Source organism: Manis javanica, chromosome 1, assembly GCF_040802235.1.
Source record: "Manis javanica isolate MJ-LG chromosome 1, MJ_LKY, whole genome shotgun sequence".
Classification (NCBI taxonomy): Eukaryota; Metazoa; Chordata; class Mammalia; order Pholidota; family Manidae; genus Manis; species Manis javanica.
The window spans coordinates 200,042,804-200,114,892 of NC_133156.1; the positions used below are offsets into that span (position 1 = coordinate 200,042,804).

Here is a 72,089-nt window from a genome sequence, read left to right on the forward strand (position 1 = left end):
GGTAGAAGACATATTTTATATTACACATCTAACTGAGGAAAAGTTCTGTGAAAATAAAGGTTTAAACAATTTTTCCTTCAGTTTTAGTAGTTTCATAAGCAATTCACATCCTCTACTAAAAGCTGTAACACATGTCTTAAGAAGTCTGCAATTAAGGCACTAGGATCTGAGGCAAAAAAATATTATGCCTTCTCCAACCATCCTAAGACATTGTTTCACTTGCTTCAAATAATTTTATGGGCCAAAAATAAACAATTAATTGTTTGTTTGGTCTTAAATTTCCAGTGTTCTACAGTTTAAGATAATCTATCATCCTGGCTCTCATGATGATATTCCTATATCACACACTGAGGATGTAGGTGTGAAAGAACACAGTTCCTACTTTATGTAAACATATTTTATCAAACTTATTTCTGCTGGGACTATTTTATGCTTCTGATTATTTAACATTTGTAAATCAATCCTTCCTTTTTCCTTTCTCTTTCTCTTTCAATTTGGTTGTTTGCTTGTTATATATATGAAATGAGTTACAAATCTCTAAAAATCCGGTATTTTGGTTAGGTCTTGTGGTTTTTATTAGAATTTCTGTGTAATTTATGAATTTATAAATTATTTTAATCTTGTAGAGAAAAGTGATATATATTTCTTCATTGTAAAATATATTTTTAACTTATTGTTATTTTAAAATGACATCTCATCTAAGAAAATATTTTTTTAAATGTTTTTGAGAGTACTTTTAAAAAAATCAACTTTATTTGATAATTTACATACAATAAAATGCAGCATTTTAAGTGTACATTGAATGAGTTTTGTCTAATGTATACAGGATGTAACTACCACCACAGTGCTTATAGGGGTCATTATAATTGTGCCCACAGAAGATCCCTCTGCGTCTCCTCTCGGTCACACTTGCACTTTCAGGTTCAGGTACTCACTGATCGCTCACTGTCACTAGAGACTAGGTTTGTCGGTACTTAGTTTTATATAAGTCAAATAATACATTTGGAAGAATGCTCTTTTCTAGTTGAGCTCATGAATTCTTTTTACTTCCATGAAATACCCCTTCATCACTGCTCATATTTCTACTCTTCAGTCTTCTATCCATGACATTAGTAGAATTGTTCCTGTGCTTTTATAATAGTTTTTCTCATGACATGTGTAATTCCATTATTTGATTTATACATACCTGTGCTTTCAGATTTAAAGTGTGTTTCTTATTGATACAATATAATTAAATGTTTTGTTTCCAATCTGGAAATATCTGTTCTGTGATTGGGCTTCAGACCTTTTACACTTAATGTAAAAAGTGAAACAATTGAGTTTTAATCTATCCTCTTGCTCTTTGTTTTCCATGTGTTCCATCTTCTCTTTATTTCCCATTCGATTTCCTATTTTTTAATATTAATTATTATTCAACTTATCTCAATTACCTAAAATAAAGCTTCATGTTTTCGGTCATATGTCTACAGCTTACATTGGATACTATTAATAAACAGTTTAACTTCAAAAAAATTACACTGAACCACATATAAAGTAAGAACTTTACAACAGTTTGTTTCTATTTCCCATATCATTTATTTTCTGTTTTGATAACATATATTATATTTCCATATATTTAATAAATCTCAGAATACTTGATTAATATTTTTTCTTTAAATAGTCAATTATTTTTTTAAAGAAAATTTAAATAGTGAGATAATATTTCAAAGTTACATATTTACCATTTCTGAAATTTTTGAAGCTCTTCATTCATTGCATTACAATTTTTCCATCAGGCATAATTTTCCTTCTATTTGAGAAGTCTCCAGCCATTCTTATCTTTTTTTTTCTATGTAATGTATCTTTTATCCTGAATGCTTTTGAAATTTTCTGTTTATCTATGATCTTTAAGAATTCTATTAGGATGTGCAACTGGTTCAATTTTTCTTTTATTTATCCTGATTGAAGTTCACTGAACTTCTTGAGCAGTAGGGTTATATTTTAATCAAATTTGAAAATTTTTCATTCATATATATCTTCACTTCCTTCCAAACCTATTTCTGGGATTTTCATTGGACATAAATTAGAGTGATTGGTATTTTCCAATAAGTCACTGAGCTGTTCTATTCATCCTTTTTTTTTCTTTTTGCACTTTACTTTGGAGAGTTTTATTGCATGTTTTACTTTTGGATATTGTATTTTTGGCACCACAAGCCCCATTTTGTTCTTTTATAAAACTTCAGCCTTCCCAGTCATTATTCTTTTCTATCCCTTTAAGTCCTTTTGCATATTTGCAGTACTGTTTTAAAGCCACTGTCTTATATTTCCATCTTCTCTATCATTTTTTAGTATTTCTCTATCATCTGATATTTTTTCTATTTACGATCACATTATCCTACCTCATATAACTGAATGCTGAAAGTCATAAATGTATTTTTGAGTACCTGGATTTTGTTATCTTCCTCTAAAGACTGTTCAGTTTTTCTGGTAAACTGTTAAGTTACATAAATCAGCTAAATTTGTCTTTAAGCTTTGTTTATCATGTAGACCTCTGGCTAATGTATGAAACTTCTGGAATATCTACCGAATGTCCTAAATGTCCAAAGAAGACTGTCTACTCTGGTAACTTGGAGACTGAATGTACATCTCCAACTTTTACTCTGATAATGATTAGTCTTTGAGTTTCCTATTATTTATTTATCTTTCTTGTGGAGTTTCAACATATGCATTCATAGCTCAGTATTCAACAAAATCTCAAGGAAATCCCATAACAAATATATGGAGTACTGTCCAAATTTTTTTTATTTTATAAAATATGCATATCAAAATTTACCATTGCCGCAACTTTTAAGAGAACAGGTTAGTGGCATTAATTATATTCACAGTGTTGTACAAACATCACAACTATCTATTTCCAAAATTTGGATGACCCTAAATAGAAACTCTGTAAACATTAAGCAATAACTCCTAATTTTCCCCTTCCTTTAGCCCCTGGTAACTTTTAATCTACATTTTGTCTCTATGAATTTGTCTATTTTGGATATTTCAAGTAAGTGGAATCATACAACATTTTCCTCTTTGTGTCTAACTCATTTCACTTAGTATGTTTTCAAGATTCATCCACATTGTTGTATTCATCAGAACTTCATTCTTTTCTATGGCTGAGTCATATTCCATTGTATATATATATACCACTTTTTTTTATCCATTCATTTGTTGATGAACACTTGGACACTTGTTTCCATTTTTTGGCTATTATAAATAATGCTGCAATGAACACTGGTATACAAGTATCTACTTTAGTCCCCATTTTAAGTTCTTTGGGTATATATACAGCAGTGGAATTGCTAGGCTACATGGTAATTCTACATTTAACTTTTTGAGAAAATCTCAAAGTATTGTCTACAGTAGCCATGCCGTTTTACATTCTCATTAGCAGTACACAAGGATTTCAATTACTCTACATCCTCACCAACATCTATCATTTTCTGTGTTTTTAATTATAACAGTCCTAATTAATAAGTGTGAAAATGTTCATTGGTGTCTTATATTAATTTTATTTTATTTTATTTTTTTGAGAGGGCATCTCTCATATTTATTGATCAAATGATTGTTAACAACAATAAAATTCTATATAGGGGACTCAATGCACAATCATTAATCAACCCCAAGCCTAATTCTCAACAGTCTCCAATCTTCTGAAGCGTAACAAACAAGTTCTTACATGGTGAACAAGTTCTTACATAGTGAATAAGTTCAAAAAACATAAAATAAAATAAGGGAGAAATGTGGGATTCACATACATATCAAGTATAAAAATCAAATAAATAGAAGGCAGAGCCAGGATGGTGGCCTGAGTAGAGCAGCGGAAATCTCCTCCCAAAACCATATATACCTATGAAAATATAACAAAGACAACTCTTCCTAAAATAGAGACCAGAGGACACAGGACAACATCCAGACCACAACCACACCTGTGAGAACCCAGCGCATTGCGAAGGTGGTAAGATAGAAGCCCCAGCCCAGTGGGACTCGAGCACCCCTCAACCCGGCCCCTGGTGGGTGGAGCGGAGTCAGCAGGGAGGGAGAGAGAGCCCAGGACTGCTGAACACCCAGCCCCAGGTTTCCGGATCAGAGCGCAGACACAGTGCATGCATGGGGTACTGGATACTAGGGAAACAAGGCGGCAGGACTGGTGAGTGGGTGCCTGAGGCTGATGCCAGAGAACAAAGAAACGGGAGCGGTTTTTTTTTGGCAAGTGCTTTTTGGAAGCCTTAAAGGAACAGGGACCCCAATACTAGGGAAACAGGGCAGCAAGACTGGTGAGCAGGTGCCTGAGACTGGTGCCTGAGGACAAAGAAAATTGCACATTTTTCCCTTTTTTTTTAAAATAAATTAATTACTTTATTTTTTTTCTCTTTCGTTGTTGCTGTTGTTGCTTTGGTTTGGAGAGTGCTTTTTGGAAGTCTTAAAGGGGCAGGACAGGACACTTAGACAAGAGCCAGGGAATCTGGGGATCTCTGGGCACTCTAACCCCCTGGGCAACAGGGAGCACAGAGGCCCCTTACGGAGATAAATAGCCTCCCGGCCGCTCCCCCTCCAATGGGGCTCCACCATTTTGGAGGAGCAGCCCCAGCCAGGCCACGCCCACAGCAATAGCGGAGATAAACTCCAAACCAACCGGGCAGGTAGCTGAAACCCTGTCTGCACACAGCTGCCAAGCATAAGCCACTGGAGGTCGCTAGTCTCCCAGGAGATGAAGGCCACAAACCAACAAGAAGGAAAGGTCTCCCAGCTGTCACTCGTACCAGCTCTGCAAACTATCTCTATCACCATGAAAAGGCAAAACTACAGGCAGACAAAGATCACAGAGACAACACCTGAGAAGGAGACAGACCTAAACAGTCTTCCTGAAAAAGAATTCAAAATAAAAATCATGAACATGCTGACAGAGATGCAGAGAAAAATGCAAGAGCAATGGGATGAGATGCAGAGAAAAATGCAAGAGCAGTGGGATGAAGTCCGGAGGGAGATCACAGATGTCAGGAAGGAGATCACAGAAGTGAAACAAACCCTGGAAGGATTTATAAGCAGAATGGATAATATGCAAGAGGCCATTGAAGGAACAGAAACCAGAGAACAAGAACGTATAGAAGCTGACATAGAGAGAGATAAAAGGATCTCCAGGAACAAAACAACACTAAGAGAGTTATGTGACCAATCCGAAAGGAATAATATTCATATTATAGGGGTACCAGAAGAAGAGGAAAGAGGAAAAGGGATAGAAAGTCTCTTTGAAGAAGTAATTGCTGAAAACTTCCCCAAACTGGGGGAGGAAATAATCGAACAGACCACGGAAATACACAGAATCCCCAACAGAAAGGATCCAAAGAGGACAACACCAAGACACATAATAATTAAAATGGCAAGGATCAAGGACAAGGAAAGAGTTTTAAAGGCAGCTTGAGAGAAAAAGGTCACCTATAAAGGAAAACCCATCAGGCTAACATCAGACTTCTCGACAGAAACTCTACAGGCCAGAAGAGAATGGCATGATATATTTAATGCAATGAAACAGAAGGGTCTTGAACCAAGGATACTGTATCCAGCATGACTATCATTTAAATAAGATGATGGGATTAAACAATTCCCAGACAAGCAAAAGTTGAGGGAATTTGCCTCCTACAAACCACCTCTACAGGGTATCTTAGAGGGACTGCTCTAGATGGGAGCACTCCTAAAAAGAGCACAGAACAAAACACACAACATATGAAGAATGGAGGAGCAGGAATAAGAAGGGAGAGAAGAAAAGAATATCCAGACAGTGTATATAACAGCTCAATAAGTGAGCTAAGTTAGGCAGTAAGATACTAAAGAGGCTAACCTTGAACCTTTGGTAACCATGAATCTAAAGTCTGCAATGGCAATAAGTACATATCTCTCAATAGTCACCTTAAATGTAAATGGACTTAATGCACCAAACAAAAGACACAGAGTAATAGAATGGATAAAAAAGCAAGACCCATCTATATGCTGCTTACAAGAAACTCACCTCAAGCCCAAAGACAGGCACAGACTAAAAGTCAAGGGATGGAAAGACATATTTCAAGCAAACAACAGTGAAAAGAAAGCAGGGGTTGCAGTACTAATATCAGACAAAATAACTTCAAAACAAAGAAAGTAACAAGAGATAAAGAAGGATACTACATAATGATAAAAGGCTAAGTCAAACAAGAGGATATAACCATTCTAAATATATATGCACCCAACACAGGAGCCCCAGCATTTGTGAAACAAATACTAACAGAACTAAAGAGGGAAATAGACTCCAATGCATTCATTTTTAGGAGACTTCAACACGCCACTCACCCCAAAGAATAGATCCACCGGGTAGAAAATAAGAAAGGACACACAGGCACTGAACAACACACTAGAACAGATGGACCTAATAGACATCTATAGAACTATACATCCAAAAGCAACAGGATATACATTCTTCTCAAGTGCACATGGAACATTCTCCAGAATAGACCACATACTAGCTCACAAAAAAAGCCTCAGTAAATTCCAAAATATTGAAATTCTACAACCAATTTTTCAGGCCACAAAGGTATAAAAGTAGAAATAAATTATACAAAGAAAACAAAAAGGCTCACAAACACATGGAGGCTTAACAACATGCTTCTAAATAATCAATGGATCACTGAACAAATCAAAATAGAGATCAAGGAATATATAGAAACAAATGACAACAACAACACAAAGCCCCACCTTCTGTGGGATGCAGCGAAAGCAGTCTTAAGAGGAGAGTATATAGCGATCCAGGCACACCTGAAGAAGGAAGAACAATCCCAATGAATAGTCTAACATCACAACTATCGAAACTGGAAAAAGAAGAACAAATGAGGCCTAAAGTCAGCAGAAGGAGGAACATAATAAAGATAAGAGAAGAAATAAACAAAATTGAGAAGAATAAAACAATAGCAAAAATCAACAAAACCAAGAGCTGATTCTCTGAGGAAATAAACAAAATAGATAAGCCTCTAGCCAAACTTACTAAGAGAAAAAGAGAATCAACACAAATCAACAGCATCAGAAATTAGAACGGAATAATCACGACAGACTCCACAGAAATACAAAGAATTATTAAAGACTACTATGAAAACCTATATGCCAACAAGCTGGAAAACCTAGAAGAAATGGACAACTTCCTAGAAAAATACAACCTCCCAAGACTGACCAAGGAAGAAACACAAATGTTAAACAAACCAATTACGGGCAAAGAAATTGAAACGGTAATAAAAAAACTACCCAAGAACAAAATCCTGGGGCCGGACGAATTTACCTCGGAATTTTATCAGACACACAGAGAAGACATAATACCCATTCTCCTTAAAGTTTTCCAAAAAAGAGAAGAGGATGGAATACTCCCAAACTCATTCTAATAAGCCAACATCACCCTAATACCAAAACCAGGCAAAGACCCCACCAAAAAAAGAAAATTACAGACCAATATCCCTGATGAATGTAGATGCAAAAGATACTCAATAAAATATTAGCAAACAGAATTCAACAGTATATCAAAAGGATCATACACCATGACCAAGTGGGATTCATCCCAGGGATGCAAGGATGGTACAACATTCGAAAATCTATCAACATCATCCACCACATCAACAAAAAGAAAGACAAAAACTACATGATCATCTCCATAGATGCTGAAAAATCATTTGACAAAATTCATGATAAAAACTCTCAGCAAAATGGGAATAGAGGGCAAGTACCTCAACATAATAAAGGTCATATATGATAAACCCACAGTCAACATGATACTGAACAGCAAGAAGCTGAAAGCTTTTCCTCTGAGATCAGGAACAAACAGGGATGCCCACTCTCCCCACTGTTATTTAACATAGTACTGGAGGTCCTAGCCACGGCAATCAGACAAAACAAAGAAATACAAGGAATCCAGATGGGTAAAGAAGAAGTTAAACTGTCACTATTTTCAGATGATATGATACTGTACATAAAAAACCCTAAAGACTCCACTCCAAACCTACTAGAACTGATATCGGAATACAGCAAAGTTGCAGGATACAAAATTAACACACAGAAATCTGTAGCTTTCCTATACACTAACAATGAACCAATAGAAAGAGAAATCAGGAAAACAATTCCATTCACAATTGCATCAAAAAGAATAAAATACCTAGGAATAAACATAACCAAAAAAGTGAAAACTACAAGTCACTCTTAAGAGAAATTAAAGGGGACACTAACAAATGGAAACTCATCCCATGCTCATGGCTAGGAAGAATTAATATCGTCAAAATGGCCATCCTGCCCAAAGCAATATACAGATTTGACGCAATCCCTATCAAATTACCAGCAACATTCTTCAATGAACTGGAACAAATAATTCAAAAATTCATATGGAAACACCAAAGATCCCGAATAGCCAAAGAATAAAGCAGGGGGGATCTCACTCCCCAACTTCAGGCTCTACTACAAAGCCATAGTAATCAAGACAATTTGGTACTGGCACAAGAACAGAGCCACAGACCAGTGGAACAGTTTAGAAACTCCAGAAATTAACCCAAACATATATGGTCAATTAATATTTGATAAAGGAGTCATGGACATACAATGGCAAAATGACAGTCTCTTCCACAGATGGTGCTGGCAAAACTGGAAAGCTACATGTAGGAGAATGAAACTGGACCATTGTCTAACCCCATATACAAAGGCAAACTCAAAATGGATCAAAGACCTGAATGTAAGTCATGAAACCATTAAACTCTTGGAAAAAACATAGGCAAAAACCTCTTAGACTTAAACATGAGTGACCTTTCTTGAACATATCTCCCCAGGCAAGGAAAACAACAGCAAAAATGAGCAAGTGGGACTACATTAAGCTGAAAAGCTTCTGTACAGGGAAAGACACCATCAACAGAACAAAAAGGAACCCTACAGTATGGGAGAATATATTTGAAAATGACAGATCCGATAAAGGCTTGACGTCCAGAATATATAAAGAGCTCACATGCCTCAACAAACAAAAAACAAATAACCCAATTAAAAAATGAGCAGAGGAACTGAACAGACAGTTCTCTATAAAAGAAATACAGATGGCCAACAGACACATGAAAAGATGCTCCACATCGCTAATTATCAGAGAAATGCAAATTAAAACTATAATGAGGTATCACCTCACAGCAGTAAGAATGGCTGCCACCCAAAAGACAAACAACAACAAATGTTGGTGAGGCTGTGGAGAAAGGGGAACCCTCCTACACTGCTGGTGGGAATGTAAATTAGTTCAACCATTGTGGAAAGCAATTTGGAGGTTCATCAAAATGCTCAAAACAGACTTACCATTTGACCCAGGAATTCCACTCTTAGGAATTTTCCCTAAGAATGCAGCAGTCAAGTTTGAGAAAGACAGATGCACCCCTATGTTTATCGCGGCACTATTTACAATAGCCAAAAATTGGAAGCAACCTAAATGTCCATCGGTAGATGAATGGATAAAGAAGATGTGGTACATATACACAATGGAATACTACTCAGCCATAAGGAGAGGGAAAATCCTACCATTTGCAGCAACATGGATGGAGCTGGAGAGTATTATGCTCAGTGAAATAAGCCAAGCGGAGAAAGAGAAATACCAAATGATTTCACTCATCTGAGGAGTATAAGAACAAAGTAAAAACTGAAGGAACAAAACAGCAGTGGAATTACAGAATCCAAAAGTGGACTAACAGGTACCAAAGGGAAATGAACTGGGGAGGATGGGTGGGCAGGGAGGGATATGGGGGGGAAGAAGAAAGGGGTATTAAGGTTAGCATGCATGGGGGGAGGGAGAAAGGGGAGGGCTGTACAACACAGAGAGGACAAGTAGTGATTCTACAACATTTTGCTATGCTGATGGACAGTGACTGTAATGTGATTTTTTGGAGGGACTTGGTATAGGGGAAAGTATAGTATACATAGTATTCTTCATGTAAGTGTAGATTAAAGATTTAAAAAAAAGGAAAGAAAAAGAAAGAAAGAAAGAAAGAAAGAAAGAAAGAAAGAAAGAAAGAAAGAAAGAAAGAAAGAAAGAAAGAAAGAAAGAAAGAAAGAAAGAAAGAAAGAAAAGGGGGTTTATTCCTTGATAGGATAAAACTATTAGTAAATCAAAGATTAACACATGCTTTAAATATCCTTAATTTTGATCACTTAGAGGGTGTCAGATGATTGGCTATGGAGGTACTCTTTTCTGATAATATTCCTTTCTCTTAATAAAAATAAAAAAAATAAAATAAAAAGCAGTTCTTGTGTGCTGACCTCCAATGAGTTCTACACAGTGGTATAGAGGGCATGTCAAAGTGTGGGCAAAGGGTCTGTTTGTTTTTATGCAGAAGATCAAGGCCTAGCTTGGATACCCAGAAAATGAACTAAGAAAGAATATGAGGAGGAGCTTCTGGCATCAGCACTCTCTGGAGGACTTGTGCCGGGGGATGATCATCAAAAAGCCTCCACAGGGATCCAGGCGATGCTGCGGTTGTGGCTATGTCCATCCCACCATTTCCTGGACTTGCCACTGGAATGAGGAGGGAGATGTCTAGGCTGGCATGTGCATACAGTGAGACAACGAATTTAAGTGGATCTGTACTGTTGGAACTCAACCTGGAGTTGGGAGGGGTGCAAGTTGTAGCGCTCCAAAATCTTATGACTATAGACTATCTACAGTTAAAAGAACATATGGGATGTGACCTGATACCAGAAATGGGTTGCTTTAATTTGTCTGATTTCTCTCAGGCTGTTCAAGTACAGTTGGACAATATCCATCATATCATAGACAAATTCTCACAAATGCCTAGAGTGCCTAACTGGTTTTCTTGGCTTCACTGTAGATGGCTGGTAATTATAGATTTGTTTAGTTTATGTCACCATATTCCTATTATGTTAATACGTGTGCACAAGTTAGTTAGTAGTTTAAAACATATACATGCTTAAGGTACTCTACAAGAAGATATGTCAAAGAAATAATCAATCCTCCCATGTTTCCTTCCATATGCTACCTCTGTAGCTTTTCTACTTCCTTCCTAATTACAACCCTTATATAGAATTTGTGCCTCATATCGAATTTACTGAGCATCATAATTCCTCCAGGTGGTAAAGATACCTCGAGACAAGTGCTGGGTATAGAAGCCACAGGGCATAAATCTGCAAAGAAGTAAAAAGCTAACCTTTTCAAACAATATGGCTTCTCTCTCACTTACCAATTTTACATTTCCCTGTATGGCCCCGGAAGATGACTGGTTAGCCAGAGACGGGTAAGATTCCTCAAGGGAGGAACAACCTAAGACAGGCACAGTTGCAGGGGGGCCATCAGGTGAGAAATTGGGGATCAACAGTGATGAGGCTTAGAACCTCACCCCCCCTGTTTTGAGAGAAATCTTCTGCATCTGTGGATGTTTTAATGCCCTTGTCTAGCTTGGATTAACACATAGTCTACAGGCACACACCTGATCATCTACAGGTGCTCTCTTACAACACTAAACTATGTTTTCTACCTTTATCTTGCATCTACCTACCACTTCAGCATTTTATTAAAAATAAAAATAATAATAATAATAAAGGGAGAAATGTGGGATCCACATATAAATCAAGTATAAAGATCAAACAAATATTCATATTTGACCTGATTGTTTATAATTCATAATGTGTGATCAAAACTGAAAGTTTCTGTGATGACTGCCCTTGTACTGTTCACCATGTAAGAACTTATTCACTATGTAAGAATTCGTTCACCATGTAAGAACTTGTTCATTATGCTTCAGAAGATTGGAGACTGATGAGAATTAGGCTTGAGATGGATTGATTGTGCATTGAGCATTGACCCCCCTATACAGAATTTTATTGTTGTTAACAACCATTTGTTCAATAAATATGAGAGATGCCCTCTCAAAAAAAAATCAAATGAATAATCATATCTGACTTGATTGTTTATAGTTCATGATGTGTGATCAAAACTGAAAGTTTCTGTGATATCTTATATTAATTTTAATTTGTATTTCCTTAATGGCCAATACTATTGAACATCCAAAGCATAAAAAAAACACTTTTATGTGCTTATTGGCAATTTGTATAGCTTCTTGGGTGCAATGTCTATTCACGTTTTTTGCCCACTTTAAATTGGTTTTAAGTTCTGGTTGGTGAGTTGTAGATGTTTGTATGTTTTGCATCTTAAATTCTTATCAGATATATGATTTGTAAATATTTTCTCCCATTCTGTAGGTTGTCTTATATGTGCTGATCTTGCATGCCCTATAAATGCTGAATTCATTTATTATCTCCAATAGTTTTCTTATGGATCCTTTGGGATTTTCTATATATTTAGGATTATGTCATCTATGAATATAGTTTTACTTCTTCCTTTGTAATTTCTAATTTATAATGTCTTTTATTTCTGTTTCTTGTGTAATTGTTCTGGCTAAAACTTGAAGTACAATAATGAATGGCAGTGACCAAATCAAACATCCTTATTTTGTTCCTGATATGAAAGAAACAATTTTCATTTTTGGCCATTGTTATGATATTTTCTCTGAGTTTTTCACAAATGCCTTTTATCATGTTGAGAAAGTCCCTCATTTTGTTTCTTATTTTCTGATGCTTTTATGATGACAGAGTGTTGGATTTTTGTCAAGCACCTTTTCTGGGTCTGATGAGGTAATCATGTGGTATTCTTTCCATGTTCTTTTAGTGTGGTGCAGTATTGTTGAAAATGGTATATTGAAAACTCCAACTATTACTGTAAATCTATTTCTCCCTATAATTCTGTCAGTTTTTTCCATTGTATATTTTGGCATTCTGTTTGGTGCACATGGCTTTCTGAACAGCTTGTATACACAGGTAATTTGGAATTTCCTAATTTCCCAAGGTATCTCCCTAAACTATTCTTCCTAGACCTTTTCTGGTCTATTGTATGTCTCGACTGTAACCTTTTGTCCCATACATCTATAGGTTGTTAGTCCACCTAGCAGCATTTTCTAGTCATGCTCACTGCTTTCTGGGCTGAACTCTGATTTAGGCATGTACTCATACTCATATATGAGTACTTGCACAGTCATTGAGGAACCCCAGGAAGTATAAAACAGACAAACTTAATGCTTTGTCAATAAGATCTGCTTTCCTCACTCTGGGACCTGGAACCAGAGTTCAACACTGGGTGCATGGATGCTCTGGTTCTGGATTGCTAGGCTCCACAGCAGAAGTGAAGCAGGTGAAACTGAAAGAAGAGAAAACTTGAGTAATGATTTCAACTTGCCCCATTTATGATTCAGTGTTCACTTGGTTTTATGTCTGTTTTCCAGAGTTCTGACAGAGTTGGATGTGGCATTTTCTGCTTTTACTCCCAGTGTTTCTTCTATAGGGGCACAAGGGCTTGGACCAACCCGCTCCACTACTTTGCTGATATCCTTGCTCTGAAACTGTGCTATAACTAGGTAGTTGTTACTGTTCTCTGTGAAAGTTTGGAATTTGAGAAATGCCAAATCCTTTCTAAGAACCTTAGCTTAAAAAGGACAAAAATCACATGTTTATCTCGAGATGCTGAAAAGGTATTTGACAAAATTCAATATACATTCATGATAAAAACTCTCAACAAAATGGGCATAGAGAGCAAGTACCTCAACATAACAAAGGCTGTAAATGATAAACCCACAGCCAGTATCATATTTAACAGTGAAAAGCAGAAAGCTTTTCTTCTAACATCAGGAATAAGACCAGGATGCCCACTCTCCCCACTTTTATTAAAAATAGTCCTGGAGGTCCTGGCCACAGCACTCAGAAAACACAAAGAAAAAAAGGTATCCAGATTGTTAATGAAGAAGTTAAACTGTCACTGTTTGCAGATGACATGATATTGTACATAAAAAACCCTAAAGAATCCACTCCGAAACTACTAGAAGTAATATCTGAATTCAGCAAAGCTGCAGGATATAAAATTAATACACAGAAATCTGTTGCATTCCTATATACTAATGATGAACTAGCAGAAAGAGAAATCAGAAAAACTCCATTCACAATTGCATCAAAAAAATTAAATACCTAGGAATAAACCTAATCAAGGAGGTGAAAGATCTATAACCTGAAAACTACAAGACACACATGAGAGAAATTAAAGAAGATACCAATAAATGGAAATACATTCCATTCTCATGGATAGGAAGAATTGATACTGTCAAAATGGGCATCCTGCCTAAAGCAATCTAAGGATTCAATACAATCCCTATCAAAATACCAAAAGAATTTTTCACTGAACTAGAGAAAATAGTTCTAAAATTCATATGGAACCACAAAAGACTCTGATTAGTCAAAGCAATCCTGAGAAGGAAGAATAAATCTGGGGTGATTATGTTCACCAACTTCAAGCTCTACTACAAAGCCACAGTAATCAACACAATTTGATATAGGCACAAGAACAGTCCCATAGATCAGTAGAACAGAATAGAGAGCCCAGATATAAACCCACACATATATGGCCAATTAATATACAATAAAGGAGCCATGGATATACAATGGGGCAAGGACAGCATCTTCAACAACTGGTGTTGACAAAACTGGACAGCTACATGTAAGAGAATGAAACTGGATTATTTAACTCCATACACAAAAATAAACTCAAAATGGATCAAAGACCTGAATGTAAGTCATGAAACCATAAAACTCTTAGAAGAAAAGATAAGCAAAAATCTCTTGAATATAAACATGAACAACTTTTTCCTGAACACATCTCCCTGGGCAATGGAACAAAAGCAAAAGTGAACAAATGGAACTACATCAAACTAAAAAGTTTCTGTACAGCAAAGGTCACCATTAGCAGAATGAAAAGGCATCCTACAATATGGGAGAATATATTCATAAATGACATATCCAATAAGGGGTTAACACAAAATATATAAAGAGCTCACATGTCTCAACACCCAAAAAGCAAATAACCCAATTAAAAAAATAGGTGGAGGATACAAACAGGCACTTCTCCAAAGAAGAAATTCAGATGGCCAACAGGCACATGAAAATATTTGCCATATCACTAATTATCAGTGAAATGCAAATTAAAACCACAATAAGATATCACCTCACACCAGTTAGGATGGCCAACATTGAAAAGACATGAAACAACAAATCCTGGTGAGGATGCAGACAAAGGGGAACACTCATGGAGAAAGGGGAACCCTCCTACACTGTTGGTGGGAATGTAAATTAGTTCAACCATTGTGGAAAGCAGTATGGAGGTTCCTCAAAAAACTAGAAATAGAAATACCATTTGACCCAGGAATTCCACTTCTAGGAATTTACCCAAAGAAAACAAGATCCCTGATTCAAAAAGACATATGCACCCCTATGTTTATAACAGCACTATTTATAATAGCCAAAATACAGAAGCAACCTAAGTGTCCATCAGTAGATGAATGGATAAAGAAGAGGTGGTACATATACACAATGGAATACTATTCAGCCATTAGAAGTGAACGAATCCTACCATTTGCAACAACATGGATGGAAGTAGAAGGTATGCTCAGTAAAATATGCCAGCAGAGAAAGACAAGTGCCAAATAATTTCACTCTTTTGTGGAGTATGACAACAAAGCAAAACTGAAAGAACAAAAGAGCAGCAGACTCACAGACTCCAAGAAGGCACTGGAGGTTACCAAAGGGGTTGGGAAAGCTGGGTGTGGAGGGAGGTAGACGGGAATTACAGAGCATTATGATTAGCACACATCATGTAGGTGGGTCATGGGGAAGGTAGTATAGCACAGAGAAGACAAGTAGTGACTCTATAGCATCTTACTACGCTAATGAATAGTGACTGTAGTGGGGTGTGGGGGGAAACTTGATAATATGGGTGAATGTTGTAACCACAATTCTGCTCATATGAAACCTTCATAAAATTGTATATCAATGTATCTTAGTAAAAAAAAAAACTTAGTTTAAACACAGAAAATATGGGTTCGTAGCTTTTTCATTCATAGATTGTGTGATCTTGGAAAGATTATTTAATCTCTCCAGCTTCATTGTTTAGTTTATGTAATGTACAGTGCTCTTAATATACTATATTTAGGAAAAAACAAATACAAAGTACCTGAAAATAAAAGCATTCAATAAATTTTATTTCCCTTTTCTACCTCTTCTCCATATTCTAAGACCATAGCATTAACTTCTAATGTTTCTCTGCCTTCACCTGGAGATGCCATAGAGAGATATGTAAGTTAATATTTGTTTAAGAAGCAGCTGGAAAGAATTGAAAGAGCTTTCATCTTAACTTTAGAAGATTAATTTCTCCATTTCTTCTTTCTAATTTACTGGATATAAGTCCTTAATTTTTCTGGTCTTCTTTCTCATCTGTAAAATAGAAGTTATTTTATCTATAGCACAAGTTTTGGAGACATTTTACACAGAGGTAAATTTGCTTATCAAGGTACACAGTACAGAACATACTCAGGATATTTTAAAAAGTAAATGAATGAACTAATACATGAATGATTCTGAAGCCTAAAATACATGGAAAGAAATCGTTTGTTAATATAATGCCCAGCTGTTGCCACTTATTATAAATACTCACACAAAGTAATAAAGAAATAAAGATGATGAATAATGAAGAACTGTTTTATAAATAATTCTAATAAACCATTCTATGAATCTGTGGAAGTGTAATTTTTAAGAAGGAGAGGAAGGAAAAGTCAAATAGATTTCAAAAAATAACTTCCAAAAAGTCAATCAATTCAATGCACATTTTTTGTGAAATGGAAATTAAGCCATTTCACCAAATGTACACAACATTTATCATGATATAAGCTACCCTCCACCTCTGTTAAATTCATTACAGCAAAGAAGGATATGAATTACACTGACAACACCTTTGATCTCAGTGTTAAGAAAAATTGGTAACAAATATATTATTCCTCTTTTTCAATAAGAATTAAGCACATTATGATTATGAATACAGTGGGATTATTTTGATGAAATGTTACAATGGTTAAATTTCCCATTTGGTCATAAATGACATATAAAAGCATAACCTCCATGAGTTTTCTCTTCTATATCAGCATCACACATTTCATAATTACTTAAACATACTATATAATGTACCATTTACAAACAAGTGGCTGATAGAAACAACTTCAGTATTCTGCGACCCAAGTCATTTAACTATCTGTACTATCTGTGGAGACAATCCCAGTATAAGGTGAACTAGAGTTGTTACCTTAGGTGAACTGGTTACATAGATCCTTACTCATTGCTAGTTTTCAGAGGAGAAAACTTCCACCCAAAAGGTAAAATTAGTAAATGTGTGTAAAGACATCCTAAGCTCAGTAAGTCTATCTATGTCTATACATACGGCCTTAAAAATAACATTACCATTAAGATACACTAAAAAGAGGAAAGTGACATAAAAAGATTTTATGTGCAGATGGTGCCTTGCTATTTATCAGTGAGCCACAACTGTCCTGGAAATATTGAGATTAATAGGCCCATTTAGTAAAATAGTTAATTGTGAGAGGCATTGGAATAAATCTGAGCTATTTTCCATATCAAAATTTTCTCTAGGGCAACTGTATTTTCTACAGAGTTATAACCTACCCACCAATGACAGAAAATTTTTTCTAACATTTTAGGATGCTTCATTTTATGGGAATGTGATTATTCTGGGATTGTGGGGTTATATGCATATAAACCTGGAAGGTAGCACTGCATAAGGGATGCCAACTACTCACAACATTTTCCTAAGTTCCATTTCCCTCATGCATCTCATGCACTGTCTACTCTTTATCCTCAGATTCTTATACAACCCAGCATATTTTGGTAGTGGTTTCCAATTAATGAGTATTCATGAACAGTGAACATTTGAAAGGGTTTAGATTTTTACCCTGTTGATCCACTAGGGGATTAAATACAGCTTCCTTAAGTTAACATGCAATAAACAAAGGCAAAAAAGTTTTAAGGCAAAGGCATAGGCTATGAGACAGCAGAGTAAAGTTGAATAATGGAGAAAATGAAGATTGATTTCAGAAAACACAGATTCAAGTCCCAGTCCATCACTAGTCTGAGATCTGCACAAGGCAATCATAGTCTCTGCCTCTTTTCTATGAAATGGGATATAAGGTCTTGTAATGAAATGGGGCTACATATGAAGCACTTAGTAAACAATAAAATATGGAAAAAATGATATAACTGTTAGGTTTGGTTGTCTCCTTCAAATTGAGCAATTATGCTAATCTCTCTCAGAAGCAAGTATTAAATATCTTTCTACAAAACACATTAGGCTGAGGTAAATTTCACTAGAAAGAGTTGCTATGCTAGAATCTAGAACATTGTTAGGATCTTGCTGAAAAGAAAGCATTTGGAAGTTGTATTTGCTGGACCAGTCTCTGTTATGACTACTATATTTGACTGTTAAAATATGAAAGCAGCAATAGATAAGGCATAAATAAATGGTCATGACTGTGTGTTGGAATAAAAGGTTGTATTCTTATTTAAAAACCCATAGATGATTAAAGAACAAACACTTCTTATTTTGAATGATAGACATTTGTTGCTCACATTAGGTACAATGTAGCAATATTATAGTTGAAATAATTTAGTAGAAGGAATGTTGGAAGAAATTGAAATTATTAAGCTAAGTGCTACCCTATGTAATTTAGGCTACCTATTTAAATGACAATCAGATTTAACTTTTTTGATTAGCTACAGCTAGACACAGAAGACTTTCACAAACTACCAAGAGCATACAAAAGCAGAATCATATTTATTTTTTAACTAGAGATGTTAATAATAAGCATATTTCCCCATCACTCTATATTAATCTGGCCAGCCAAATTGCTTTTGCTCTACTAGAGTTTGCTCTTGAAAAAAACTGAACTAAACTGGGGATAGATTAGATAAAAATCCTAAAAAAAAATTAAAATTTACTTCATTGGGAAGTCCAGATCCATAACAGGGAATGAATTGTAATCTAGTGGTTTTCCCACTGCATGATGAGCAATGAGTATTTTTTTTCTTTTCTCTTCAATGTGATACTTCTGTAAAGTGTAATAAATCTGTTATCAGTAAAATAAAATTTTTTAAAGAAATACATAAAAAGCCCTGCTATTTTTGATGTTATTATTAGATTCAAAGACAAGCTATTAATCTGTCAAAAACAAATTTCTAAAACGTTTACTCTCACTTTCTGTACCTATATCCTCAGTGATAGTAACAAACAGCTTGGAAACAGTTACCACACTGCAGACTAGACTTTGAGCAGCTAACTTTTCTTCTGTAAAGAGCCAGATCATAATATTTAAGGCTTTGTGCACCACATGGTCTCTGTTATGTGTACTATACTTGGCTGTTATAATATGAAAGCAGCAATAGATAAGGCATAAATAAATGGTCATGACTGTGTGTTGGAATAAAACTTTGTTCATGAAAAACAAGTAATGGTCTGGATTTCACCCATGTGCTTAAGTTTGTTGATATGTGCTCTAAGCCAGGACATTCCTGGTATCTGTCATCGTAATACATGAGAGAAAAACCTAAAACATTGACATAATAGATTATCAGGGAAAGTAGGATGGGTAGAGACTTCTATCAAGATTAATGTAATAGGGTGAGATACAAAAACAGAGATTACTGAAGGAACCACAAGGCCTGAGTTATGGTGAAGCAAATTGAGAACTGAAAGGAAAAAATGGGTTGTTACACACAGAGAAGAACAGTCTGGTCTGTGTATGCCATATGGTGGTGAAGAACTTAGGCTCTGAAGGCAGTCAGATCTGGGTGCCAATCCTCACTTCACTATTTATTAACCCATTAAAAATGAGGAGCAATATCTTGGGAGAGTTTCTTCTCTTCATTAAGCTTTTATTCTCATAGTAAGGTGGAAAAATATACACTACCTAAAGGGTAGTTGCGATAATCAAGTGAAATACATGCATTGCATTTAACACTGTCCCTGACAATACAGGCATTCAATAAATGTTGACCATTACTAGTTTTAGGATAAATTTTGCTTATGAGAGATTAGTTTTGGTATTTAAATTTTAAGAAATTTTGTTCAAAAGTAGCATCCTGCTGTTAATCATGAGTCGTTAATTATATTCTAAGGTAGTTGCCACTATCTCTCTTAAATTTGATTAATTTTCCTTCAGTCTCTTCACTTGTAATATAAAAACCAAATATTTCTTTCCTTTACAACACAGACTTCTTTTTTTTTCTTGTGATGGAAGGAGTACTGGGTTAAAATGTTTACTTTAGCTTCCAATACTTCCTTTGCCACTGACTAGCTTTGCAACCAAAGTTGAGTTGCTTAAATGTCCCAGGTACTATTTGCTAATCTATTAAAATGAAGCTTTGAACTAATGACCTATAAGGCCTCACAAAAAGAAGCTACCTTGTGTCAGATTTACCTTTGCTGGTAATTCTCTCTATGAATATAAATATATGTTTACCCTTTAAACTGTGGCATCCTCTCTGCTAAGTATCACCAGGATTTTTAATGTCCCATTTTGCTTCCAGAAGCAGAGAGTTAATGGCTAGTGAGAAGAAAGAATGCTCTTGAAGATCAGTGTGCAAGGCAATCTTCCACAGCAACAGGGCAGGGAGTGAAGTTTTCTGGTCAGAAGTTGTAAGATAAGTGACCTTAGAAGGGAAAACAGAAAAATTCTTGATCATCTTCTATCACTCTATTATCAAGGCAGATTTTATTTTAAACCTTTTAGCTCCATCAGTATAAACTAGATAGGTAGATAGCTAAAAAACCTTGTCATGGGGAGTTGGGGAATGAGTACGATTTATCCAACCTGGACCCTTAAGTTAGTTGAATTTTTTGAAGGTAGGCAAAATCTTGTTACTGCTTTCAAAAGGCAATAAACAATAAGGTATCTATTTGGTAAACCAACAAATACTTATTGCTGCAACCAAAAATCCATTCTGACTTCTACCACTTAGTTATACTCTTAAATTTATTGACTAAATCTATTACTGCTTGAAAAGTTACACAAAAATATAAATATAGCAATGATAACTATGATGGTAACTACAGAAGAATATAAAGCTATCATAAAAATATTTTGATTATATCACTGTTAGGTGCCCAGCCAGAACATGAGAGAAAATAAAAGAAATTCAGAACTGCTTTTAAAAAATATTGTCTTCATATAGGTTTCTAGTTTCTAATTATTTAAAATGGGAGGGTAAATCCAATTTTTGTTACTCCTTGTGGTCTGAAGTAGAAGTCTATATACACTTTCTTTTGTAATCTCATTGAGAGTTTATGCTACTAACCTTGTTTCCAAGTGATACGGTTGTGTTTTTGTGTTGTTTAGGTTTGGTCTCTCATTTTCTTAGTTTGATTCTTTGTGTTTTCCTACCTACATAATCCAAAAATAATAGATCAGTGCCATCAATATTTTCTGAATTGAGTAAGATTTATACTAATCTGTCTTTCTTCAGCTTTCTCTTTGTTCTTTAGCAGAAGTAAAGCTAAGAAATCACCACAGTCTGCCTAAATGACTATGTACTTGGTTGATACAACACTATTGAACCTGAAGCCTAGCCATGCCACTTACTAACTCTGGGATCTTAGGAAATCTGCATAACTTCTCTGAAACCAAGTTTCTTCAGCAATAAAATGGGGATGAAATACAAATATTTTTTTTGAAATATTCACTGTTTGAACAATGAATGAATTATACTAATATAGTGTCTGTCATACAGATTATACAAAATATGAGAGTGAAATCTATGTGTTATCGAAAAGAATAGGGGGAAAAAACCCTTATATAAGTAACAGTGTGAAATAGAGCAAACACAGAGTTTACATATAGGAGGACACTAATCATAAGCCCCTTCTTGGGAAATCAAGTTCACCTTTATAAACTCAATTTTGTCATTTTTATAATGAAATGGTTTAAATCAATAATTTAAGAATTTGCTTATAAAAGTCAAATTGTATAATCTAGGCCTGCTAAATACCACATCTTAATAAACTGAGCTAACCAGTCATATATAAAGTTCACTTTTTGGCTGTTCTTTTATTCTTTTCTTTTTTTCTTTTTTACATTAAATATCAGCCAGGAGTAGATTTTTTTGTGATTATTTGTTATCATAAAAGGAGGTTACTGTATTATCATTGTGCCTTTATTTTACAGCAAATAACTTTTCCTTTTGAGTTTTACCATGTAAAAGATTCTGTTAGTTACTTTATCTCATAAATCATGTGTGAGACATTTCTTTGTGCTTATCTCTATAACTTTCCATGAGTGAGATGTCCTTGATGGAACATTATTCAAAAAATTTCCCCAATATTTTGAGCATGGAAGTGAGGAGATCCTGGAGACTGGCTCTTCAGCAGTTTACAACAGAAGTTAGTGAGGTTGTGGAAAGTTATCTGAAGTTAAATTCTTATTTTTCATAGCACTTAACCAGAGGAAATTGTAAAGCCACATGGGAGGTAAGAAAAGGTATTAAAAATAGAGACCACGTACTATTTTGTTAATTCAAAAGTGGACACTACGTATGTAATGTGTATTGTTTTCTGATGTTATGTCTGTGTGCTCCTGAGAACATGAAAGCTGATAATGAAAATAACTACATGTAAAAGAAACCAAGATTAAAAACAAAACTAAACTTTGTATTTTAATACTATCCACCATTCTGCTATCAGATTACCACCCAGGAGACTGCTCTTTCTTTCCTTGAGGCTTCCATCTAACACATACTTGCTTTGTGTTCAATTTTCTCTCCACCAGCCTGGCCACACAGGAGGTCAGGATAGTAGTCTTAAGAACCTGAGCAAACTGAGTGAAGAGTGGGCCTAGTCTTGCCTGTAGAGGCTGGAGCATCTGAGAGTCAGTAACAAATGTGAAACTGAAACTACAGGCACTTGAGTCAATATATATCATTTCAAAAGTGCTTGACAGGCCTGGGTTCTAGGTCCAAAGTAACATGTTAAAAACTAGTAATAATAAGAGAGTTGGCATAAAGGTAAAGAAAAAAATCCCTAGTGACAGTACCACAGATACTCTTTACCAAGCATTTTTAATTGTTTTAAATAAAATTTTGAATTTTGAATTTTGAAAATAAAATATAATTCTTCCATTTCATCTAATGTAATTATCATATAAAAAAGAATTATGGAATGGAAATGCACCTTGGAGAATATAGTCAATGGTTCTGTAACATCTTTCTGTGTTGACAGATAGTAACTGTACTAGTTGGGGTAAGGATTTAATAATATTTGTAACTGTTGAACCACTTAAAAGCAATATAATATTGTGTATCAACTATACTTCAATTAAAAAATAGTTAAAATTTTTAAAATTTACAAAAGAATTATGCTTTCATGTAATCTGAGGTTGTAGTCTGAGTGATAGCATCTAAACTGCATAAGGAATGCAGGATTGCTATAAAAGTTATAATAATAATAATATAATAATCAAAGACAGGCAATAACAACTGTTGGTGAAGATGAGGAGAATCTCTCTTGGATACTGCTGGTGGGAGTGTAAAAGTGCAGCTCCTTAAGAAAACAATTTGGCTCCTCCTCAAACAGTTATATGACTCAGCAGTTCTACTCTTAGCTATGTGAACTAGAGAGCCTTAAAGTTCCCCGTAGCTTGACTAAAATTTAGACAGATTTCTTCCTGACTATAGAGCACTGATCTCCCTTTTCTTAGAGCATTTACTTTAAGCAAACTTCTCGTTAAATTTTTTTTTGTCCCTTCGTAATGTAAATCTTCTACCAGGCTTTTGCCAGTTTTAGAATCCAGGAATGCCTTTCTCAAGGACTTGAGAGCATTCCTTTGAAATGTAACCATCTAAGGAGAGAGCGTCCTTCTCTCTCAGTCCCTGGAAGACAGTAGAAGCCTTACTTCCTAAGGCTTTCTTACTTTCCAATTATCAAACACAGATGGCCTAATTCATATTTACTAACCTACTCCATAATGTCTTCCAGTACTTTTTCATTAGCTCACTCCTACATTTAAAAATCCTCTTGTCTTTGTTTCAACAGAATTGAGTTGAATCTCTCTCCCCTATTGCAACAGTCTTGAATAAAGTCTTCCTTGCCTGTTTAACTTCATTGCTACTATTCTTTTTTAAAATATATATCTAAGAGAAATAGAAAAATAAATCCACACAAAAATTTATATGTTGATAGTAATTTTACTTATAATGGCTGAAAAGCTGAAACAATCAAAATGTTCATCAACTGATAAATGGATAAAGTGGTCTATCCATACAGTGTAATTTTATTTGCCAGTTAAAAAAAAGTAAAAAAAAAAAATATGTGCAATAAAATGGCTGATCCTGAAAACACGCTAACTGAAAGAAGCCATTTACAGAAGATCACATATTGGATGATTTCATTTACATTGAAATGCCCAGAATAGGCAAAGCATCTAGAATATTTATTGCTTAAAGTTAGAGAAATGTGAGGCATTGGGGAAATGACAGCTAATGGCTATAAGCTTTCAACAGTGATGAAACTATTACAAAATTAGATAATAGCAATGGTTGTACAAACTGTGAATATACTAAAAACATTTAAATTGTGCACTTTAAATGTTTGAATGATATGGTATGTGAATTATATCCTAACCGTTTTTTTTAAAGGTATTTCCAATACTGACATTTTTTATGCCTAATACTTTATTTTTATTTATTTCAGTTTTTATTTATTTTTATTATGTTATGTATCACATATATTTTTTCTCAAATGTTTATTGTGTGCCTTTGTAGGATCTGAAGAATCAAAAGTTAGCATAACTACAGCCATCTTAAGGCCTAAATACCACCCCCTAACCCAGAAGAAGGAAAATCATTAGAATCTTGAAAAACAAGTTAGTTAGCCTGTGTCAATTGTAGTGACCTTTAGTTAGCCAACCGTAAATCAGTTAATCATACACGCCTAGCTTATCTTGCTAGAACCACCCTAGACATTCCGAAGGTGATCTCATCTAACCAGACCCCAGGATGTGGCGCCAGCAAAAGATTTATGAGCCTATAGAAAAAACCCTGTATTGTAATTATGGAAAATTTTACCCCTTTTGAAAATGCTATAAAACCTTCTGGCTTTGTGTGCTCTGGGTCCTCGTTGAGACCTGCTGCGACAGGCTGACTTGGACCCCAACTAGTTGGCTTCCGAATAAATTCCTCTTGCTTGTTGCATCAAGAAACGTCTTTGGTGAGTGATTTGGGGCGGCGCCTTCCTCAGGGGAATCCAACATTTGGGGGCTCGTCCGGGATCATGCGCTCACCCCGCTTCACTCCCGAAGTCGCTCTTGGAGGAAGAGGTAAGATTAGTGGCGCCTTGGTTTGTCTGTGTTCTGTTTTCTGTTTTTCAGTGAGACCGGTCAGAATTCTGAAAGGGGGTACCCACTGTCTGGCAGCTGTCCCGATCCCGTAAAGGGGTCGAGACTGCGGTCGGTAGACGTACTAGGAGCACCGCAGGCTGCAACCCTGGGGGACGCCTCGGGGAGGTTGGGAGGCCAGGGACGCCTGGTAGCCTCCCGTCTGTTTTTCCGGCAAGGTGAATCTGATGAGATAGGGTTGATTTTCAGGTGCCAGGAATATCAACCCTCTGATTCCTTTCGGTTTCTGTTTGAAAATCTGAGAAAAAACAAAAAGCGGCCGCTGTGTGTCTAATCTGTGTGTGTCTCTGTTTTTTGTGTCTTTCATGTGCCTAATAATTGTTATACTGACAAGGGGACAGACTCAGACAACCCCCTAAGTGTGTAAATGAATATATCTTTCTACCTCCGGATGGTATTAATGAAATTGATTTAAAGACAAGCGCTTGTGAAAATTGAGTGTTCTAAAACTTCCAGAAAACCTGGTAAAAAAGTGTTAAGCATTAATGCTAATTTGAGTTTGCCTGAGGCGGGCATGTCCTGGTAGTTGTCCGCTGCCTGAGTTTACCTAGAGTCATTTGAGTCATGTTATCTGCTAAATCTTTTAAGAATAGAATGCTTAGAAGCTTGGCTTTGTCTAGTGTTCAGTGGGGGTCTTGTGAGTAGGCTAGCATAGTTGTTGCAGGTAGGTGAACTGGATAAGTGTGGCAAGTGAACACCTTTTAAATTGTGTGTTGCAGTGTGTATGCCTACCTGCAGCCTGAGAATCTTTGTAGTAACTTAAAGCCTTAGAGTTTTGTTAAGTTGATAAAATGTGCTCTGTGTTTGCTGGGAGATTGTGCTGTGAAGCTCATGGTTGCAGAAATTGTAGAATGTGTTCGTGAGTTTGTTAGTCTAGAAAATGTTAGTTTGACAGTTTGCAGTGTCCTGCTTCTCAGTGTTCACTAGAAGTTAAAGTTTCTAATGGTTTTAAGTTCTAATTAAAACCACTTAAAGTAATAAAGAAAAACATTTCTCTATGCTAAAAGATGTATGTTTTAATAAGAAAAAGTATAAAAAATGAAAACTCTTCTGCATGCTAAAGAATGTGTTTTGTGATAAAAGAAAGTAACTTTGTTCTAAAGTACAGCTATTTATTTAAAGAGAGACAAAGAGAGAAAACAGCGTGATGCCTTTTGTTGTAGAAGATCCGCTCAGCCTGTTGCTTGGGAGGGAGGGTTAGGATGTTTAGAGATAAAGTGAGATAAACCCAGTCAAGCCGCAGGCAAGCCCAGGCATAATTCTCACCGGCTTATGTGCTTGGGACCATGGGGCAAATGAAGAATAAATTACTATATTCTTACAGATATAGTCATGCCTAGTGAAATTAAAGCAAGTGAGTCTTGATATCAAGTGCACAGCAAAATTAAAATCTCGTTTCCAGTTAAACAGTTTTCTTTAACTGTTAGTCTGCTCTTAATGTTGAAAGATCACAGCAGTTTCTCATGCTTAAAGTCTCAGTGAGTTGCCATGAAATCGTAATGTTAAAGGGACTAAAAGCTAAAGTTTGTTAGTTAACAACTGTATAACCTTTATTTGCCTTTGAAATATTTTGTTATTAAAAATGATTGCATGGCCTGAAAAATTGAATTCCTAAGCAGAATAGTAACAAAGCTTTTTTCAGCTGATTAAATGCACTTAGTTAACAAACCAAAATTTATTAAACTGTAGAATCTGGACAAGATTATGTTTCTCCCAGAAAAACAGGTTTCACTGTGAAGGCTTAGATAGACGAACGTGTGACCACTTTTGAAAAAAGTTGTAATAGATTTTTTGAGAACCACCAGGTCTTCTTGTTTAATTTATATGCTGTATGTTTTAAAAAAAAAAAAAAAAAACATGGGGGAATCTACTATTAAAGAGTAAAACATTCTTGAAGCTTTCAGGGAAGACCTGTAAACTTAAGCACTTTCTCTGTTTTTTGTATCTGGTCTTAGACACTTATGCTGAGTTATGTTCTTATTATTTTCACTGTTTGTAAGCTATTGATTGTAAGCCAAAGGTCATCATTTCTCAGTCCCTAAATGAAAAAGTAAAATGCCTGATCTCTTTCATCTCAAAGCATATTTCTGGTCATATCTGAATATCTGTGTGAAAGAAAGAGACATTTAAATTTGAGATTCTGCTTAAACTTTTAAGTTGAATTTGACTATAGCCATATTCATTCTTTGTATGTATCTCTAACAGGTCTTTTGTATGCCTAGTAATATTATACTCTGCCTTGAGTTTAGACAGTTCTTTCAGCTAAATATGAATTCTTATTGTAGCTTTTTTCCCCTCCTGAAGATGAAAGCAGAAGAATCTACCATCTGCTACCATTCTCTCAAGAATGCTTAGTAACCTAGAATTAGTTTGACTTTCTGTATGTTGTCTTTAAAAATTGACAGCAGCAGTCTCCCCTGCTGCCCCACTTTTTAAGATATCTCGTTTACTGTGCTGAGTATATAGACAATAAATGTGTAATGATAGTTCTAAAAAAATTAAATGCAAAAAGGTGCTTTTACCTCTAGTTAACTCTGATATTTTCCAGAGGGCCCCTGGAACATGTCAGAAGAATTTTTTCTCACTAGACGAAGTATTTGACTAATTTGGCTTATTTGTCTGATATATATATATATTTATTTACCAAGAAAGCACTGTCAAAGAGAATGATGCTAAACTTTGTTACTGAATGTTTTGTATTACAGAAATATCAGAATTTCCTTATGTCAACTGTTTTACAGTAAGCTCTCATCATATCTTTAACCATTGTCATTTGTAAGTCTTTTGTCATTTATAGTATTATCCCTAAACTGGTAAAGAACTAGATTTCAGCAGAACAGGTATTAGTTACATAAGATTACATAAACTAAAGAAAATGATTTTGTGTCTTTTTGTTTCAAATGTTGCTGGTAAAGTGTTTTAACCTTGTTCTCTGAAACTGACAACAGTTTAGTAAATGACTATCTTTATGAGCAGAATTGAAACATCCTTCTCTCTACTTGATCCCTCCAGAGTTTAAAAACTTTCAGTGACTGTTTTTGTATTCCATGGCAGTATGTTTATTTGCACGAGTTCAATAAGAATCTGCTTTCCTTGTGAGAAGACTACTTAAGAACACTGGTTATACTACCAGGGCTTTGACTGGAATGTCGTACCTGAGAGACATGTGTATAAACTCAGATGTGAACAACTTTAAAGAACTAAGATTGACTTTATAAAGCCAACAAAGCCCCTTGGAAGAACTGGCCTGGTACCTTGCTTACAGAGTTCCCAGCAGCCTTACCAGGTGAGTAAAGAAGGTCACTTCCTGGCAGGTGCAGAGACCTCGAGAAGAGAAGAATTCATCCAAATCTACAGGTACTGCAGGCAAAGCCTGATGGCAAGTCTGGCTTGGCTGTCTGGCCTCAAGAGGCCTTTAAAAGTTCAATCTGAAATTCCTTACAAAAAGTTCCAGCAAAGCATATTTAAAAGAGCCTGTGTAATCAATTGCTCTTCTTGCTGCACCTGTGCAAATAATCAAGCCAGCTGTTAATTATTTTCTTAACCTAGTTACTTCTAGTAAAAATGAGAGTGATTTTAGAGAGAAGTATCGTTTCAATAATGCAGCCTCCTTCCAGAATAAAAAATCCAACTCCAGATGTTGCTACATAACCTAATAACACAATTTGTTTTATCTTGCCTAGAAGCCACAAAACTGCAAATAGTAATAAAAATGAAACCCAGAATAGAAGCGCCAGCCTTCTGAAGCCCTCTCAACTGACCAGTGATGGAGACCTAGCTGCACCCTTTACTGCGCCCCCTTCTCAGCATGAAGCAGCCAGAGCGGTCATCACCCCTCTTCCCTAGCAGCAGCTAGAGTCTCTATCTGTAGAAGAAAGAATGAGACCATACCCATAGCCTTCCCTGGTAAAAACAGGTATTTAATCCCTCCTCCCGAGGGATAGTGGGCTTGTAACACTGGAGTGACCCCATGTGTCTCTACTTCTGCCTTCAACTCCTCCCGTGATTTCTGTATCATGGTCCAGCTGGTGCCCAGGTTGATGTATCATGATGATCTCTCATTCGTAGCTGAATTTGAACCTAAGCATAGATATAAGAGAGAGCCGGTCTCGCTGACCTTAGCCGTGTTGTTAGAGATAAGAGTCGCAGCTGGAGTGGGAACGGAGGCAGCCGCTATTGTTCAAGGGAACCAGCATTATGAAAGACTAAGGACTGCTATTGATGAAGACCTAAAAACCATAGAGCAATCCATTACAAAACTTGAAGAATCTCTGACTTCCCTCTCTGAGGTAGTCTTACAGAATAGACGAGGGCTAGATCTGCTGTTCCTAAAAGGAGGAGGACTGTGTGCAGCTTTAAGAGAAGAATGCTGCTTTTATGCAGATCATTCCGGGATAGTAAGAGATTCAATGTCAAAACTTAGAGAAAGGCTAGATCAGAAGAAGAGAGAGCGAGAAGCAGGCCAAGGACTGTTTGAATCTTAGTTCACTAGGTCCCCGTGGTTTACAACCCTGATATCCACTCTGACTAGGCCCCTACTCATCCTTGTGTTGCTCCTAACTTTGAGACCCTGCATATTAAACCGGTTGATAACTTTTGTTAGAAAAAGAGTGAGTGCTGTTCATGTACTAATGTTGAAGCAACAATACCACTCACTCACCTCACAAGAAGATACAAACATTCCATGATTGGAATGCCCCAAAAAGAGAAGTGGGGAAATGTAGGATCTGAAGAATCAAAAGTTAGCATAACTACAGCCATCTTAAGGCCTAAATACCACCCCCTAACCCAGAAGAAGGAAAATCATTAGAATCTTGAAAAACAAGTTAGTTAGCCTGTGTCAATTGTAGTGACCTTTAGTTAGCCAACCGTAAATCAGTTAATCATACACGCCTAGCTTATCTTGCTAGAACCACCCTAGACATTCCGAAGGTGATCTCATCTAACCAGACCCCAGGATGTGGCGCCAGCAAAAGATTTATGAGCCTATAGAAAAAACCCTGTATTGTAATTATGGAAAATTTTACCCCTTTTGAAAATGCTATAAAACCTTCTGGCTTTGTGTGCTCTGGGTCCTCGTTGAGACCTGCTGCGACAGGCTGACTTGGACCCCAACTAGTTGGCTTCCGAATAAATTCCTCTTGCTTGTTGCATCAAGAAACGTCTTTGGTGAGTGATTTGGGGCGGCGCCTTCCTCAGGGGAATCCAACACCTTTCCACAAAATTCAAAATTCTATCAAAGCAGGATTTTCATTTGATTGTTTTAGCATTTATAAGTCTTGAGATTTTCAGGCACATAGTAGAGTACCAGTCTTAGCCTAGGTAGAGCAGAGGCAGAGGCAAGGTTTTGTGTGTGGTAGCTTATTTTGGGAAATATTTCGATGGGGTAGGAGTAGAGAAGGGAGAGAATGAAACAGTAAAGGAGGAAAACTAGTAGAAGGATGAGGTCTATAGTTGCTCTCTACAGTGAAAAATGGTACTTTATGCAACTGGGACCTTCTGGGGAGATATATATGGATTCTCACAAAAAGAAAAAAAAAAGGGAAGTATTGATCATCAGCTTTTATCTCCTATTACGTAAGGGTGTTCCCAGTAGGGTGTTCACAGCATTGAGCTTTTAGTAACGCATACATAAGTGCAAAGTGGGCTCATGAAGGTTTCTCTGTCATAAAGCTATTAAAGTCCAGAAGAAAGCACAAAACAGTGTTTAAATGATGATAAGCAAAGTGCTGTTAGTTTACATCTGCATGAATCTGCTTGCCTCAGTAATGGCTGGGAATAAAGGTTAGATAGAGAGGATGTGAGATAAGGCAAAATAACTATCCAACACAACAATAAAACTTGATGAATATCCGGGTCCTTCTGGCTCCATTTAAAAGAACATAGTCAATAAAACCAGAGGAACCTAAAATATTCACTGGGTACAAGATCACTCCCTCTAGCATTTCCCCTCAATTCTCCTTTCTGAAGAAATGATGTTCCTTGATCTTGCTTTCCTTGGCTCCACAAAATTCAAGTGTTTCCACTTGCACTTGACTCTTTGCTGAGGCCCCCTTTTTCTGACCATTTATTCAGAAAAATTAATCTCCTTCAAATTTCTGTACACTCTCTAAAAAATATGCACAAAAGTCACAGTGTAAAGACAATTCAAAGTATAGTTTAGCCCCTGGGAAGTTTTCACTCATTTTGTTAATGTTGGATAATAAATCAAACACAATTAGATAATTTTTGGTGAGTGGGGACATACTTTCCTTACGTATCAAAACACTGAAACTGTATGTAACTCCAGGGGGAGGGAAACCTGGGGCAAAATACCTTTGAAACCAATATCAGTTAAAGGGAGAAATAAAGTGGGAAAAACGCATTTATTGCTTACAAGCAGTCATCTACTTCTGCTCTCCTGTGCCTCTTGCAACCTGGTTGCAGAAGAAGGAACTCCACCTAACCTCTCTAGTCCAGAAATGCCCTTGCTGGCCCTTGTAATTACCTATTGATATGGAGATGGACTATTGCTCTCCACCTGTTCATATGGAGATGCACTAAGGCCAGGTGAGAGATTCTGAAAATATTGCAATTTACTCACACTGTAGTTAAAACTCTATTGAATAGACACTGAATATTGAGAATGTAAGTGATATATTCCTTAGTGATACCTTAATAATTCATTTCTAGGGTAAAATAATAAGGTAATACTTTCTGTTTCTTAGTTCAGAAGTCTGCATATTTGTAAGAGCCTAAGTGGCTCCACAAGCCTCTTTGACTCTGGCTCAGAGTATTCTAGGATTATGGCTTAAGTGACCCACATGAATCATGGTTCTATTCTGTTCTGAGGGGCCCTGAGGGCATTTGCCCTTCGGAAAACCAGGATAGTGTAAGTAACATCTCAATCAATAAACTCCCATTTTAACTATCATGTCAACTGAGTTCCCAATAGTTTATACTCTATCACGTGGCCTAGACAGTCATCAGTATTCGCATTACAGACATGATGAAATATTCCTAGAAGATTTTTCAAACAGAAGAACTGATGACAGTTTTCCACAGTTGTCCTCTGGAAGGCTGGAAGTAGTAAGCCCTGGCTCCTGAACAATATTCTTTCATTAAATACAGACTAATGTGGTGGTCTCATTTAACTATAGAAACATCCACTAATTAACACTTTGATACAGTTTTTCTGATCCCAAACATATGTGCACATACAGAATGTTTTTATGATAATAAAGAGGCACAGGCCTCCTTTCCCTCCAAGTGATGAAAACCAGGACCACGTATCTTAGGATTCATCTGTTTGAAGTTAACATTTGTTTTGATTTTTTGCATTTTGTTGAAAATTACTTCATATATATATATATATATATACACACACACACACATATATCACATCAGCAAATGCCTTCTGCTGCATTTGAAAGTTCTCTAGATTATAGGTGTATGTTTCCCTAAAAAGTCACATGTTCTTCTGCTCTTATCTATCATCATCCTGACTTAATCAACCCTCATGTTTTCTCAAGCCATGTAGCTGTGAGCAATAAATTTCTCTATTTCAATTCCCTTGTGGTCTTTTATTGAAATGTGCTCCTCCATCTGATACCCCAGAGGGTCTACTTAACAGATGTTAATTGAACAAAGTCACAATACCAGCTGCAAGAACTTGGGCTAAATATGTAGGGTGCTTGGGGTCTAGGAAAAAAGTTGTGTTTAATTAGAGGAACTAAAGATGTATAATCAAGGAGATAAAATCAAATATTTGTCAACAATGGGAATCTGATAACAGAAATAAAGAACCACATACAAAGGATGAGTCTCAGAGGTCAAACAAAATTTTAAAAAGTGTCTACAGGTATTAAAGGATATGAAGTCTGAATGCACAAAAGAAGTTAAAATAAAAATGGTTGGGATGTAGATCTCTGGACCTTGAAAGTGGGAGAATGTTGGCGGCTGCTTATGATTCCAAATGTTAGGAATATGGATCAGACCAGCTGATTTAAAGGAGCAGTGCCTGTTCTATACATTCATTGTTCAGCTCCTGAGTTTATCATTTTCTTATTTATCTGGTGATTATCCATTGTCATTGATTGCAGAGCTTCTTTATTTCCTAGGAAGGGTCGTTGTTTCAACACAGTGTTCTCAATGGGGGCAATTTAGTAATGTCTGGAAACATTTTTGGTTGTTGCACTGGAGTGGTGTGTGTTACTGGATTGAGTAATTAGAGGCCAAGAATGCCACGAAGCAACCTACAATGCACAGGCAAGGCCCCTATGATAATGAATTACCTACCCTCAAATGTCAGTAATGTCAAGGTGCAGGAATGTTACTCTAATAATAAATATGCAAATCTGTTTCTTTATGATCTTTGTAGGTATTTGACAGCAAAAATAATAAATGGGATAATAATAGTACTCATATTTGATTAGACATCAGAATCACATGTGGAGGTTTTGAGAACCATGGATCCTAGTCACCTGCTGTAGTCAGGGACAAAAGTAAATAGTCACTAAATCACTTTATCCTGAGTTAAAAACTGCAACCATTTAAAAAATATCCTTAAATATTTGTTATATGTACACAGAAATATATTAGCAGTATTTCTTTAATTTCAAAAAGAATGAAAAGTTTTCTGTCTGGCAATTATAGAGTAGCAGATACTGAACTATTTCTACTAAAAAAAACTTAATAATTCATTAACTGTCAATGTAACTGAATCTGTATTCCAAAAATTTCCAAAGAAGAAAGGAAGGCAGGAAGAAGGAAAGAAGGAAAAAAGAAAAGAATGAAGGAAGGAAGAATTTCCTACCTCTGATGAATTCTTTCAAATATAAAGAGGATAATTAATATCAATATCCCATACATTTATCAAAAAATCAAAATGTGAGACCACTTTCCAACTCATTGAATGGGGCGAGTACAACTCTGACATCAAAAGTCACAAGAAAACTATAAGAATGCAATATTACAGGCCAATATCTCTCATGAACCTATAGTGATATATAAATATGATAAGACCATTACCAATGAGGTTTATTCCAAAAATGCAACATTGGTTTAATGCTTTTGATTCAGCAGAGATAAAAATCATGATCATCTTAATAGAGGAATAAAGTTATTTGATAAATGTCAATATTCATTTATTAAAAAAAAACTTTCAGCTAACTAGAAGTAAAAAAGAACTTTCATAATCTGGGTGATTTTGCAGAAAGGCCTACAACTAACATCATGCTTAATGGGGATTGTTGAATGCTTTTTTTTTTTGCCTTCGGCAAAAAGCAAAGATTGCCACTATTACCATTCTATTCAATATTTTACTAGTGGTATTAGTCAATGCAATAAAGAAAGAAAAAGAACTAAGAGGTATCAAAACTAAAAAAGGAGCAGTAACATAACTATTATTTTCAGAATCTCTCTATTACATATTTAAAACTTCCAGAAGGATCAATACACATTTACAATTAGTAAGTGAATTTGGTCAACTTAATGCACCCAAAATTGATAAACCAGTGTCTCTATATACTAGCAAACAAACAAGTTGCAAATTATATAAAATATTGTCATTTAAAATTACATCCAGTACTATAAAATACCTAAGACTCATCAAAGTGAAACAGCAAGATATTTACACTGAAAACTCTAATATAATTTTAAGAAATATTAAACTTAAATAAATGTTCGGTATTAGCATTTTTATTCTCCCTAAAGTGATCTAATTGTCCCACATACTCATTTCAATACCAGCCAATATTTAATGTTCAAGTAAAGTTTTGGAGATGCAAGATATATTGACTAACCAAAGCATTTTTAAAGAAGATTATCAGAATTAGATGACTCAGACAACCAATGTAAAGACATATTATAAAATTACAATGGTTAAGATAATGTGATATAGTTGCATGTATATACAAAAAGACTACTAGAAAATATAGGAGACCCCCAAAACAGATCAACAGATATGTAGTCACCTAATTTATATAAAGACTCCTTTATAATTTAGAGCAAGCTGGTAGTTACACTTTTTAAAAAAGTGGTGCTAGAACCGCTGAATATCAGCATATAAAAAATAAACTTTATTATTACCTCTCAATGTTAAAAAAATTTTATTCAAGAGGCTTATGATTTTGAGTGTTCAAGGAAAAATCATAAAGATTTAAGAGAAAAGATGAGTATAATTTCTTCAAGGACTTAAGACAGAGGTTTCTTAAATAGGATGAAAAGCATTAAACAAAGAAAAATTATACTTTAGAACTTCATTAAAAGAGGTATCTTAGAGTGCAAATACAAACCACAGAATGAAAAAAGACATTGCAATTCACATATACAATATACAGAATACCTAAAGAATATCTTAGTTTTTTAATAAAAAGATAAAATACATGATAAAAACCTGCCAAAAGTCTTGAATGGGACTCTATCAGTGAGAATATCCGAATACCCAAAGTGCATAAACATTTGGTCAGAATTATTAGTCATCATGGAAATATAAATTTAAACAACACTGAGGCAGCTAAACACCCACCAAAATGGTAAACATAAAAACACTGAAAATGTCTTTGGTAGTGAGGGTGTACAGCAACTCAAGCTGGCATATGTTAGTGTTGTAGTGTAAACTGGCAAAATAGTTTTGAAAAACTCTTTGTCAGTATCCAAAAAATAAATATACATTTATGCCATAATTCAGCAAATCCACTTTTAGTTATATCCCCAAGAAAAATAAGGGCAAATGTCTAAAAAAATGTCATTTTCAAGAATGTTCATAGCATCTTTATTCACAGTATCCATAAACTGACATCATTGAAATGTGTGATATACTAAATCTGAATTAAATTGCAATAAAAAGAACAGTATTCTAATACATAAACATGGATTAATTTTACAGACATTATATAGCACAGTCAATATTGATAGAAATTGGAATAAGTGGCAAGTCTCTGGATAGTTTATTGTAATGTAGCAAAAAGGTTTCTTTGGGTGCTGGAAATATTCTATTCTCTTTGTCAGTATCCAAAAAATAAATATACATATGTCAGATATGGTGGTTATACTGGTGTAGAGATTTGTAAAACTAATTTAGTTGTAAACCTTATGTTACTGTACCTTAGTGTATTTATGATATACCTTAATAAAATAATTAAAAAATAATTTGTAAAATACATTTTAAAAAATTGATTCAGAGGCATTGCTTATAAAATGATAAAGTATTAGGTGTTTTTATCTGTGTTGTAGAGATTGTTTTCTCAGTTTGCCCTTTATTCCTTGATATCCTTTGTAATATTTTTTTTAACAGCTCTGTTGAAATACTGTAGGGACCAAGGGCAGGTGACACTTGGTGTACTACAAAATGTGCCACTTTGGCATACTGATTACTTGAAAATGAAACAGCTGGAGAAACAGCAGAGGCAGGAGGAATTTTCTGCATCCTTCCAAGCCTGGTTCCCCTCTCCTTGAAACCAGGAATGAATCTCCCACGTGAAAGGTACATTCCTGTCTCTTGGTGGTAAAGAAACATTCTTATCATCAGAGACAGAGAACTCAAGACTAAAGAAACTTATATAAACAAGGTTTGCTACTTTTTATTAATTTACTATCCCATCCCAAATGCTTTTAGAATTCCTTCCTAATGAAAGCTCCCAAACCTAAGTTTTCTTTGTTTTATCAATTTCTCACAGTCACAAGTTTATGACTGTCTAAAAGAAAAGCTGCATGTCCTGTTCATTTCCTTGGTCTCAATTTTATTATTGGGCCTCCTTATGTACATAATTAAACTTTGTTAATTTTTCTCCTGTTAATCTGTCTCATCAATTTGATTCTTAGGTCAGCTAGAAGAATCTCAAGGGGTAGAGGAAAATTCTTCCTCCTCAACAATGTAATTAATATAATATAAAAATACCCTTTTTAGTAAATTCACAGGGTTGTGAATTCAATATTTTTTAGTATATTCAAAGATTGTGCAACTATTACCACAAACAAATTATGGAATAATTTTATCTCCTTTAAAGAGACCCCATACTAATAACCAACACTTCCCTACCTGAATCCTTGCCATCCAAATATAAGGCAACTGCTAATCAATTTTTATTCTCTAAAGATTTGTCTATTTTGGACTTTTCATATAGTAGAATCATATAACATGTCTTTCGTGACTGGCTTCCTTAACAATTTAAAATTGCAAAATCTATTTCTATTGTGATGTGTTTCTTTTCTTTTTTTAACCTTCTTGTGCTTTAAACCCCAGCCTCATTATTCTTAGATATGATAGTCACTTGAAAAATAATAATTTCATATACTTTGTACACAAAATGTTTTTAAGAAAGTTTATGCTCATAAGGTTTATTTATGTTCAAAGAGCAATGTCTTTGACAGATACACTCAGGAGTGTGGACTAATCATGTAAACTATGGTAGTTCCATACAAAGAAGAGTAAAAACACTGTGAAAATTGTGAAAACAATTTAATATAAATAAAGACCTATTCTATGATTCTATGAACAAGGGAAAAATATGCAGTACAGTACTTAGGGAATTACATCACCAAATTATAGAAGCTTGGGGAAATCTCTGTATGTATGTGTTAGTAATACTTACTCATATTTTGAGAAAGGAAAACAGAGTAAATCCAAAACTTATTTAAGAAGAAAAATTACCAGTGAGGAAGAGAACAGAATAGAAAGGATGGAAATGAAAGTTAAAATTTTCTTAATAAACACTCCTAAGAAACTTGTTTCATATTGTTAAATTTGGAACTAAATAAAGTTTTCTTTTAAAAAATTAATAGAAATAAATCATAAAGAGGTACAAAAAATTCCTAAAAATTAAAATCAGACTGAGACAAATATCAATTTGGAGGCCTAAAAACATAATGAATTATTTCAAATGACATTACAATATATTTTAACTGCACAATCCTGATGAGATATATGGAAAGAAATTTTTAAATGTTTAATAAAATCCCAAACTACATTCAGTAGTTTTCTAGTTAATAGTAATAATGATATACATATTTTGAAGTGATAACATGCATATATTTGAATAAAGCAATTAAGTACTTATTTTACTATGTTAGAAACCAAGATGTTTTTCAGTATAAAAAGGATATACAGGCATAAAATGCAATCATATATTATTTATATCTACCAATAATACTATTTTAATGTAATATCTATTTTATAATATATATTAGTGTAATCCTAAATATACTTTGGAAATATCAGTATGAACTACATTTATTTTGCCTTGTAGGGGCTAAGGGCAGACTGTTCTATGATGTACCTCTCTGACATGCAGATTATGTCAGAATTGAAAACAATCAAGGCCCAAAAGACTCAGAAACTTTGCCACACTCCCATCCCCACCCCTACCAACTGCTTTAAAATAATTCATTATAATATGAAGTAGGTGTTATAGACAGGGAAGAATGTGGCAGTGTCTGTTAAAATTCTCTGTGTCCATTTGTTTCTGTGTGGTCCTGTAAACATTTGCTTACCAAGCATTTACTCTTTCATATTCCTGTGAATTGCCTTCTTCCCTTTTAAATCCCCGACCTCTACTCTCTTATTCTTAATTTGGAATGAAACATATGCCTCACTGTGGGAATCATATGTCTATCTATGGATTACCCTTATGTACACAATTAAATTTTGGGTTTTTTTTTTGTTAACCTGGAAGGGTGAAGGAAAATCCTTCTTCCCAACAGCCTCTTTCTGATTAACATATATTTTATATCATTTAGCTAAAACGTTTCAGCAAAAAATAAGTGCTGCTAGAATCTATACTGTGATATCTGGAACCATTTCCTGCAAAAGTAGTAATTAAGATTCCTTAGAGAAACGGTCATTTTCAGTTCTAGTGAAAAGTACTGGATAAGCCTGAGACATTAGGATGTGATATAAAGTATGTAGTCTATCAAATACTACTGAGGCAATGTCAAAAGGAAACAGGAGCTGAGGTTGACCAAGATAATAACATAGGAGGCTCCTGAGTTCATTCTTCCCATGGACACACCAAATGTATAGCTATACATTAAGCAACTACCTCTGAAAGAAATCCAGGAACTGAGTAACTACTAAAATATCCACATAGAAACAGGTAGGAAAGACTGAGGGCAGTGAGCAACCTCATCTAGCTGGCCCCCTGTATGTAAGTCCCAATAAACCCTCATGTCTCATATAGTGTCTCCAGGTCTTTCCTTCACTCTCTTGAGCCCTTCCCTATCACAACTTGCCCTGTTGGACATGCAATTGGGCTTGTGATAACACACAACAATAGATGGAAACACTTCAATATATAAAAATGTACTCATTCCTAATGATACTAAAATACATGTATTACTCAACTATGGATATTTCTATATCATTATATAATGTTTCTGAAACTAATAAATAACTGGAAAGAATTAAGTATTTAATTATCCTTACTTTTCCAGACAAATGTATTTCAGAGCATCTAATATTTGATAAAGAAAAATCATTTCTCGCCTCTTGTCAGAGAATTACAACTAGAGATGTAGAAGGAATGATAAAATTAGAAAATCACTGTTTGTTACCACTTATAAATAATAATCTAGGCAATGATTATCAATGGATATTAAAACTAGTAGGTGAAAGGTTAATGGAAGACTTTACAACTTATGGATGAGGCTGAAAACACCTGAACCTACTTATCTATCTTCACAATTATAGGGATGAGTAGATATTATAAATTTTCTGGCAATGCAAAATGGAGTATATCACCTATAAAGAATATTATTGATCCCCCAAAATACATCTGAATCTAATTAAGCCTCTTGTTTTATCATTTGAGAAAATGAGGAAACAATCAGGATACTCTACAGGTCAAATCGACTCAGTTTAAAATAGGAGTTTTATTTTAAATGTAAGAAAATTTAAAATATACATGAAGTAGCTGTATGTGTGGACCTTGTCTGTGTCTCAATTTCAACAAGCTAAATGTAAAAATATACTTTGATATAATCGGGTGAATTTAACATAGGCTGAGTATTGGATATTATTAAAATATTATTATTAATTTTGTAAAGTGTGATCATTTGGGTATCACATTTGGTTATGCTTTAAAAGACTCTTATCTGCTCATCATATGTAAGGAAATACTTATATCTTTAAATACTTGATATATCTTTAAATGATATATCTTTACTCAGCTGAGTACTTGAAGATTTACCTTTAAATATTCCAACAACACAAATAGAAGTGGAAAGGTTGATATGGGAAACAATTGGCTAAATGGCGTTAATTCTTGAACTTAAATAATGGAAAGTGGGTATTCAATTTATTACTTTTTTGGCCTATATCTGACAATTTCCATTAAAAAATTGAGATTGGCAATTTGATAGTTAGCAATCATTTTCAAGGTACTATTTTTTTAAAAAGAAAAAGCAATTATCTTCTTTATTTTTCTTATATCAATCTTCCTTTATCTTTCAATAAATTCTGAAAATGAGAATTTTGTTTTCAAATTGTTTTATTTCTCAGAAAAGTTCCGTAAGTTCCTTTAAAAAATATTGGGTTTAATTTGTATGGGATAAAATCAATTGAAAACCTAGTGTTTAATGAGAGAGAGAGAGATGGACTAAGACAGAGAAGTTATTATAGATGACTTCTTTCATTACATCATTAGCATGTGTTCCAAAATAGAAATTATGCATTGGGAAATTTTCACAGGGAAGTACATTTAAGAAAAATAACAAAAACTGTGAAAGAAATTGAATAATTAATCAATATATTTACCCTTTCTGAGTGAAAAAGTAAAAAACAAACAAAAACCCCACATTAAACCCATGTGATAAGAGCAACCAGGGTTTAGCCTTTTATAAAGCAACAATTAGTGATTTCTGTCCCTATTGACTTTATTTAGTTCCTTTGATAGTACTACACTTTTGCAGATTTCAAGAATACACATTACCATAGGTGAATTACTGGTGTGTTAAGTGTGTATAGGAAGATGAATCAAGTTGGCATCTTGAAACTAAAACTGTAGATAGAATCACATAGAAGTATCACAGAGATATGTGACAAGCATATGTCGGAAACTAGATAAAAAATAATGAAATCAGACCAAAGAATAGAAGACAAGTAATTGGTTTTCTATGCTTTCTTTAAAAACAAGACATGATAAGAACTAGTATTTTAATAAACCTAGGCAGTGCTACCTAAGGCAAAATTCCCAGAATGAAAAAGGTCCCTATATCAAGCTCTTGTTTATAGCCATGCAAAAACTGATTAGTTTTCTTAGGTAAAACTGCCTCTGCCTCAGTTTCTTCCCATATAAAATTGAAAATCCCCATATAAGTTAAATATCAAATGAGACAAACTAGAAAATTAGTTGAGCTTTTAAAAGTTGTTTTGTAAATTTCCAATTACTTATAAATCATTTGAAAATGGTTTGTATAGTATTTAAGACACCAAAAGCATGAATGCAGAACAATTTCATTTATTCATGTTTTGAGTTGAATACAACTCAATCACTTAGTCAACAGTATCCAAAAAAATTAACTTAAAAATAAAGATATTATCAATTTGTATATGACATGACAAATGCTGAATGAAGATTTAAGTACATCTGTATTTTTCTTCCTTGTGTTTTAGACATTATGGCAAATATACTTATCAGGGCTAATATACTCACCAGTTATTGTTTACATTAAAAAGGGTCAATGGGAAAATAAACCTGATAAATAGCATGGTTTTAATAAAATGTGACACATTATTGAATATCACTATCAATTTTCCCCTAGTAAGACCTTAATGAGCCATCCAATGTAGATAGTCCCTGCATGTCAATATAAACATTTTGGATTTACATAAAGAAACCATCATATTGTGTACTGAGCATCTTCTAGAACTAACATATTTACTGTACCTTAAGAGACTTTGGAAAGAACACCAAGATTAAAAATATCTAATTTATGCAATTATTATCTACATGCCTAAAAATTCATTTAATGTCTTTGTACCTCCCTGAGTTTCCTTACTGAATGGTAGTTGAAAATGATGAAATGCCAATTTGCTGAACCTACCTCATAGGACTGTTGTGAAGGTCTTTCAGGTGTATGTAAAAGTCCTTAGCAATCATTACATCATTATATTGCACAGCATGGTTGCTGCATATCCCATTGTAGTTTAGCAGAACTATTTTGAAGAACTTATTGTAAAAGTATACTAATTCTATATTACCAAAATAATTACATTTTTACTTTTAATGGAAATCCTGTGACTAACTTCCTGAGATAAATATCATGGAGTGGCTATGATTTATTTATTGAACACATAATAGCCTATTTCAATGGACAATGATAATTGTGTGTTTACTAAAAGATAGTTCATTTTTCTTAAAAAATTAACTAAATTAGCAGAAGATACTCCACAAATTAATTAAATAAATGCATAAAACAACTATTGAATCAATGCTTATAGGTAAATTTCTACTGTCCAAGAAAGAATATATGCACACTTTGTATTTTATTTCTCTCAGCAATGTGTAACAACATGTTAGGATTTTCTATTGCTACCCAGCTATAAACATTGATTATATCATTCTCTATATGTTTCCATATAGAGATATTTTGAAATATTAATTAAAGAATAATATTAAGAAAACTTTTAAAAGAATACTTTTTTGCATGAAGTCACACAAAACCAACTTATCTATAAGATAAAGAGATGTATTATTATCTGTAACAAGATTGTAAAGGTATATTGGATTCTTTTCACCTTTCTTCTCTGTCAGCCACAAAGCATTGGTTTACCTTCAGCCTGACTCCTTTTATAGTTAACACATGGCTACAGAAGCTTAGGTATTGTATTAAAAAATGTTGATGTCTGGTGGAGAAAGGAGATGCTACTTTCTTTTGAGTAAGCAAACCACTTCTCTTCTCTACAAAATATTCTATCATGTTCTTTTAGTTAAAAAAGGTCAAACACATATCTATAAATTAATCACTGGCAAATAGGGGGAAGCTCTGGTTAACTCACAGAAATTTGAGTTTGTCTTGGAGTCATGTGGTGGAGAGATGGACACTTGAACAAAACAATGGCTATTCACACAAGAAAGCGCCTAAGAATGGGTGTACTGTGGGAAATGAATTTTGTCATAACACACTACTGAAGATAAATGAAGTATGATTTTGTCTCTAGAAAACTGAAAAACCAAAAAAGTCAATTAAACAAAATGAATAATTAAATAACAAGAAATTAAAAATCATATAAATTTATATACACATATAGCTTAATAATATAAGGAAAAAACTTTTTGAATGGCTAAGAAGACAAAGATTTGGGCTGTCTGATTGAGAAACAATGGAAAAAAAGGAGAGATTATAGAAAAATATAGGGCACACAACTTCAGATTTAGAGATTTGAAAGAAATCAGACAACATAGAGTACATGGTATGACTCCATTTACATAAATCCGAAGCCAGGCAAAACTAATCTACCATGAAAGAAGTCAGCCTTGTGTTAACCTTGTGTTATCCTCATGTTAAGAAGAGTAAGGAGAGTGGCTGGAAAGGAAAATCAGGTGGGTTTCTCGGTTCTCATAACATTTGAATTCTTTATTCAAATGGTGGAAATGTGAGTGCACTCTGTGAAAATTTTCTGATTTGTGTGCTGTTCTGTACATGTTTTACTTAAATTTTAAATAAAAATCTACTAAATAATTTTATTAAATGGATACTCATATGTATGCTATATAGGAGGAAATTATCAATATTAAAATGACATGAATTCTGCCCAAGTTAATCTAACCATCCAATCATTCCTTGCTTGCTTAATAAGAGTTATTGGTCCAATTTACAATTTCAATAGCTATGTATTAGAATACCACCATTCTTTTCCAAGCATTGTGATTTAATTTATCTTTTTAAATATTATTTCCATTTGTTAGATGAAAAAAGGACATCTCATATATCTAAATTTAAAATTTCACTTGAATATCTTTAATAGCAGTAAGTTTAACATTAGTTTATTTGTGAAAGATAAGAAAACCTTTGTAAAAATATGAAAGTTGTTTTAAATATTTTTAAATTCAGCATCCCGAAATAACTGTTAATATTTCATGATGATATTCCAGGTTTATCTCTTTGAGCATATAATAACTATTATTCATTATATTATCATTTTAATTAATAATTTTTACTTATCATATAGTCATAATCATGATATTAATAGAACTAGGAATATATGTGCCAGGCCAAAAGTATCATACATATAAGAAGTCATTTATCCTCCTTAAGTCCCTATGATGAAGGCATTATTATTTTTTTACTTTACAATTGAACAACTTCATCCACAATAAGGTTAAATAACATACCTAAAATTATAGCTACTAAGCTTAGAAACATACCCAAGCAATTTGACTTTGTAGTCTAATTTCTCTCAACCACTAAGTAACAGAGAGAAAAGAGAGAGTTAATAGATCAAGAGAGTCATAGATAACTAACAGATAGATCATACATACACAGTGTTGGGTCCAAGGGCAGGCCACCCCAAGATGTGTCATTGTGACAAGCAGATTATTTCAGAGCTGAGAACAATCAAGGCCCAAAAGACTCAGAAGTAAACTTTGACCTTCCACTCCCCAACTGCATAATGAAAATTTAGATGAAGGAACTACCCCAGGAGGAGAGCTATCACCATAGATAGCTGTATTATAATGTAAACGAGGGGTGGTAGACTAGGAGGGATGTGGCCAAGTCTGTTAAAATTCCCCTTTGTACCCCTTCTCTGTTACTGTTTGGCCCAGGGAATATTTGGTTAACATTTACACTTTTCATATTCCTTTGAAAGACTTCTCTTTTCCCATGAAGTCTCAAACCTTACCCCTTTTTCTTTGTTTGGTTCAGGATGACATATATACCTCATTCTTCCTGACTGTCTTTGGAACCCATGTTTATAGCTTTCCTCTATGTATGCAGTTAAACTCCATTTTTATCTCCTGTTTATCTGTCTCATGTCAATTTGATTTTTAGATCAGCTTTAGAAGAACCGCAACGTGTAGAGGAAATTTCTTTCTCCCCAGCAACACAAACATACGTGCATGCATATAGAAAAAAGTAATAATGTTAGACAGCTGTATCTGGGGAGGTCTCTCCCTGTGGACTAGATGAAACCTCCACCTGGATGGAGGAGGGTTCTTGATACTAATGGAGAAAGAATTTTTGGACAGGTCTGATGAGTGTAGGTGATGCCGGAGTTCTTGTTCACGAAGCCAAAGAATGAGCTTCATAAAACTCAAGGTAGGAGAGCAAGGTACAGGCTTTTATTTAGAAGTAAAGTGAGAGAATAGAGCTCCTGGCTCATGCCAGGAGGGGACAAGAGAGCTCGTAGTGATGCTGTCTGTTATAGGCAATTGAGGATTTTTCAAGAACATCAAAAAAAGGCTTAGGGGTGTCGACTTGTACCACCTGCCCTGTCCTCAAGGTGGCTGGGTCATAATCTGATTGCTAGGGCTGACAGTGGAGTCACGGGTTATGCTGATACCCTTGCAGAACACTCAAACATTCCAAGCCAAGTTGTTCCTGGCCTTTTGCCCTTTAACTGGTCTCACTGAAGATGTCTATATCTTTACCCTAGAGAATTAGTGTGACCTTGACTTTGCATAATGCTGAGCACAGTTTCAGTAGGGACTTCTTTGCCCATTGCTACACTGCTCTGACTGTAATTATTCTGCCCTTCTTTTCCCAGAGGCCCTCACCCTACTCTGACTACACCCACTGTCCCTGTCTCATAGGTAAGGAAGAAATTAATTAAAGCAAGACTAGCAGTGAATGGCAGCAGCCTTGCAAGGCAGTAGAGAGCAAGGAAGAACAGAGGGAGGAGAGGGAAGCTCACTGAACTCCCTCCAGTTGGCAAATCCCTCACCAACTCTTGAAGGCAGAGTCACCTGGAATCCAGTGTCAGCTTGAATCTGCAAGGCTTGGAACTAAGCCCCAACCACCCCAGGATTTGGGGTAGCAGAGCACTGAGGAATTCCCAACGGCAAAGACAGGAGATAGTCAAGCAGGCTGCTAAAGAGCATGACTGTACAGCTGGAGTCCTGTCTGGGTCATCCGGGCAATGGGAAATTGCAGGCCCAAATCAGAGCTCTCAGTAGCCCTTCCCTACTTGTCTGAAGTAGAACAGAGATAGTGAAGACATGTGCTTAAGTCTAGAAAATGGAATGAAATAGCAAAGTAACAAAGACTCTTACCACTGGAAGAGCAGGGACAAAATGCAATAAACTGAGCAGTGAAAAGTCTTTATTCAAGGCAAAGTACACACTTGGAGAAAGGGGAATGTGGGCAACTTCAGAGAGGAGATGTGCTTAAAGGTTAGGATTTGTGTCTGTTAAGGATTTCAAGGAAAGGGCAAAGGGTGGAGTGGCGGTCTGGGGAGCAAAGGCTTGATATATGGTCTCATGATGTCTATCTCAGGTGAGAGACATCATGTCACCATCCATAGTCTTTCCTCTAGGTATTCTGTAAAATAAACTTAACAAAAGGAATTTCTTGATTCTGTTTTTCTCTAAGATACCGGTTACCCTTAAGATTTGGAGACATATCAATTAGGACTGCTTGACTTGCCTTAAGATAAGGTAGGATATTTGCAGATTACCATAAAATATGATTATGTTAGGAATCTTACCTCCTAACTCCCTGGCTTTTAAATGGAATCTTAGCCTAAAGATGGAGTCCCTCTTGTTCTTACTATACTATATTAGTACTGAGGGTAATGGTTAGAGTTAGGGTCCAGGTTTAAAGTTAGGGCGAGGGCGAGATTGAGGATTAGTGTTAGGAGGATGTGTGGGTGATGATGAGGGTAAGGGTAGGGGGGCATGGGTTGGGTTAGTGTACAGTTAAGCATAGGGTTAGGTTTAGGATGAAGTTGTGGTGTGACTTAGAGTTAGAATGTGTGTTTAGCCTGAGGGATCATATGAGAATTAGGTTAATGGTTATGGTTCTGTGTGGGTAAAGGTAAAGGGGAGGGTTATGGGCTAGACTTATGGTTGGGGTTAGGGTTAGGGTTAGGATTAAGGTTAGAGATCGGTGTAGGGTGAGGATAGGATTACGGTTAGAGTTCGGGTTGATTTTCACTGTGAGGTTTCAGGTTATATTTAGGATTGGAATTATGCTTAGGTGTGGGAGAAGGTGAGCATGAGGGTGAGGCATTAGGGTCAGGGGCCAGACTTAGGGTTAGAATAAGGTCTTGGATAATGTGTATGGGAGGATAGGGTTATAGTTAGATTTATGGTCTGGGTTTACTGTGAGGATGAATGTGAGATTGAGGTTTAGGGTTATGATGTGGTGTGGGTGAGGTCAATGGTGACAGTGAGGGGTTGGGTACAGGAGACAGGCTTAGGGTTAGGTTTAGGATTTTGGTAAGGTGTAAGGAGAGGATAGGGTTACAGTTAGAGTTGGGGTCTGGGTTTAATGTGAGGGTGAGTGTGAGACTCAGGTTAAGGGTTACAGTGTGGTATGGGTGACACCATTGGTGACTGTAGGGGGTGGAGTTCAGGGGCCAGTGTTAAGGTTAGGGTTAGGCTTTTGGTAAGGATGGGGAGAATAGGTTTATGGTTTCAGTTAGGGGCCAGGTCTAATGTGAGGGCAAGGGCAAGATTGAGGTTTAGGTTTATGTTGCAGTCTGGGTGACATCGATGGTAATGCTGAGGGGTTGCGTTTAGGGTCCATGGTTAGGCTTAGGTTTAGGCTTTTGGTAAGGAGTAAGGTGAGGAAACAATTACAGTTAGAATTAGGGTCCATATTTAATATGAGGGTGAGGGGAGACTGATGTTTAGTGTTAAAGGTTTAGTGTTTAGTGTGGGTGAAAGCGATGGTGATAGTGAGGGGTGGGGATCAGGGGCCAGGGTTGGGGTTAGGCTTTTGGTAAGATGTGCAGGAAGGATAGGGTTTCAGTTAGAGTTAGGGTCCAGGTTTAATGTGAGGGTGAGTGCGAGATTGAGGTTTAGGGTTTCAGTGACATGTGGGTGACTTCGATGGTACAGTGAGGGGTTGTTTTCCGGGGCCTCAAGGATAGGGTCAGGCTTTTGTTAAGGGGAGTATAGGGTTACACTTAGAAATAGGTTCCAGCTTTAATGTGAGGGTGAGGGTGAGATGCAAGTTTAGTGTTGCAGTGTGGTGTTGATGTCAGTGGTGGCCATGAGGTGTTGGGTTCAGGTGTCAGGGTTAGGTTAGGGTTAGGCTTTTGGTAAGGTGTACAAGAGAGGATAGGGTTATGGTAGAGATAGTGTACAGTTTTAATGTTAGGATAAGTGTCAGATTTAGGTTATAGGTTATGGTGAGGTGTGGGTGACATTGATAGTGAGGGTGATGGTATACATATGGGCCAGGATTAAGGTTAGGGTTATGTTTTTGGTTAGGTATATGGGAAGGATAGGGTTATGGTTAGATCCAGGGATAGGTTTAATATTAAGGTAAGTGCGATTTAGACATTTTGGGTTATGGTGAGGTGTGGGTGATGTTGATGAGAACAGTGAGGGGTTATGACTACAAGCCATGTTTAGGGTTTAAGTTAGGTCTTGGGTGACATGTATGGGGAGGATAAGGTAAAGGTTAGAGTTAGGGTTTGTGTTTAATGTTAGTGTAAGTGCGAGTTTGAGGTTTAGGGTTACTGTGAGGAGTGTGTGTGACATTGATGGTGATGATGAGGGGATAGTGTCATGAGCCAGGGTTAGAGTTATGGTTTGGTTTTTGGTAAGGTGTACAGGGATGATGGGATTACTGTTGGCATTAGGATCTGGGTTTAATATTAGAGTAAGTGCGAGATAGAGATTTTGGGTTATGGTGAGGTTTGGGTGACAGTGGTGAAGGTGAGGTTTTACAGTAAGGGGCCAGGGTTAGGGTTAAGGTTAGGTTCTTGGTAAGTTGTATGGGGAGGATAGGGTTATGGTTAGAATTATGGACAGGTATAATGTTAGGGTAAGTGTGAGGTAGAGTTTATGGATTATGGTGAGGTGTGTGTGTGATGATGGTGAGTGTGAGGGGTTATGGTCAGTAGCCAGGGTTAGGGTTAAGGTTAGATTTTGGGTAACATGTACAGGAAGGATAGGGTTATGGTTAGAGTTAGAGTCTGGTTTTAATGTTAGGATAAGTGTGAGATTTAGGGTTTTTTTTGGGTTGTGGTGAGGTGTGGGTGACTTTGATGGTGAGAGTGAGGGGAAACCATAAGGGCCAGTGTTAGGTTTAGGACTAGGTTTTTGGTAACGTGTATGGGGAGAATAGGGTTATGGTTAGAGTTAGGGTCCATGTTTAATGTTAGAGTAAATTCGAGATTTATTTTTTGCATTACGGTGAGGTGTGGGTGACGTTGATGGTGAGATTAAGGATATATTGTAAGGGTCCAGGATTAGCATTAGGGTTAGGTGTTTGGTAAATTGTATGGGGAGGATAGGGTTATGGTTAGAGTTAGGGTCCTGGTTTAATATTAGGATCAGGGCAGGACTGAAGTTTACTGTTATGGTGATGTGTGGGAGACAATGAGGGTGAGGGTAGTGTGGGTAGGCGTTGGGTTAGTGTTAGGGTTAAACATAGGGTTATGTTTAGGATGAACTTATAGTTTGGCTTAGAGGTAGGACGTGGGTTTAGGCTGAGAGATCATGTGAGAATTAGGTTAACCATTATGGTTCCGTGTGGGTGAAGGTGAGGGGGAGGGTTATGTGCTAGACTTATGGCTAGGGTTAAGGTTTAGGATTCAGTGTAGGCTGAGAATAGGGTTATGGTTAGAGTTTGGGTAAGTGCAAGATTGACGTTTAGGGTTATGGTGAGGTGTGGGTGACGTTGAGGGTGAGGGTGAAGGGTTAGGGTGGGGGACCAGAGTTATGGTTATGATTAGGTTTTTGGTTAGGTGTACAGGGAGGATAGGTTTATGGTTAGATTTAGGGATAGGTTTAATATTAAGGTAAGTGTGAGTTTGATGTTTTGGGTTATGGTGAGGTGCAGATGATGTTGATGAGAATGATGAGGGGTTACAGCTATGAGCCATGTATAGGCTTTAGCATTAGGATTCAGGTTTAGTGTTAAGGTAAGTTCAAGATTGTGGTTTAGGATTACAGTGAGGTGTGGGTGACGTTCATGGTGAGGGTGAGTGGTTAGGGTGAGGGTCCAGGGTTAGAGTTAGGGTTATGTTTTTAGTAATGTGTATGAGGAGGACAGGATTATTGTTAGAGTTACCATCTCTAGGTTTAATGTTAGGGTAAGTGTGAGGTTTAGGTTTAGGGTTACGGTGAGTTCTGGGTGATGCTGATAGTGAGGGTGAGGGGTTAGGGTGAGGGGCCATGGTTAGGGAGGATAGGGTTATAGAAAAATACAATAACAGGAAATTGAGGATTAATTTCTAAAACTAAAAAACAAGTTTTTTTAAACAAAATATTATTTTTAAAATGCAATAAAAATCATTTTTCCATTTAAAAAGTAAATACAAATTGCTTTGGTCAATTTTTTTATTATGCTGTTGTGTGTGATTTAACAACATTTTATGTAGAATTTTTTTTTCATATGACTGTTGTTCATAATGAATGTGTGTTGCTTGTTTGATTGTATGTGTAGATTCTTTGGCAGGTTTTATCAGTACCAATACAACATCATAACTTTCTATACCTGCAGTATACTTACTGAATAGTATATCAGGCCCAACATCAAATGCTTTATTTTGCATTCATTTTTCATTTCTCTCTCTCTCTCTGTCACCCACCCCACACAGACATGTAAAGATAGGCATGCATGTAATCCATTGACTTTTAAAGAACCTTGAGGTTGGCCTCAGTTTGGGGGAGGAAGTCATGCATCTATTCTATGTATTTTTTTTAGATATTTTATGTTTATATTCTTAGTAATTTTCTGTTGGATGGAAACTGTACAATAAAATGATTTGATGTGGTAAAAAATAAAAAAAATTACATGGACTTAGGTATGACTAGCACCATTTAATACTATTATACAGTTCAGGAAAATTTAGATGAATAAATTGCCAAAATTTGTGATGAAAAAGTGGCAAAATTAAGATTAAAATTTATGCATGAATGTCAAAACTTAAGTTTGTATGAAGCAAGCTATACTCTGTCCTGTTACAGCTTTCCATCTTACACTCTAAAACAGAGCTCTAAAAAAGTTTATAGAATATTTGAGTCATATTATTCTTCAATGTAAAAAACAAAACAGCACAGCTAGTACATGATATTTTAATGTCTTCCATGGGTCTTTTTTTTCCATTCTTTCTTTTTTTAAATGACTTTTCTGATTTCCAATGCTTGTGGTATTATATATTTATATATATATGTATAAATTAATTTCCCATTAATTTCTAATTTTCTTAATTTGTTTTAACACTGGGAGGTAAAGAAATTGGTTTCACCTTTGAATTTAAGCTGGGAGAATCACATGATTCTTGACACCCACATAGGACTCACAGATCTCTTAATATCCACTACTAAACTTTTTCTATACCTTAGATTGATAAGCACTGCTTCAGTTCTGAGAGAATGAGTACTTCAAAGAATTTGTAATTCCTCACCTTTTGTATTCATTTGGTCCATTATTATGGACAGAGTTCACTGAAGATGCAAGTGAAATGGTTTGTGAAAATGTAGTAATTTCCATAGGCCCAGTGCTCTTTGCAATGCTAGAGGTTACAGAGCACACTTTTCCTTAGTTTTAGTTTAACCTGATGTCTGAGACCATGTCTAAGCTATCCTTTTCCTTCATATTAGAAGATGCAGTGGATTTCTTGATGCAGTTCTCTGCATTTGAATTAGTCAAAAAGATTTTACAATTGGTCTCTTTTTGTGATACCGGGTTGTTATTCATCTTCTTTGATCTCCATCTATTTCTGAGGAGGACCTTTTTCTCCTTCCAATGATCTAGATGTCCTGGTAAATCTGATTTATGAAAATTTTGTCTCTGTACCAGGACATATTTGCTCTCCTATAGCTCCAATACTCTGTCTGACAATCTCTTCTGCCTTTTGAATATACAGACAACTAGAAGGAACTAGAAATAGCCTGTTCATATTCTGCTTTTTTCCCATATCCTATTTACTTACTATCTCTGAGTTTTTCTATAGTTTCTATCTTCTTTACCCCAGCAGCATACCAAACCCACACTGTTTAATTGATGACCTGTGACATATCTAGTCACTTGAGAGTTACAATAGCTTGAGTATTGCAAGTCATAATAGAATCTGGGTGAATGTCATTACTGGGCTAGAAATTTACAAATTGTTTCCATTTCTCTCAACCAAATTTTATTGATCTAATATTTCTTTAAGTTCTCTACTCAAAATAAGAATTTATTTTTATGTGATTTGCCTCATTGCATATGCATCTTATTTTAGTAGGAAGATCTATTTCATTTACATCAATTTATTCTTTACAAAGCAAGATTCTTTCATTTTAATTCATTTTTATTCTTCTGATTATGTAATTTTCTTTGGCTTTTTCAATGACTTTTGCAAGGCACTTTTACAGGAGGATGAGGTGTAATCTTTTTTATTTTGAAAGTAAAATTTACATTTGGTAAAATGCACAGATCTTAAGTATAAAATTTAGTTTTGGTAAACATGTACAGCTATGTGCTACTCACCATAAGAAGGATATAGAGAATTTCTATTGCCATAGAACATTTATATATGCCCATTTCAGCTAAGTACCACCCCATAAGCAACTGATATTTTGATTTGTCTATACCACAAAGACTGAACCTTACAGTGTGTATGCTTTTACTTCTTTTACTCAACATGGTTTTGAGATTCATTCAAATTGATTTATCAGTAGTTCATCCTTTTGTATTGCTGAGTAGAATTACATTTTATGAATATATCACAATATTTTTATCTCTGTTTCTCTTAATGGACATCTACTGATATGATCATATATTTTTTCCCTTTATTCTGTTAATATGACAAAGTGCATTGATTGCTTTTCTTAAATCCAAATGTACATTCCTGAAACAAATCTTACATAGTCACAATGTACTTGTATGTTGATGGATTCCATTTGCTGATATTTTCTTAAGGACTTTTATATCCATATTAATGAAGGCTATTTGTGAATTATTTCTTGTAATGGCAAGTCAAGTTTTGGTATCAGAGTTTGTCTGCCCTTATAAAAGTATTGAGTCTCTACTAATGCTCAAAGTGCAGTAGGGCTTTAAATGTAGCCAATAACAGGTAAGTACCTTTACATGCCTCAGTATCTCAAAACAAAATGCAATTTCTTTTATTTGCTAAAATCATTGGAGAATTGGTGTAAACTTTTCTACCACCATTTACCAATTTCTCATTCACAACAGTGTCCTTCGCAATCAATCTATTTCTACTACCATTGTACTGAAAGCTCTCAGAGACTTCAATACTAGTAGCTTCAAACTTGAGTTCCAAGCCCGTATTTCTATTTTCTGCCTTCTTCCATTAGAATATGTATGACCACCATTAGAATATGTATGACAACCTCATGATCACTTTTAAAGCTGAACACATTACATTTTCTTCCAATTTACCTCTCCTCTGAGCTGTCAATATCTTCCAGTGCCACCAGTATCGTGCTTTTTTTCCCCAAACTAAAAAACAGATTTATCTTTGACTCACATTTCCTGTATGCTATAGAGGCAGTTAGTTGATGATGCCTATCAATTCTAGCCTGGAGATTCTTGTAATGCTACACAACCTTTCTTTAAATCTCACTTCTCAGATCTTTTTTGCTGCTTGCCTAAACTACTATTTTGGCTTTCTTACTGATCTCATTTCTTCCGGACCTCTCCTGACTCCTCCAATTCATCTTAAACATTACTATGCATTTTGTGTCCTGGAATGCATTATGTCAGAATTCCCCATTTTCTTCCTCAATGACAGCATAATTATCAAGTTAGAAGGTCCACATCCTAAGGCTGAAAATGCCACATTCTAACCCTCCTTAATAATTTCTACACATTGTCTTTATGCTCCTGTCCAGTATCAGGACTGAATAACTTGTTTTCCATTATATGCTGTATATATTCATGAGTCCATTTCTGTGCTAATTTTAAATCCTTAATCTGGATATCCTCTTGTTACTATATACATTATAAGGTAGTAGCTAATAATATGAACTCTGAAGCAAACTTATGATCTTATGACATGATTTATTCAATTATACACTTTCTATCATGTTTTCTATACAATTTCCAAAGGTGAGATCGAAGTTGATTATTGTTATACCAAAATATACAGCATATCACTTTGCTCATGGTGAAATTACAGTAAATATTTGCTGAATGAATAACTTAATGTCCATTGACTTGCTTTCTTAAAAAAAACAGTCATTTGTAGTTACTTTGTCAAATTGTCTTAGCTGTCACAGACTTGATCTCAGACACTAAACTATGTGCTTGACTACAGTGTAAAGAGGAATTGTTTAAGAACAGCAAAGTGTTTGAGTCTGGGAAAATAATATACCTTTAAGTTATTTGCCAAGCAAGACCTCATCACATCTTTGTTTTGAATCTTTTAATGGCCTTCATCTCCACTACCTTTTCACTACATGAACTTACCAAAATTATGAGGTTTTATCACTTTTCTGGAGACCCCCAGTTAAGAGGGAAACTCTTTAGACTGTTTATAGGTTTTTATTTTGGTTAAAATAAGAAGAATAAAATTTATTTATTTATTTTAATTGATTTTATTTTCATTAAAATAAATAACCAAATTTAGAATAGAAGGACATCTTTGTATTCTATGATGTAGAAAATAATAAGATTTAATAGAACCTTCAGTAGCTTTGGCAATTTAAGGGATCTAGTATTTAAGCTGGACATGAAGACAATTGCATCAATCTAGTATGACAAGTTTCAGAGTGGCAGTAGAGATTGTTAGCACATGTGGGACTTACTCTGAAGCTCCCAAAAGCTATTGAGATTTTACTTAATAGGTTCTGCATGAGGAAACAATGCATACATGCCAGAAATATTTGTGGTGTTATTGTTAATATGATCTCATTAATACCTACAAATTATTAAGGACAGAGAAAATAGTTTCTCTACAGATTTTGTCTTTTAAGTCATTTGTTATTTCTACTATGATTTAATCATTTTTTCTAATGTTTACTGGAATGAGAAGGCATACATCAATGCTTACTCTAGAATCATTCTGGGTCATAGGTGGTCAGTGAGTTTTTTATTCTCCTATGATCATGCACATGGCAAAATTCTTTTTCCATTCTTAGTAATATTGAATATATTGTACCTCTTAAAATCCTAATTGTTTATAAAAATAAGGCCTAGTATTTTCAGTCTCTCAGATGAATATTTCAATATTTCTCACATACCAAATCTTGGTAATATAGCCAAATATTATGGATGTCCAGCTTTTTAATGAACCGATCCACAAGAGTGACAGTTTTCTTTGGGCAGTGGCAAGTTACTGTTCACTGGTGATATGCCATAAATGCTATCATGTGCTATATTCACATAAACTTCTGTGTGTATTTACCTGTGTGTGTGCTGATATAATACAATCTGATACTTCTGGTGATTTTCTATAAGTCTCCAAGAGTAGATAATTTGGATACAACTACTTAGCTCATGACTATTTACATTTTTAAAGGTAAAGTTACAGTGGTGAGAATCAGAATAGAAAGGCATTAGAATAATCTGTAAATATACATGGCAACTTCAAAGAGAAAGAGACATTAAGTATCTTATAATTCAGATGTAAATTATGCTTATAAATAGTTGACTGACTTGGATATTTTGTATCTGTCTATCCATATGCCCTAAAAGCCCTTTTTTATTCCACTGTGCAGTTTCTTGTCTAGAAGCAAGTAAGCCAATATTGCAAAAGTGAAAAAACTGTCTTATGTTAACATTTCTAAATGATTTATTTAAAATGAAAAACAAAATTTACTTGATAACATGCATGAAACTATAATGATGGGTTACAGATTTTTATTTTTCACACATTTTTTCCTAAAGCTTTCAGATTCAGATTTTATGTGAATCACTCTATATTTGTAAGCCACTCATTTTTGGTTTCAGTCACTCTATCAAATGGTTCCAGGTCTTTGTTGAAGTCATCCATGAATATAAGGAATGACATTTTGCTAGCAATGCACTTTATATAAGCCTGAGCTTTTCTTTTGTAGAATGACCCTGAAATGGGTACAACTAGGAGAGATGAGGATCTATCAAGGTGAATGAATACTTTTTTATTAGATGAAACAAACCATTTGCTGCCAACCTCCTTTTTTGCTTCAGTGATAATGGGGCCTTTTAGAAACTCAAATGGTCTCTTACATACCATACCTGAAAAATTTCCATTTGTTATATCTACACACAGACATACTGGATTTTCTCCAGCTGGTTTTTCTTCCTACAGAAGTTTCTGAAATTCAAATTCTTCACATTATATATGGGCTGTCACCCTTGTTGAACATGTCAATGAATTTCTGGGTTTTAGTTCAAAACAAAAATAGGTATTTACAGATACAGATGAAACAGTGCAATAGACTCTTCTATGTTCTTTAAAGGCTGCAGCCACTGTTTCTTGAACCTAATCTCAGTTTTAACTCAAACTATTAATATTAATTCCAAGCTACCCATCATTTTCATTTTCTTAACAATGTCATTTGTAATTTGCTGGATATAAATTTTTTTAGGGAGTTTTTTATCCTAGCATGTAATTTCTTTTTTTTCTCTCCAATGTTGTGGTTTTATAATCATCTATGACATTTATTCTATATACACTGTTTGCTGCCTTCAATCAAGATGGAGAAATATCTCATCTATTACAAAACCCCATTTTACCACAAAGATGGCTGAGTGAAACACGAGATGTTAACTTCCTCTAGTGCCAAAAAGTTAATGATCCTATTTTGCCAAGATAAGCCACTACCAAACCTAGTCATAAAGCTATACGTGAAATTTACATTTGTGTTAAAGCTCAATTGAGTCCAAGTAAGAAGAATAAAGTAAACTAATTCTCAATATCTTTTCATCTGGAATCATATAAACCAATACTTGCAGTTGCAAAAGTCAAAGATTTAGAATCTGGTAATCCTAATTCAGAATTCTTGCTCTATCAACCATTATAATGTTAAGTACTATGATATATAAGTGATAATTATATATATTTTATATTAGTTAAGTAATATAATTAATTATTGTTTCCATTTCTACTTAAGTTAATGAGCTACCATTTATATATGTACATATATCAGAATTATTATGGAGGCTTACTTGAGAAAAATAGCTTGTCAATATCCAGTACATAGTGGTACAATGTCCATAGTGGAGTAGAAACTCAACAATAATTGCGGGAGTTAAGAGCCTAGAGATACTGTCCAATACAGTAATCACTAATCATATGTGGCTATTTAATTTTAAATGTAAATCAATTACAATGGGATAAAATTTAAAAATTCAGTTCCTCACTGTATTAGCTACATCATGTGCTCAGTAACTACATGGAGCTTTGGCTATGAGATTGGATAGTGCAAAAAGTTCTATAGAACTGACAGTACTGGTAGATAGGAAAGAATAGTGTTTGGTATCAAACAGACCTGATTTCAGACCTCAGCTTCACTTCTATTAGCTAGGTGATCTTGACAAGGCAGTTTTATTCCATTTATTTAATATCATATTTACCTTGAATTTTGAATGTGAATTGCTAAAATCTCTGTTTAACAAAGTCTTCAGTGTTCCTGGGGTAATCCCATAATCATAGGATGGTACAGCAACCAAGCCAGCCACTTGAAGACAAAAACCGAGGATAAAGCACCACAAATTCAAATGTATTTAATTGTCTCCTTGTGACAAATCTTTGCTACATTTGCATGTTTTCTTTGTGGTCTTCTGTTTACAGCATTTCTTTAGCTTGTCACAGAGGAAAAGTCTTTTCCTCCCCAGCTCTGGTTAGAACTGCTGAAAGAATTCTTGTCTTTGACTCTATCCCTTGACTGTACCAATTAGTATGGTTTGAGTTGGTAAAGATGGTGTTGCTACAGAAGGCCCAGCTTAAATCAATTTTAGGGACCAGATATGCTTCATATAATAAAGTTGAAGCTTCCATTCAGATTTTTGATGGAGTAGTTTCCTACTCCAAGAAAAGAAACTAAACAAGGAGACAGATCCTCAGTCTGTCAAGACCCAGGCAGAGGACACAAGAACATCTATTACAAGTTACATGGTGTGTTCTTATTGGGTGTTGTGAGTAGTAGTTGAAAGGGCATTAATGAAACAAATGCCTAGCTTAAGGTAGAATCTCAATAAAAGATCATTGTTGGTTGTTTTTATTTTACTTTGTATTAAATAATAAGATACACAGAGAAGCATATTTCTTTTATCTTTCTCTGTTCATAGGTAGACGTTGCATTAAGTGTTCCTTAAAAACTCTCTCATTAATTCTCTTTGTTAATCAGAGCTTACTCAAATGCTCTCCTTTTCTAAATCTTTGTGTTATATCTGCTTCAAATGTTCTCCAACTTTTTCCTTCTCCTTATTTTCCCTGTGGAGCCTCACCTGACTGCTGCCATGTGGCATTTTCTTTCCTGAACTGCAGTAACTAGCCTATACTTTATTGTTAATTATTATGATGCACTTTATAAGTCATAAGATAGATTTTTTTTATATTTAAATGGCTTTGAATTTGAAATGGAGTGTGTCTTGTAACTTGTAGTTGTTGGTTTGGAAGAACATTCAGAGTACAAAAGGAAAGCATTTTATCTCACAGGAATCACATGTTTATGGGGAAGAATTAGATGAGATGGTGAATCAGACATTTTCTTTACCATATAAGTAATAGTACATAGAAAGTATATGCCACAGTTAAGCACTTACTTATTTAACATACCTAAATTATCAAATACTCCTTTTATCAGTCATCACCTATTGAAGTTTTGTATACATGGAACTTCCAAATATGTAAAAAAGATAAATTCATAAGGATAGAACCTCCAAATCAGCTTAGGAATACATTTGTGTATCTTTGTCTCTTGATAATGTTGCAGATTGTTTTGCAAAGTGGTTTTATCGATTTATAATTCCACTAGAAATGCATCTGTAATTCTTAGATAATTAATCATCCCACAGTCAGAGATCATCTGTGGATCAAGTCTTTCAATTCAAAGTCCCGTGGTATTTCCATTTCATATTCCTGGTTGCATAAAATAAACAGAACAAGAGCTCATCCAGAGGCCTCTTATTTTCAATTGGTCATTAGTTAGTGCACTATTGGTTAGAGGCTGGAATACCTTTAGCATCAGTGGAGAAGTACCTGATTTGGTCCACTTTCTGTTCATCATCTAACCTCAAAACTTCAATATCAGACTAGATTTTAGTACAGTTAATGTGTGCACATACAAAAGTCTGTATGAAACAGACTAATGAAACAGAATCTCCTTAAAAGTGCTGATATATTCTCTAGGCTTGGTCTATGTTGAACAAGATACAATTCAACAGGCATCACCTGAGAACTTGTTAAAAATGTAGACTCTCAGGCTCTATTTCTACTTGTAAGATCTTCAGTATTGGAAACTGCTCTTAAAGATTCCCTTATATACATATTAACATGTGAGAATCACAATTATGGGTGGTTATGAAGTCATGTTGAAAAACACCTTTCTTAGCTTATCAATGTTTAACAATTGCTGTCATTTCTGCAAGTGACATTCACAATGAGGTGCTGAGAAAGGGATTTCTTTCCCCTCTATGGATCTGTGTATGTGCAATTCTTTTTAAACTTACTGTAATGTCTTATTATTTGGCTTTGTTATACTTCATCTCATCTAAGACTTTTTTCAACTGAGTACCCCTCCACTATTCGAAATCGATTTGCTTTCTTATATCAATAGCATTGCAAAATTTCAATGATCATTTTCTACTTAGACTGCTTAGATCTTTCTAGTCATTTACTCAGATTAAAAAAAATTTTTTATGGGGAATCAGTGGCAAAACAAATGGCACAGATAGTTTTACTGTTTTAAAGTGTACATGTACCACAAAGATAATATTCTGAGAAAATTCACTCAAGTATGATCTCTGAATAATAGTGTGTCAGAATGCCATCATTCATTCATCAAATATTTAATGAGCACCTACAATTGGTTAGATATAAATACTAGGAATTTCAAAGTGAACAAGAAGGAAAAAAGTGCTTATTCTCAGAAGGCTTCCATTCTATAAACAGAGGATACATGATGGATAAGGAAAGCAATAACCACAAATTCAGATAGTGATGATTACTATGAAGAGAATAAAAGAGGTGACAATCAGACTACAAAGTGAACCAAAGTAGCAAGGATAGTGGTAAGGAGCTGTGGTCTACCATTTTTCTCAGGAACAATGCTAGTTTACATGCAGCAAATCTTAGCCCTTTGGTTAGTATTCTGGTGTCAGTTTGGAATCCTTTTATATCAACATTATGCAACTGTTTCTATTGTCAGTTCAATTACTCTTGAGATCAAAGCCAAGGATTAAAATAATAGGGCTTTAAAAGGAAATCTTTTCTACATGCAGGAGATAAGATTCAGTGATAAGTAAGACAAAGGAAAAAGAAAACCTGGTTACTCTATAAAATATGAAGAAGGTTATACACTGAAACTCAGATATTCTACATCATTTTAAAAGATGACTTGTTTACTTTTATATTCTTATTTAGGGTGAAATTGATCACGTTGAGTTGAGGCCCAGAGAAGTTAATTAAGTTGCTTTGGCTCCCATATATTCTAAGTAAACAATTAAACTAACAAATAAAAACAGATTGTAACTCAAGGATCTGTAACTCTATGAGCAAACCGCTTCTTCTCTATCTCCTTCTTCCCAACTACAAAGAAAATAAATAGAGGATTGCTAGACAAGGCCTAATAAACAAAATGTTTAGGAGAAGCAATAATTGCAAGTAAAAAAGACAAGGAGACAAATAGCACAAATCAAACACTGGGAACCCAAAGCTGTCCAAGCGTCTATAAGAGAGATCTAAGGAACACAAGGTCATGAACATGGGACTGCAATCAATTCTTCCTGACTCAGCATACCTTTTTCTGATGCAATAGATAGTAAGTTCAGAAAGAATAGACACAGTTATATCATATACTATACCAAGTACTACACAGCTATAGGTGGATAAGAGGATGAAACAAATAGAAAACCAAGCTTAGAAACATATCTGAAACACCTCAGAAATATAGAGAAGAAAACACATCATGAGTTTCTGTTAGGAATATTTCTTGACTCTTTTGTAAAGAACCAGTTGTCTACATGGCCATCTGTTTTGGACTGAATGTTTGCTTCTCCTCCTCCTAAATTCTTATGTTGAATCCTAGCCACCAATGTGATGATACTAGGAAGTGTGATGTTGGGAGGTAATTAGGTCGTAAGGGTAGAATCCTCATACATGGGATTAATGCCTGACTGAGAAGAGACACTTGCTTTCTCTCTCTTCCTCTCTCTGCTCTTCTGCCACGTAAGGATACAATAAGAAGACGGTCATCTGCAAACCAGGAACAGTGCCTTAAGCAGACATGAGCTCTGTTGACACTGTGATACTGGATTTCTCAGCTTTCAGAACAGTGGGATATACATGTCTGTTTTTTAAGCCACTTAATCTATGGTATCTTGTTACAGCAGTTTGAACTAAGACACCATCTTAAAAAATCTAAAAACAGTTAATGGAGATAGTGAATATTTCAAACATAATCACTACAAAATGATGTGCAGATATATTGTTAGATCTCTTTTCTTCTTTTCCCCTTTTTGGTAATAATGGTGATATAAATACAAAAGTAGGGTAAGAAAATGATAGCATAAAACAAAATATATCTTTTGAAACAAAATATTATAAAAATAGAAGAGAGAAATATAATTTGGATAGAATTAGGCATGTATGTTCAGTAAAATTCAAGAAAGCATAAACTCTGAATAAAGAGATGAACAAATAGATTCTATGAAAAGAAATCAAATGGGAACTGGCAGAAATAAGAAAACAATCTAAGGATAAAATACATAAATTATAAATTTTAGAACTGTAATATAATTTACAACAACAGCAAAGTAAACAGATAATTGAGAAAAAGGACAAATTTGAGAATGTCTGAAAAGGTAGAGTCTAAAATACAGAGCTATCAGTGACAATGTAAGTGAATAAATATGGAGAACAAATATGCAACATGATGGTGACTGATTACTAACAGTTTATAAAAAAAGAATATAATAACTTTTCTTGGTTGAAAAGAAAATTAAGTATATAGATTGTAATGGACCCCACATTAAACTTTAAAGAAAAAGGAAAAAGCAAACTACTTATTTTACCATAGGCTGGAAAAATAAAAAATTTTAAGAACCAAGAAAAAAGTATTACAAATATAAAGAAAAAGGGAACATTAAGCAAAAAAGAACAAATAAACATATCAAAGAGGTGCTAACACAGAAAGGGAAGGCAGTCTGGTTGCAATTTTTTTCCATTATAACAAACAGTGAAATAAACTTTGCATTTTAGTCCTAGAAGAAAAAAATTAAGCTATGATCAAACCATGAAGAGTCAATATAAAGATCTTTTAAAATTTTAAGTTTGGAAAAATGTGATTGATGGATTGCATTCACCACTGAAACTTGTAAATAGAATTAATTCTTAATAATTGGTAATAAGGTTATAAAATGGAATGCAAATTTCAGTAATAATTCTTGAAATAAAGTATGCAAAAATGTCAAAATCACTTAATCATGAACCTGAGGTCTCAATAACTCACAAATTTAAACACAATTGAGAAGGTCAGGGGCAAGAGCAAATAAACACAAGCTATTTAAAACTTTTTTATCTCTCCTGAGAAGAATTTAATATACACTAATTTTTGGAAGGTAGAACACAGAGGTGCTCATGTTTCAAGTGTTGCATGTTTTCTATTTTTTGAGGAATTTTATGGAAAACATTTAAACATTAATCATTTAGACAAAGAATAAAAATTAATAGAAAAGAGAAATAAACTTGTGATTTTTATCTAGAAAGTGTAGTATCACAATTGAAAATCCTCTCAGTAAAAACACATAAGTATTTTGGATAAAATGCAACACAAAACATATTAAATAAGTAGCTTAGCTTACAAAAAAATAAACAAATATTTAAAAGTGATGCACAAAGACTTGTATACTTACAACAGCTTTATTCAAATAATACAAACTGTAAACAATCCAAATGTCTATCAACACATGAGTAGATGATTGAACTGTGTATTAGACATATAAGGGAATATTACTCAGCAATGAAAAAGAATGAATGGCTGACATATGCACCAATATGAACAAACCTCCAAGATATTTTATTGAATAAAAAAAGCAGTCATGAAATAATATTATATTCATGATTCCATTACATGAAATTTATAAAGCAGGCAAACTAGTCTATGGTAACAAATGTAAGAACATTGGTTGCCTGGAGCTTGCTTGGAAAAGAAACTGAAAAAATGCACCAGGGTAGTAAAATTTTTCTGTATCTTAATTGGAGTCTTGGTTATAACTCTTTGTACTGTACACTTAAGATCTGTGCATTTGATGCTGCATAAATACTAAGTAAGAAATGTTCTGTGGGTGATTTTTTTCTAATGTGTAGCTAGAGTGAAATAAAATCATAATAATCTCATATACTTCACAATGACAATTTTAAAACTTCTTCACAGAAATTATTTTCCATCCCTCCAGTACATTCTCAGTTAAGGAGCTTGATCCTACTTTCTTCTAGAGAAAAAGTATAAACTATCAGTCAGGATTCCATCAATTGTATCATAACCAGTTATGTGACTGCCTATATTGAAATCCTTACTTTCTGCTCCTTTTCCATTCTCCTCTAAAATATATGCATTCATATGTATTGATTTTTTTCTTGCCCTTTTCTATAATTTCATATCAATGATTACACATTTTCTTTCTTCCATATTTAATATAATCTTTCTCATATTTTTCCCATTAATTACAAAACCCAGGATTTTCTAACAACAAAAGCTAAACAAAATTATATTAGAATTCTCATTTATCTCCTGCTATAGTCCTAACTCTGCCCCTTTAAACCATGCTTATATCTCTTAACCTATGTCTGTTTCCATTTCCTCATATTTAATCAACTTTTATGTTCAATAATTACATTAAATTGTACAAATATTTCTTTTTTAATTGAAGTATAGTTGACACACAACATTATATTAGTTTCAGTTGTATAACATAATGATTCCATATTTGTGTGCACTGTGAAATGATCACCACAATAAGTCTAGCTACTGTCACCATACAAAGTTAGAGAATTTTTCTTGTGATGAGAACTTTTAAATTTATTCTCTTAGCAACTTTCAAGTATACAATACAATATTATAGGCTATAATCATCGTAATGCACATTATGTCCCCATGAGTTACTTATTTAATACTTGGGAGTTTGTGTTTCTTGAACCCCACTAAGATCTCCTTTTAACCTTCATGTAGCTTTGTACAATGATAATACTCAAATCTCATCTTGAAAACTTTGACACTGTTCACTATTTATTCCACCATCAATCTGTCCCTTCACATGATTTTTTAGGGAATATCACTTAAGTGTTCATCCTTTATTTTTCTTTCTCCTTTCAGGTTCAGTCATTACCATCAATCCTTAAAGCATATTCTAAGTCCTTTCTTCTGTTTACTTTCTACTTTTACCCTAATTTAACTTACATCATGGCTAATTATTAAGGTAGTAAGTATACTGCCAAAACTCTAAAATATAAGAGCAGAGTCAGGGTGTTATAAAACAACATTAAGAGAGGAAACAATTACAAACAAGGGTTATAAGAAGTAGGATTCTGAGATGGGCAACAATGGATTGGAGAAAAAAGGCAGACAAAGGAAACTAGTAATCTTTTGTGCAATGTCCAGTCAGTGTTATTCCTATGGTGGTAGTGAATTCCAACTTGTTTTAAAGGGATAGACTAATTTAATCACTGAATAATTACCACCATTGAACTGAGGTGAGTTTTTGTGTGATGGTGCAGTTAAAATATAAAGTATTTACACACCTTAATAAAGTTATATTTAGTGACTTGTTATAGTTGAAATAACTATAGCAATGCAATGCTACAGTTAATAAAATGGCATTAAGTACATATCTATCAATAATCACCTTAAATGTAAATGGACTGAATGCACCAAGCAAGAGACATGGAGTGGAAGAATGGATAAGGAAACAAGACCCATCTATATTCTGCCTAAAAGAGACTCATTTCAGATGCAAATACATACAAAGACTAAAAGTGAAGGGATGGAAGAAGAAATTTCATGCAAATCATAGGGAGAAAAAAGCAGGAGTAGCAGTACATACATCACACAAAATTAATTTCAAAACAAAGAAAGTAGCAAGAGACAAAGAAGGACATTACAGAATGATAAAGGGGTCAGTCTCACAAGAGGATATAACCATTACAAATATGTATGCACCCAACATATAATCAATAAAATATGTAAAACAAATACTAATGGAATTAAAGGGGGAAATAGATTGCAACACATTCATTTTAGGACACTTTCATATACCACTCACATCAACAAACAGATCAATCAGATAGAAAATAAATAAGTAAACAGAGGCACTAAGCATACAATAAATAAGGAAACAGAACAACACATTAGATCAAATGGACTTAAAAAATGCCTATAAAACACTCCACCCAAAAGAAGCATTTTTCTCAAGGGTACAAGGAATGTACTCCAGAATAGATTACATACTAGGCTTCAAGAAGAACCTCAATAAATTTAAAAAGATTGAAAATGTATAACACATCTTTTCAGATCACAGTGGTATGAAACTAGAAATAAATTACACAGAGAAAACAAAAAAGCCTACAAACTCATGGAAGCAAAACAACATGCTTCTAAATAATCAATGTATCAATGAACAGATGCAGAATCAATGAACAAAGCAGAAATAAAGCAATACATGGAAACAAATGAAAACAAAAACACAACAGCCCAAAATATGTGGGAGTCAGCAAAGGCAGTTCTAAGAGCAAAGTACATAGCAATACAAGCTTACCTCAGGAAAAAAGAACAATCCCAAATAAACAGTCTAAACTCACAGTTAAATAAACTAATAAAAGAAGAACAAATAAAACCCAAAGTCAGTAAAAGGAGGGGCATAATAAAGATCAGAGCAGAAATAAAATAAGGAATAAAACAATAGAAAAATAATCAATGAAACCAGAAACTGGTTCTTTGAGAAAATAAACAAAATAGGTAAAGCCCTATGCAGACTTATCAAAAAAACAGTGAGTGTACACACATAAACTGAATTAGAAATGAAGGAGAAATAAGCACAACAGATACCACAGAGATACAAAAAATTATCAATGAATACTATGAAAAATTATATGCCAATAAATTGGACAACCTAGAAGAAATGGACACCATCCTAGAAAAATAAAACCTTCCAAGATTTACCCATGAAGAAACAGAAAATCTGAACAGACCAATTACCAGCAATGAAATCAAATTGGTAATCAAAAAATTACCTAAGAACAAAACCCCGACCCAAATGGCTTCACAGCCAAATTCTACCAACATTTAAAGAACAGCTAATATCAATCCTTCATAAAATATTCCAAGATGTGGGAGAGGAGGGAATACTTCCAGACTCATTCTATGAGGTCAGCATCACTTTAATACCAAAACCAGACAAAAACACCACAGAAAAAGAAAATTACAGACCAATATCCCTGATGAACATAGATGCAAAAATACTCCATAAAATATTAGCAAACTCAATCCAAAAATACATGAAAAAGTCATCCATCATGACCAAGTGGTATTTATTCCAGGGAAACAAGTATGGTACAATGATCATAAATCAATATCATACACCACATTAACAAAAAGGATAAACACCACATGATCATCTCAGCAGATGCTGAAATATGCATATGATAAAATTCAACATCCATTCATGAAATTCAACAAAATGGATACAAAGTACCTCAACATAACAAAGACCATATACAACAAACCTATAGCCAACATTGTATTTAATAGTGGAAAGCTGAAAGCTTTTTCTCTAAGATCAGGAACAGGTCAAGGATGCCTACTCTCACCAGTTTTATTCAACATAGTACTGGAGATCCTAGTCACAACAATCAGAAAACACAAAGAGTTAAAAGGTGTCAGATTGGTAAGGAAGAAGTTAAACTGTCATTATTTGCAGATGATGTGATATTATACATAGAAAACCCTAAAGAATCCACCAGAAACTACTAGAACTAATAACAGAATTCAGTAAGCCTGTAGGATACAAAATTAACAAACAGAAATCTGTTGCATTCCTATATACTATCAACAAACTAGCAGAAAGAGAAATACGGAAAACAACTACACTTACAATTGAATCAAAAATAATAAAATAGCTAGGACTAAACCTAACCAAGAAGGTGAAAGACCTATACCCTGAAAACTACAAGACACTCATGAGAGAAATTAAATATGATACCAATAAATGGAAATACATCCCATGCTCACAGATAGGAAGAATTAATATTTTCAAAATGGCCATCCTGCCCAATGCAATTTACAGATTCAATGCAATCCCTATTGACATACCAAAAGCATTCTTCAATGAACTAGAACAAACAGCTCTAAAATTCATATGGAACCACAAAAGACCCTGAATAGCCAAAGTAATCCTTAGAAAAAAAGAACAGGGCTGGGAGGATTATGCTCCCTGACTTAAAGCTCTACTAAAAAGCCATAGTAATCAAAACAGTAAGGCACTGGCACAAGAACAGATCCATAGATCGATGAAACGGAATAGAGACCGTAGACATAAATCCGTAGGCATATATGGTCAATTAATGTATGAGAAAGGAGCCATGGATATACAGTGGGAAAGACAGCCTCTTCAACAAATGTTATTGGCAAAACTGAACAACTACATGTAAGACAATGAAACTAGGTTACTGTCTAACTCTATATACACAAGTAAACTCAAAATGCATCAAAGACATGAATGTAAGTCATGAAACTATAAAATTTTTAGAAGAAAACAGGTAAAAATCTCTTGAATGTAAGCATGACCAGTTTTCTCCTGGACACATCTCCCTGGGCAAGGGCAACAAAATAAAAAATGAACAAGTGGGACTACATCAAACTAAAAAGCTTCTGTACAGAAAAGGACATCATCAGCAGAACAAAAAGGCATCCTATAGTATGGGAGAATATATTTGTAAATGACTCATCTGAAAGGGGTTAACATCCAATATACATAAGGAATTCATATACCTCAATGCCTGAAAAACAAAAAACACAATTAAAAAATGGGTGGATGACCTGAGCAGACACTTCTCTGAAGAAGATATACAATGGCCAACAGGCACATGAAAAAATGGTCTACATCACTAATTATCAGAGAAATGTAAATTAAAACCACAATGAAATATGTCACCTCACACCAATTAAAATGGCCACTATCCAAAAGATAGGAAACAACAAATGCTGGTGAGATTGTGGAGAAATAGGAACCCTCCTACACCATTGGTGGGAATGCGATTTGGTGCAACTATTATGGAAAGGAGTATGGAGGTTCCTCAAAAACTAATAATAGAAATACCATTTGACCCAGTAATTCCACTCCTAGGAATTTGCCGAAAGAAAACAAAATCCTGATTCAAAAAGATATATACAGCCCTATGTTTATTGCCACAGTCTTTGCAACAGTCAAGATATGCCAGCAACCTAATTCTCCATTAATAGATGAATGGATAAAGAAGAGGTGGCACATATACACAAAGGAATATTATTCAGTCATAAAAAGAAAAGAAATCCTCCTATTTGCAATAACATGGATGGATCTAGAGGGTATTATGCTCAGTGAAATAAGCCTGTCAGACAAAGACAAACACCATATAATTTCACTTATTTGTGGAATATAAAAACAAAGCCAAACAAAAGGAACAAAATGGACTCATAGACACTGAGTAGTGATTAGTGGTTACCAAGGGGGAGGGTTGAAGCCAGTGTGGGTTGGGGGAGAGGGATAAAAGGGCACAAAAATTCACAATCACAATGTAAGTTGATCATAGTGACTCTTGAAACCAACATAAGATTGTATATTAATGGTACTTTAAGAAAAAAAATAAAAATAAACTTATACTTAGTGAATTGTAGTTGAAATAACTTAGCAATACAATATTGTTTTTATAGCTTGAGCTATATATAAACTATTTTGAGTGTAGAGACTGGCACTAACAAAATTTTATCAGGTTTGTAAACTGGTTCTTATCTTCCTAGGCAATTAATATCCCTTTTTATAACACTTAATATTATCTCATCTTTGTGTTTTGTTTTTAGTGGTACATAATGTTTACTACGTTTTCATAAGTGGGAGAATGTATACTCTTTCCAGGACTATATTTTGATCCAATGTAGCATCACTGTATTTCTTTTTAAAAATTTATATACTTTTTTCTTGTAATATGCGTGCAGATTTGTCATACCCTTCTCTGTTTTTGATCCTTTCCCTTACTCTTTTAAAAAAATACAATTTATAATTTTATAACTGTCTTAGACATATAATTGTGATTACATGTCACTATATTAAACTATTTTGAGTGTAGAGACTGGCACTAATCAAATTTTGTCAGTTTTGAAAACTGTATTTTTCTTTGTAGGCAACTAATTATCAGTCAGCTCTCATATATTAAACTTCTTTATGAGCATTCTGTTTTGCTTCTTGTTTTTCAAATAGATTAAAATCCATATTAATGGGAGTGATTGAAGACTTGGAAGTAGGTTCTTACACCAGGGACTTTGCCATTTCCTTGGCAGATATTTCTATAGCCAGTTCGTTTCTAAAATGAAAATCTGATAATGTAACTCCTTTCCTTAATTTTTAATAATGCCATATTGCTGGCATGTTAAAAATAGAACTCTTAAGTACTGGGCCAAAAGCACTTTATAATCTGATCATTACCTATACCAATAATGTTGTAGCTTCAGAATCTGACACTTTGGCAGGAAATTCCCATCTTCTCTTGGCCCAGCAAATGTATATCTCAGATAAGAAGACTTCTCTGTCTACCACACAGAGTTAATCATGAATTAAATATCTTCTTTGTATTCTCTGTTACAGCTTATCCATATGCATGTCTTCTTTTAGGTTCTCCAAGGTAATGACTATTTAGACTTCTGTCACCAAATACTAATTTTGCCTTATTTGAGGGTGAACCCCCATGATATCAATCCTCTTTGTATCCTTTAAGTTGAGCTTAGTGCCTATTGTACTGCATAGTGAGAGATTAAACAATTGAAAAATAAATGTATGATTGAATAAATAAAAGAAATGGATCCAAGATCATTTGACTGGCTTATATAAAGTCATAGAGTAAAATAAAAAATGAATTCTACTCATGTATTCACTCTATTTATTAGTATTTTGTTGAACTCACATCATATGTCTATTAATGAAGTAGAAGTCATAAATCGTTGTCACTTTAAAAATGTCTAAATAAATATTTATGTATAATTCTGAAAGAAGAGGCCACATATCCTTGACAAGCTTCTTTCATCTGCTGGTGGGCTTCTTGCTGGTGCTTTTTAAAATGGAGTGGAGGTAGGAAGCTATATTGTTAGTGTAGAGCTTTCAAATGTGCTAGTAGTTTGTGTGCCACTTTTAAGTTCTAGTTTTAATGTTTTCTTTGAACCAGAACAATGAACTTCGGAGGAAAAATCTTATATCTGAAATGGGACATATCTGTAGCATAGAGACGCCATAATTAAGATTTGTTTGAATGTACTGTTATATAAGGAAATAGTTTATTTTATATGTAATCAATGTACAGCACAGCTCACACACCCCACATACTTACACAATAGTAAAAAGAAACACCTGTGTTAGTACAAAAAATAGGATGAATCAATTTAATTTATAATTGGCTTTTTAAATATCACTTTTTAATATGTTCTAAGCCAACTTTATTGTACCTGTTCCTGTATAATGGATATTATACACGTTTCTAAAAGTCAATTTTTGTTGATATCCTACACAGCTTGGTATATGATAGTTTAGTCATACATTTATTCAACAAATATCTGTGAAGAGAGAAATGTACTAGATGTCCAGTGGTTAAATGGTAAATATAGTCCTTTTTAATGTAATTTACAAATCTTTAATAACTGACACAATGGAAAAAATGAGTATATATGTATGGATATTTTTCTTTAGTTATTAGATCTTAGCTTATGTCATCAGATACTTAGTTTAATAAGCAAATACAGTACTGCTCTCATAACTAAATGAAGTCATCTCAAAGTTTCATTGGGCTTTGATTTCCTAATTGTCAAAAGGTTTCCCTAATAGTAATTTCAATAAGATCTATGTAGCATAATGAAGCAACAGCTCATATATAAATCTCTTCGTCAGCATATTTACATCAGTATTTGGGATGCCTGGGATCTAGAAAAGATATACTACACCAACCAGAGGAAAAAAACTGCCCTGAGAAAGCCAGAGAAAGGAGTTCCATGTCCCTGATTCCAGATCTGTAATCTTTGATAAACACAATTTTCTACAGTAGTCTATAACTGAAATATCTTAGAATTTCAGAGCAACTAATCACGTACTTTTCAAAAGCATTTAGTTATTGTTTTAATTTGTTAATTCAAAAGAGGTGAGAAGTAATATCTTGGCCAACTTTATAATTCTTGTAAGTTAGCCACCTCATTAAAAGTTTTAGACTCAAAGGCCTTGTGCTAACTT

General features: G+C 34.6%; 1 long non-coding RNA gene across 1 annotated transcript; it reads left to right on the forward strand.

Annotated features, from left to right (window-relative positions):
• The first annotated feature begins 24,751 nt into the window (after positions 1-24,751).
• On the forward strand, positions 24,752-30,543 carry LOC140843528 (uncharacterized). The gene is made up of 2 exons (XR_012121372.1): positions 24,752-28,668; positions 29,066-30,543. It is a non-coding gene; the product is annotated as an uncharacterized lncRNA (long non-coding RNA).
• Positions 30,544-72,089: the final 41,546 nt, after the last annotated feature.